This window comes from Carcharodon carcharias, chromosome 20 (assembly GCF_017639515.1).
Source record: "Carcharodon carcharias isolate sCarCar2 chromosome 20, sCarCar2.pri, whole genome shotgun sequence".
Classification (NCBI taxonomy): domain Eukaryota; kingdom Metazoa; phylum Chordata; class Chondrichthyes; order Lamniformes; family Lamnidae; genus Carcharodon; species Carcharodon carcharias.
Genome location: NC_054486.1, coordinates 94,281,099 through 94,353,187, shown reverse-complemented (window position 1 = coordinate 94,353,187; position 72,089 = coordinate 94,281,099).

Sequence of the window (72,089 nt, the reverse complement as noted above, 5' to 3'; positions counted from 1 at the left end):
TAATTCCAACTTGTATGGCAGCCTTTCAAGCAGGACTTTGTCAAAGACTTGTCAGATGCCTAGGTATGCTGTACGATAACCAATTGGGGTGTCACTTTCTCAGAAAAGTTAAGGAACATTATTGGGAGTATGGAGACCTTCTGAGACTATGCTGGCCCACCCCCCTCTACCAGCTTATATTTCACCACATTTCTATATTTCTTTAGTTCTGATGAAGAGTCATATGGACTCGAAACGTTAACTGAGTTCCTCTCTGCAGATGTTGTCAGACCTGCTGAGTTTTTCCAGCTATTTTTGTTTTTGCTGGCTATTTATTAGGTATTTTGCTCTCAAGATTCCCCATAAAAATCAATTCCATTTATCCAGTTATTGACACAAGATTAATTGCTACCACATTGATTGTTTCCAACTGAGTGGGCCTTCCCTTGTATTCACTTATGATCATCAGCGCATTATAGAGTTCATTGCTAATCTCATTTCACACCCTTGGCTATGCAACATCTCTGGATTTACTGCTTATTCTTGGCCTTTTGAGTCTGCCTAGGTAACTGGCAGGGGCAGAACTAGAGTTGCCAAAATCAGCTTCAGTTCCCCTTGTACTAAGGTGGGGAATAATCAACCTGATTGACTACTTCATGTAAAATGCAAATGCATGGACTTTAGGTAAGGAGAAGGTTGGGTTTGTTTGTAACATCCATCATGGTTACTTCTTGTTTTCATGCTGTGCTCTTTTGAAAGAGCTATGGATTAGTGACAGGATGAATCAGAGATCTGGGAAGATTTAGATTTATTTCAGAATCCTTAGCAGACCATTTGGAATTTGAGGCTGTCTGTATGGGGAAGGACACAGCGGTGGGGTGGTAGGGGGGGAGGAGAAAAAGAGGAATACCCATGAATATGAACAAAGGCACAAATAATGCATCTTTCCTATGTTCCACCACCGATGCATATACTTACTGTGGGGACATTGAGTTTTCTGTATAAACCCTACTGTTTTGTGTTTTGTGTTATTAATTTTGTACCTGTGGGATTTTCAATTTTGTGATGTTAAAGGCTAGGCTGTTTACCGTTTAGTTATTCAAATGGATGGGAAAGATCCTGTGGCAGTTTCCAAAGAAGAACAGGTAATTCTGCTAGTATCTTCATCAGCATTCCTCCACCAAATATTGTCACCAAAAAAACAAATGCATTCTCATTACTGTTTACAGGACATCGCAAACATAGAATGGCTGACATGGGAGAGTCACCTCACTCCAAAAAAGGTTAATTGATTGTCTGAAGTGCTTTGAAACATAAAAAGGTTCTATATAAGTGCGAATTTACAATTATTATTGTTTATTATTGCCTCATCAGGCATGTATATAAAAAAAAATCAAGAAAAATTCCTTGGCTCATCGAGCCACAAAGGGAAAGTTGCAACTTATACCACCATTCAGCCTCCGCTGCTTATTTAATCTTTCTTTACTGGAGACTCCACAACAATCCTGGAGGGTTGACAACACTGCCAACTCTGTGCCTCACAAAAAGCTGGAGTCTTAGAGGGAAGGGTATTGGCATTCTCACTTCTCCATATGCAACACCCTATAGCAGCCGATCGGAGAGCAGCTGAAAATCAATCTAATGAAGCACAACACATGAGTGACAGGAAGCCTTGGACAGTGCACACCTGGCTTTTTTGTTGGGACTATTATGGGGAAGCATTTTGCCTATCAGACCTTCATTATGGCCATTACTTTTCATGAAACTGAGTTACTACGCAACCTTTTACGTGTGGAGTGTAGAAATGGGGGAGGGGGGGCAGATGGCTGTCAATTCAACTATATTCACTTGTATTTTACTATCTCAGCCCTTACCTCCCAATAAGATCGGCCAACCCAACAACTTCTCCAAACAAAGCCCATCAAGGGTTAACCCTTTTACTGGGTCATATCACTTGAAGGCACAAAGCTGGCAGATTGGTTGCTTCCTAATACATGAAACTGACACTTTCCATCACTGAGGGAGATAGAGACACTGCAGGTGTGCGAGGCTGAACTCACACAGTGCCCCAGTGGAGAAATAACACTTTGATAATTCATGCTAACATCTCACAGCACAGGTTGACTCGAGGTTTTTTTTTGCTGGCGAGCGTCTCATGCTGTTTTCCCTGATTCCTGCTTCCTCGTTAACCTGAGCCTGGTCCATGCAACATCTGCGGGATCTGTACTATTAGCTTACACAGATTGAGGTGCCAGCCTAGGGACTTGGGGGCCAATAGCATATGCAGATTGGGCCGCAGAGCAGCAAGGTAACTCGGCAGTAGGAGAGAGGGAAAAAAAGTGCTCTCTCATTTAGCTTCAGCCTACTACCTTCTGTTTGAATTCGATTAGATCTCAGAGCTATAAAGTCACAGGGTGGGGAGTTCTGTGTCATTACATTTCATGGCTCCTGTTTAAGGCCATTTGATTACAATATGGAAGCACTTACAAGCAGCCGTTTGCAGATGTGTAAGGGAGCCCGCTGGCATTAGTCTAAAATTGATTTGCTTAATACGGAACAAGACATTAACTTCTTCAGTGCTGCAATACTTTTCCTATTTGTGAGGGGTTGAGGGGGAAGAAGTAAATGTGACGGTAATTATTTTTAATGATCTTTAATGGGATTTTCCTGGAATCTACCGTATGAAAATAATACTGCAGGTCCTGTACATTTTACTGCTTTGCGCTGTGCTTTGTATGACCGTTTTCAATCTAATTGTGTTAGAAACATTTCTGTAAATATACCTTTTTAAAACTACAAAATGACTGCCTGAATTATGTGTAAAAGTGTTTTCAGATCCTACCTTTACCTAATCTTTTGTGTTAGATATACCGAAGTTAACTACTGTGGAGGTCAGACGATGACTGTAAACTGCTAGAGCTCATTTACACCACCTCTCGATTGAATGGCTATTTTGTTATCCATCTCTAGGTAGCTGCTATCCTCTGTGTGAGTGCTTCGTGGCTATTGCATAGAACAATAAAGTAAACTCTCTGCTTGCCAAACATTACTTTCATTATGCAATGTATGGTTTCATATTATCAAGCTTTCTGTCTTTGTTGGTCACATGGGGTATGCATCATGGAGTCTAGGGCAGATACATAAAAATTGCACCCCTTTTAACATTAACTTATAGATGTGTCAATTTGCTAATGCTAAAACATCTTGTTGTTGTTCTGATTCAGGACATATCAACTTGTGATGACCTTTGACCCAGAAGCAGTACAGTAAGGAAAATTTGTAATTTCTTTAAAAAGTCTGTGGAATCTGTATTTGTTTTTAAGAATATTTGAAAGGGACTTTTAAGATTGTGTAAAGGGACCGATTGTAATTTTCTTGGATAATAAGACATATTGGTCTATGTGACCTGACAGCCCTTCAGCTGGAAACAGTACCAACAGGGAAGTAAGTTAAGGCCAGAGGCCATGTAGTTGGCAGACACAAAGGAGAGCTTCAGACAGAAGGGAGAAGTACAGGCAGAGGAGCTGGAGGGTGAAGGTGATCAGCACACAGGTGCAAACACAAAGGACTGTATCTTCCAGTTGGCAAGCGGGGGCGAGGCCCACCTGCTGACATGTAAAATGATGCAGGGCGATGTCGGACGGGTATCCTGACGTCACCCCGCATCATTTAGATTTTCAGGTTGTTGACCGCGCAACCAAGTCGGCTGCGCGCCCGTCGGCCTGTCAATGGCCTATTAAGGCCATTAACGAAATAGTTGAACTCATTAATGGACCAGCGCGTCCAGCCTTAAGGTTGGCGGGTAGGCCGGGAGCCCTGGCGGGCTTCAGAAAAAGCATGAAACCTCATTCACGGGCCAGATGAGCTTTCATGAGGATTTAAAAATCTCACAATATTTTAAAATAAATGTATGGACATGTCCCAACTCATATGTCGGTGTCACATGAGGGGACATGGCAGCGAAATTTTTTTTTCGTAGCTTTATTTAAATTTTAAAATCTGAGCCGATCTCCCTGAGACAGCACTTTGCCTCAGGGAGATCTGTGCGCTCTGTTGCGCGCGTGAACTCCCGGCTGAGGGAATCCCCCCAGCCCACACAGGGAGCATAGCGCTTCCTGGAGGATGGCACGCTAGGCAGGCCTTAATAGGCCCGCCCACATAAAATGGCGGCACGGTCCCGACCGGGGGTGGGGGCGGAGGGGGGGGCCAATCGGAAGCCCACCTGCCCGCACCCATTCCCACACTTTCCCCCCATGGGGGTGGGGAAATGTTGCCCAAAGAGAAAGGAGTTAGAGACAGAAAGAGTAACGCAGAGAAGAAGCAAATCATTCTCAGGAAGAGGTCAGTTTTTCTGTTTGGCAGAAAAAGAGACAGAAGATCTTGGAGGTACATTGCAAGCTGGCTAAAGAGACCTAAAACCTGGAAAGCTGTGTGAGTGGCTTGGCGACATGAAACAGCTTAGTGTTTTCCCAGAAGTGGCCAAACCGTGAACTTGGGTGTTATTGGTTAGTTGGTTGAAATGGAACTCTGGAAAGTGACACCATCTGGACTATCATGGCCCGAGGGAGAGAGGGCTTATAGATGATAATCATACCCGTGAAGCTTGAAGATGAAAGCTGAAGTTGAACAGGGCTCCTGACCTACCCTGCATGAACAAAGAACAGCATATTGTGGAACTAGATAGCAATGTCGTGCCACATTTATGTGGGGTGTGACGCAAATGCTTGTGGTTGCTTAAGACGTCTCTTTGTTGTGTCGTCTAAGCAAAAAGAAATTTGCTATTTTATTTGAAGCATCGTTTACCTGTTAATTCATGTTTAACTTACATTGGTTCTGATTCATGTCAAAGCACAAGTTCCGAAAAGTGAAACCTTGTTGGTAAGTTTCTTCATTTGGGGGTCATTTGATAAATTTGGTTATTTTGGTTTACAGCTCCCCCCACAGGGGTCATAACAAACTAATCCAGGGCTACAGGAAAAGAGTGTTTGGACAGTTCTTTCAAAGACACGATGAGCCAAATGATGGCCGGGTCAGGGCAGATCGCCAGTGTTCAGGGATTAAATGTGGCACTAAGACACCCCTGGATTAATGTGCACCAAGCAACATGCTGCATTGATGACTGACATCTTTGTGCATTTGTTATTTAAGCAGATGCTGCTGTTTGTAATAGATGGTATATTCATATGGCCCTGTGGCCTGCTGCTCATTAACTTGCTTATATACAGGTAATGGTGGCTGTAAAAATGTCTGTGTGGTTCCATGAGCTTTGATCCAGATTGGAAAAAATGTGACATTAATGGGTCTATTTTAGGATTGTCAACCTTCCAGGATTGCCCTGGAGATTCTAAGAGTTAATATTTTTTTTAATACCCTGGAGAGGCAACTGAGACCTGTGGCTTTTAATTCCTACACCATGTGGGAACTTCAGGACACTTCAAGTAACTTGGGGCACCATGTGCGTAGGAAGTCCCTCCAGCTGTTTGAGCTCAAACTCTGGATTTCTGAGGCTGAAGGCCAGCTGGAATCACTGCGGAGCATCAGGGGTGGGGGTCAGTGTTTCCTGGATTTCATACTCCAGTGGGTGGCTACCTCAAAGGTAGCAAGAGTTCAGAATTGTAGATAAAGATATAGTGGCCACCTGGAAGAGTAGGAAGAGGCAGGAAGTACAGGAATCTTCAGGGTGTGTTCCACTCTCAGACAGGTACTCAGCATTAGAGAATGCTGCGCGTAATGACACCTTGAAGGAATTCAGGCCAGAGTATGGCACCAATGGACAAAGGACTGCACAGGAGGGAACAAGAATAGAAATGCACTTGCTATAGGGGTTTCATAGATAGGAGGACAGACAAACATTTCTGTAACTGATTTTGTAAGTCACAGGGTGTGGTGCCTTCCTGGTGCCAGTGAAGAACATCATGGAGAGGGTGAAGAATATTCTGCAGCAGGAAGTGAGTGAGCGCAAAATTGTGTTACAAATTGGTGCCCACAACTTAGAGAGGGCAGGTACAGGAAAATCTCTGTTACGCAGCACACTGCGGAGGAGGTGCCAGTTCAGCAAATGTGCTGGTTATCTGAGGTGTAAGGTGACTTCCATGTTTTCATCCAGTGAGAAAGCTCCAGGATGATCACATGGGCACTGAGATCCCAAGAGGTCTGAGAATGCACAAATCGAGCGGTGCCAAGGGCCAGTAGTGCTGCAGGGCAGTGGGAAGCTGAGACCAGAGTGAGGATAGGCAGCCAATAGCTGTTACCGGTGAGTCTGACATGTCCAATCAATAAAAAGACCCAAACCCAGAATTCAGTTAATAGAACATTGCATTAGTAGAATGCAGGAGAACAGCGTTGAGGCCCTATGGTCAGATTTTCAGGAGGTAGAGAGGAAGTTAAAAAGTACAACCTCAAAGCCAGTAACCTCTGGATTACTTTCAGTGCCAAATGCATAGTGAGAGTAGAAATAGGAAGATAGGGAGGATCAATGACTGGCTTGAAGCATGGTGCAGGATTCATGGGGCATTGGAGCCACTTCTGGGGCAGGATGCACCTCTGCATGACTGGGACCAAGGTCCTTGTGTTCACTAATGTGCTGAGGAGAGTTTAGATGAAATTGGCATCAGATGGGAACCAGCATATGGAGGTAGAAAAGAGACATAAGGTGTATAAAGGAGTGAAGGCGTACTAGAGAAGGAAGTAGTACCATATTAGATAGGAGCAGACAAAGAAGAACTAAAACGGATAAAAAGACAGGTTTAGAATGCATGTCTGTAAATGTACAAATTGTGGTAAATAAAGCTACAAGCACAAATAGCCATGTGGGAATACATGAAATGGCGATAACAGAAAGGTGACTTAAAAATGGTGAGTATGAGGTGATTAATATTCATGGATACAGATGCCTGCAAATCCGACCCAGGAAATGTAACCCGGAATTTCTGATTTTCAGTCTGGGGGGGGCTAGCGGGTGAAAACATGAGTCACAACGGTAAACCCAGAAAGAGTTGGGAGGCTGCCTGATGCTGAAGCAGGATTGGCGGAAGGCCTGCCTCAGTGCCCAGGCACTTTGTCAAAAAGATCAAAAGATGAATAAAACAAAAAACAGCCCTCCAACCTGCCCCCCCTCCACACACTTCTGATCTATGTCAAATCATGCCCCCCACCCACGCCCCATGGCCCCCAAACCCTCCACACCAACCTATGGCCCTCTAACCACCCCCAATGTCCCTTTATATACCCTATGCCAACTTAGTACCAACTCATGCTAATCCATTCCCTCATCCACCAGCCTTTACCTTTATACCTACCATGCCAACTCATCCAGTATCCACCACGGGCAGACCTCAGGGCTCATGTTGAGACGAAATAAAGTTCTTAAGTGTCTTTTACCAGTTCCAGGTCTAAAGTGTACAAGTTGTGTTTTGGACATCCCACTAACCAAAATCAAATCTGACTGAGGCAGCTGCACTTTAACATGCAGTTGTCTCCTTGAACCATGGGTGTACACACTAGAATCTGCCCCTATTACCACCCCCCTCCATGCGAAAATGTTTCGGGAGTAGGACATCTGGATCTTCCACCACCATTTTCACAAAGGTGAAGAGCCTCTCCATTATCACAAAAATCCTGGCCAAAGTGTTCAGAAAAAGTAGCGACGGGATAAAGGCAGTTGGATTGGCAGTACTGGCTAGGGAAGACATTATAGTGCTGGAAAGAGCGAGGCAAAGGTAGAATCATTTGGTTAGAGTTGAGAAAAAAGAAGGGTGTGATCACACTATTGGGGGTATTCTATAGGTCTCCAAATAATAAGAGAGAGAGAGACAGAGGGGCAAATCTGCAGGGAAATCACAGAGATGTGCAAGAACTATAGAGTGATGATAGTGAGGGACTTTAATTAACCAAATATCAATTGGGATAATATTAGCAAGAGAGTAAGAGTTAGAGAAAGGAGAGGAATTTCTAAAATGTGTTCAGAAGAACTTTTTTGGCCAATATGTTCTCATCCTAATTAGGAAAGAACTATTTTTGGTCTGGTGGATTAAGTTTCTGTGGGGGAACACTTCAGTAAGAGAGATCATTGTATGATCAAGTTTGGATTAGTAGTGGAGAAGAGCAAGCAACAGTCTGAAGTAGAATTTCTAAATTGGAAGAGGGCTAACTTCATTGGGATGAGAGGGGATTTAGCCAGGGTAAAATGAAACCAAAGACTGACAGGAAAATCTGTAACAGACAATGAGTGATCATTAATAAAGAGATGTTTCAGGTATAGGCTAGGTACCTTCCAACAAGATAGGTAGGAAAGTAGGTTGTGAAGAGGACATAAGGAGGGTACAAAGGGATATAGATAGGTTAAGCCGAATGGGTCGAGATCTGGCAAATGGAGTATAATGTGGGCAAATGTGAAATTCTCCATTTTGGCAGGAAGAATAAAAAAAGAAGCATATTATCTAAATGTTGAGGGATTGAAGAGCTCTGAGATGCAGAGTGAGATACTAGGACCTAGGGGCTAGTATTCACGTACAGCAAGTAATTAGGAAAGCTAATAGAATGTTATTGGTTATTGCGAGAGGAATTGAATATAAAAGTGGGGAGGTTATGCTTCAGTTATACAGGACATTGGTGAGACAAATTAGGAGTACTATGTACAGTATTAGTCTCTTTATTCTGAACTGTGTTAGAAGCGGTTCAGAGAAGGTTTACTAGACTGATACAAGGAATGGGCGGGTTGTCTTATGAGGAAAGGTTTGACAGGTTAGGCTTGTATTTGCTGGAGTTTAGAAGAGTAAGAGGCGACTTGATTGAAACCTTTAAGATCCTGAAGGGTCTTGAAGGGATGGATGTGGAGAGTATGTTTCCCCTTGTGGGCAAATCTTGAACTAGGGGTCACTGTTTAAAAATAAGGGGTCTCCTATTTAAGACAGAGTTGAGGAGAATTTTTTTCTCTCAGAGGGTAGTGAGTCGGTGGAACTACCTCAAAAGGCAGTGGATGCAGCGACTTTGAATATTTTTAAGGCGGAGGTAGCTAGATCATTGATAAGCAAGGGGATGAAAGGTTATCGGAGGTAGGCAGGAGGTTACAGTCAGATCAGCTATGATCTTACTGAACAGCGGAGCAGGGTCGAGGGTCCAATTGGTCTATTCCTGCTCCTAATTTGTGTGTTCGTATATATGTATGTAACAAGGGGCAAAGCAGCCAGGACTCATTGGACGACAAGGGAGATAGAGAATATGCTGAAACATGCATGATGTGTGTTAATTTGTTTCTTCAAGCAAAAACAGGCCAAAAACAACGAGCTGAGAGGGGAAATGAAGAGGAAATTAAGACTGGTAGAGAATATGGGAATGGCAAAGCAGTTAGCATAAAAGGGAACCCAAATATCTTTAAGCAGGTAGTATGAAGCAGGCTGTGACCTATGAGGAACAAAGAAGGTGATATATGCTTAGAGGTGCACAGCAAGGCTAATAAGTATTAAATAAAAACAGAAAATATTGGAAAAACTCAGCAGATCTGGCAGCATGTGTGGAGAGAGAAACAGAGTTAACGTTTCGAGTCTGTATGATTCTTCTTCAGAGCCAAAGCTTCTCTTTAGCTCTGAAGGGCCATAGAACCATAGAAAGGTTACAGCACAGAAAGAGGCCATTCAGCCCATCATGTATGCACCAGCTGAAAAATTTTAAATAATGAAAAAAAAAACTAGCTGCCCCTTTAATCCCACCTTCCAGCACCTGGTCCATAGTCTTACAGGTTCCAGCACTTCAGGTGCAGACCCAGGTGCCTTTAAATCAGTTGAGGGCTTCTGTCTCCACCACCAAACCAGGCAGCGAATTCCAGACACTCACCACCCTCTGGGTGAAGAGGTTTTTCCTCATGTCCCTTCCAGTCCTTCTACCAATCACCTTAAATCTGTGCCCCCGGTAATTAACCTCTCTATTAGGGGTAACAGGGCACCCCTGTCTACTCTACCTCAGCCCCTCATAATCTTGTACACCTGAATCAGGTCACCCCTCAGCCTCCTCAGTTCCAAGGAAAACAGGCCCAGCCTATCCAATCTTTCCTCATATTTTCAAGCCCTGGCAATATTCCTGTAAATCTCCTCTGTACTCTCTCCAGAGCAATTATGGCCTTCCTGTGATGTGATAACCAGAACTGTGCACAAGATTCCAGCTGTGGCCTAACCAGCATTTTATACAGTTCCATCATTACATCGCTGCTTTTGTATTCTATACCTTGGAAAGCATTCCAAACGCTTTCTTTACCACCTTATGCTCATGTCCTACCACCTTCAGGGACCTGTGGACATGCACTCCAAGGTCTCTCTCTTCCTCTACCCCTCCCAAAATCCTCCCATTTTTTTATGTATTCCCTAGCTTTGTATGCATTCCCAAAATGCATTAACTTACACTTCTCTGGATTGAATTCCATCTGCCACTTTTCTGCCCACTCAACCAAACTATTGATGTCATTCTGGACACAACAGCCATCCTTTTCACTATCAACATTGCCAAATTTCCCAATCATGTATCCTAGGCTGTTAAAGGAAGCCAGGGAGGAAATAGCTGATGCTCTGGGGATAATTTTCCAATCCTCATTAGACACAGGCGAGGTACCAGAGGATTGGAGGTCTGCAAACATTGTACCATTATTTTAACAGCCTAGGATACAGTCCATCTGGCCCTGATGACTTATCCACATTCAAGAATGTCCGTCTCTGCAGTGCATCCTCTCTCACTATGCTTATTGTACCTAATATTTCACACACTACCTCTTTAACTAGAATATCTGCTTCATCCCTCTCCTTAGTGAAGACGGAGGCAAAGTACTCACTGAGAAAGCTGCCCACATCATATGGACTTGAAACATTAACTCTGTTTCTCTCTCCAGACACTGCCAGACCTGCTGAGTTTTTCCAACATTTCCTCTTTTTATTTCAGACTTCTGCAGATTATGAGGGGAATAGATAGAGTGGACAGGATAAAATTGTTTCCCTTAGTGGAGAATTCTAGAACTAGGGGACATAGACTCAAGATAAGTGGCAGAAGGTGTAGAGGGGACATGAGGAAGAACTTTTTTACGCAGAGGGTATTGGGTGTCTGGAATTCGCTGCCCAAGTTGGTGGTAGAGGCAGAAACTTTAAACTCTTTTAAAAAGTACCTGGATCTGCACCTAAAGTGCTGTAAGCTGCAGGGCTATGGGCCGGGTGCAGGAAGGTGGGATTAGAAAGGGTGTCCTCAGATTGGCATGGACAATATGGGCTGAATGGCCTCCATCTGTGCTGTAACTTTTCTTTGGTTCTATGGTTCCAGCATCCGCAGTATTTTGCTTTTACCTTAGCACTTTGTATTGATGTTTATGAAGGAAAAGAATGTTATCTAAATATTGATAGAAACGGAGAAGTTAGAAGTATTGGGTGGGGTGAAAACAGATAGGCAGGATGTTCTGGAAAGGCTAGCTATGCTCATATTAGATAAATTGCCTAATCCAGGTAGCTTGCATCTTTGGTTCTTCAGGGAAGTTAGGGTGGAGATAGTGAAAGGGCTTGCCAGAATCTTCCAAGCTTCCTTTTTTATGGGAGACGCATGGCAAACGTGACACTTTTGTTCAGGCAAGTGTGTAAGGGCATTCCTAGTGACTACAGGACAGTCAGTTTAACATCAATGGTGGGTAAAGTTTGAGAAACAATAATCAAGGAATAAGTTAGCAGGCACTTGGAGAGTTTTGAGTTAATTAGGAGAACTAGCATGGACTTGTAAAAGGCAAATTGTGGTTGACTAACCTAATTGAGTTTTTTTTTGATGAAGTAGCAGAGAATGTTGATGAAGGGAATGCAGTGGATGTTGTCTCTGTAGATTTTAAGAAATCTTTTGACAAATACCACATAAAAAGCTGATTGACAAAATTGAGGCACTTAGAATAGGAGGGTCAGTGAAACCTTAGATAAAATTGGCTTAAGAGCTGAAAATAACAAGACATAGTAAATGGAGGATGGTAGGCAGTGTGTTCCCAAAGGGTCGGTGCTAGGACCACTGTTTTTTTATATACATATATATAAATGACCTGGATATTGGAATACAAAGTAACATTTCAAAATTTGCTGATGTTACCAAACTTGGAGGTGAGGCAAACTGTGAGGACAATACCAATCGATTGCAACAGGACACAGATAGACTAGAAGAATGCACAGGCAAGTGGCAGATGGAATTTAATAGCGAGAAGTGCAAGGCGATGCCTCTTGGCAGAAGGGATAGTGAGAGATAATATAAAGGAAATAGCACAGTTCAAAAGAGTGCACAAGGTCAAGGGACCTGGGGCTCATGTGCATAGATCTTTGAAGGTTGCAGCACGTATTGAGAGAGTAGTTAGCAATGCATATGAGATCTTGGGCTTTATAGAGCAATTGAGCCCAAAGCAAGGAAGTTATGCCAAAACTTTATAAGGCTTTAGTTATGCAAGAACTATTGCATCCAGTTCTGGACTCCACAAGAGATTTACCAGAATGGTTCCAGGAATAAACTATTTTAGCTACAAGGTTGGACTGGAGAGCCTGTGGTTATTCTCCTAAGAGCAAAGGGGTTTGTGGAAAGATTTGATGGAGGTGTACAAGATTATGATAGGTTTAGAGCTGATAGACAAAGAAATGCTGCTCACATTAGCTGATAGTACAACGATCAGGGCCCAGAGATTTAAGGTTTGGGGAAAAAATTTCAAGGGGGATGTGCGATAAAACTTTTTTACGCAGCAGGTGGCAACGACCCGGAACTTGCTGCCTACACTGGTGGCAGAAGTGAAGGCAATCACTCATATCAAAAGAAAATTGGCACTTGAAAGAAATAAACTTGCAGGGTCATGGGGGCCAAGTGGGGGAATGGGGCTGCCTGGATTGCTCTACTGAGAGCCGGCACGGACTCAATGGGCCAACGACGTCCCTCTGTAATGGCGCTGGGTTGGACGGGCAGCATTGTTAATCAGGCAAATTACTTTCTTAATGGCCTTAATAGGCCTTTGACAGTTCAGCAGGCACGCAGGCACCTCCGGCGCACGCCCGCCGAACGCAATATCGGAATGACGTGCGATGACATCGGGACGCACGCCCGACATCACCTCGCGCGGGCGTGTTGCGCCCTCCCCCGCATGCTGATGGCAATATTCTGCCCTATGACTCTAAGCGCGGAATTGTCTCAGACTTGCTCAAAGTGCGCTGGAAGGCTGGAAAAAGGATGTTCTGCCCGCCAGCTGTAATGGCGGCTTTTCGCACTGTATCGTCCCAATTGCTGGTAGGTCTCGCCTCATTAATGATGCACTTACGGGAAACGTGCCAGATCGCTGGCGGGCGGCCTCAGCTTTGCCCGCAACACCGTGACCTCGAGCGCTTCCTCACTCCAGGTGCTATTTTTTAAGTGCACGAGAGCGCATGCTTACTTCGTGCCTTCAGACCAGGATTGATTCAGGCGTCATATGGCCCCGAAAGCAAAGAAGACGACAGCCCCCAAATTTAGTGACTCCTCTCTGGGACGCTTGCTGAATGCAGTGGAAGGCCCCCACAATGTCTGCCACCCCTGTTCTGGTCGCAGGAGGTCCAGCAGAGTAACCAATCCAGCCTTGGAGGTGGTCAGCATCACCGGAGCACAGAAGAGGTCAGCCATCCAGTGCAGGAAGAGGATGAATTCTGCCAGGGTAAGTCAAACACTTCATCACTCTCAACTCACACATTCACAAACCCAGCGCACGTCCACAGGGATCTCACACCTCAAGGGACAACACCACCAACTCTCACACGCACACCCTCACACCTCCATCAGATTCATACTCCCCGGACCACGTGTCCTCATCCCGTCCACTCACCGCACAAACATTCCACGCGGTGTCGTGTGTCCTGCTCACGCTCCCTCCACCTGTTAACATATAGGAGAAGCTGGCTCACGACAGCGGAGGGGAGTCCCAGTCTGGGGGGTCGGAGTGGCCCACATTAGGCCCCTCACTCATTTTGAGGAGCGTGCCATCGCCACTGACCGGTGAGGACCTGGACCGCACCTGCGGCGACAGTGAGATCGGCAGCGAACACACACACACACGCGGGGCAGGATTTTCCCCTTGTCAGGAGGTGTGGCAGGCAGGCTCAGGAATGGCCGTGAGACCAACCGCTGCCCGCAGTCCAGCTCCAACCGAGATTTCACGCTGGTTGGCTAATTAACGGCCAGCCAGCATGAAACCTGCGCTAAGAGCCTCAGCACTGCCGGGGTGGGCGAGCACTTAAGTGTGCACACGTTCGGGGGGAGCACGCACTGAAAGCTCCCTGAAGGCACAGAGCTGCCTCAGAGAGCTGACGAATTTTAAATTCAAAAATAAACTTGTTACAAATGACATAAACGTGTACCCACGTGTGACTCAGTCACATGAAGAGGGACATGTTTAAAAAATGATGTTAATAAATATTTTTTGTTTTTTTAGTAACCGTTGGAAACCTCATCTCACCCATGGATGAGGCTTCGTTAAAAAATGCGAAGGCCGCCTGGCCTATTTGCCCGCCCCCCGGTTGAGCGGGTAGTGAAAAATATAACTTAATTGGCCTCTTAATTGTCGGGGAGTGGGGGAGGGGTACGCTGCCTCCTCTCGTGCGTGCCCACTGACCGAATGGTCACGCGTGTGTGCGATGAGGTTGGTACGCTCACCTGATGTCATCGTACACTATTTCACTCCCATTCGGTCCATCGCACACCCGCCCACAAGATGAAAAATCCTGTCCATGAGGATCCATCATCCCACTCTCAACCCAACAGTGAGGGCTCTCTCTCTCCTGCTTTAGACCCTGCTGCCATTCACTAATTATCTCTACTTTGGTTTACAGAGATCTCTGCCTAGTGACCGACACCCTCAGCCAGCCAGCCCTTCAGCTCCAGCCACACCCTCACTTCCAGCCAAGAGGACATCTCCTCCATTGAAGAAATGGAAGCAAGCAGCCAGGAAGACCTGTCACGATGCTTACCCACACCCTCCACCAGCGCAGACACACACACCTCGATGGGGCCTAGATCCAGGGTAGGCTCATGTTTACAATCTGCTGGTCACCGCATGGACACATGTCCGCAACAGGAGGACACAGGGTCAGCTGAGCTCCTTGGTACTCGGAGGACTGCTGGGGAAGATGCATCTATGAGGTTTGGGTCAGATAACGAGTCTCTGCATTTGGCTTTCCAAATCACTGTGGAGAGTCAGTAGAAGGTGGGGAAACATCACGCAGAGCTGTTGGAAGCCCTCAACAGAGTGACATTTGAGGCAGAAGAGTGTGTCCACCTGCTGGTGGTGCCCACAGGTGCGCATATGGAGGTCTCCATGGGAAGGATAGCGGACGCCATGGAGACCCTGGTCCAGCAGAACGCGTAGATGCGCACAGACCTGCACTCCATCTCGGGAGCCATGGGTGAGTTCCTGCAGTGGCAACACGACAAGGAAACGGGGCTCCAGTGGCCCCACCCACTCAAGGGCCAGAATGTTCGGCTCAGCGAGCGGGGGCAGGCATGCAGTGGAGTCGGCTGCGTGTCTGCCGAACTGTCCAAGGCCAATTAAGGCCATTTAAAGCCCAATTAAAATGATTAATGGAGCTGCCTGTCCAACCTTAAGGTTGTCGGGCAGGCGAAGAGCCCAGGCGGCCTTCACATTTCCATGAAACCTCATCCAAGGGCGGGATGAGGTTTCATGAATGTTATTAAAGTTTAATAAAAAATTTTAATAAAATTCATTGACGTCTCAGCTCATGTGACACATGTCTTAAATTTTTTTTTATATTAAAATTTTTAAAAACTAAACTAATCTCCCTGAGGCAGCTCAAAGAGATTTCTGTGCTCTTTCGCGCGCAGGCCCCGACTCTCCCTCCTCCCCCCTGCCTGCACAGGGAGCGCTCAGCACTTCTGGGTGCGCATCACACTGGGCGGGCCTTAACTGGTCCGCCCATGTAAACTGGTGGAGTGCAACCAATCGCGGGCGGCAAGTGGCTGCGCGACTGCCTGTGCCCGGTCCCAACCAGCTCCCCTTATGGGGAGAAAATTCTCCCCAAGGAGTCAGGACAGGCCCTCAGGCACATGAGGGGAGGAGCAATGGCAGCTGGACACACCTGGGTCATCCACTCAGGAGTCTCAGAGCTTGTCCTCTCCGCCTGAGTCCCCTTTGCCTGTGACCCCCCTCAACCTTGTTCTCTGTCACCAAAGAGGGGGCAGCTGACCTACAGGAGGACATCCAAGGCCTTGGCTCTCAGAAGACGCACCCTGACGCCACCAGAGGCAACAGGGCCAACCATTGAACAGGCTGTCTCCACCCCTGCTGCGGATGTCAGGGCAGCACCTAGAAGAGGTGGTAGGTCTAGAAAAGTTAAGAAATTCTCATCACAAGTGGTTGCATGGGTGAACACACTGGGTCACTTTTATAACCTGAAAATAAATTCACTTTCACTAAATAATGTGTAATGGGGCAAGTTGAAAGTGTGAGGGTCAGTGATGAAATCTCCAGTTAGACTTCCGATTAAAATTGGTAACCCTAGCCCAGAAGTGTAGTGCAATAGCAATGTCATTGTTTAGTAAGCGTCTAGTGTTACTTTTAGTGCAGTAGTAATGTGCACATTTTGAATTCCTGTGATTACCAATTTAAAAGCTCTAACCCATTGAAAATAGATTGGGGATTTTTACAAACCAGCAATCTGAGAGAAAAACATATGCACCGTTTCATTGGTCAGTTTAATAGATATTGAAAGGGCTTTTATTTCAATACAAGTGGAAAATAAAACCTACATATTTTATTTGCTATGTCTACTGCCTTTCACAGATGCTGCCTATCATGTCAAAGCTGCCCAATATTGAGACCTCTAACACTGTGGTCAAGAGTGGATGAAACACACCAGAACCCCGTATTGGGTTCACTATCATTTTCATTCTTCCACCTAGCAGAGTGACAGTTAGCAAGAAATGACATCAACGAAGCTTTGGCTCCAATGGAACACAGTTTTCCTCCGGGAGACATTCAGGATGAACCATCTTGCAATAAAACCACCCTCGAATAATTCAGTCACACAGTGACTGCTGGCTGCAGATTTTGCGCAGATTTTGATTACATGGTCCATTTAGAGAAAGCTAGCACCTGACTAGTGTGACAAGAAGATGACAATTAAGTGTAGATCTGCATGAAAATTGTGTGGAAGAAAAAAATGTGCAATAGGCAGGCACTGACAGTAAAAGGGACAGTTTCAGATCGAGAATGAATTGCAAAGAATCGGTCCTTAATTAGAAAAAGGTGACAGTAAGCAAGAAGTGACAATAAAAGGGATGACAGTAGGTTGAATCAAATATACATTATTCAATGACTGAATCCAATTTTTTCCCCCTATAACTGATGATTGAGTTTATGCTGCTGTAGGTGTAAAGCTATGACTTAGTGAAAATTAATTCACTCCATGAAAAGATGTAGCCAGAGTTTCATAATGTCACAGTGTGTTCACTCTCCAGGACACTTTGCATAATGCTTTCACCTCTGGGGTTTCCCCAAAAACAGCGAGTTCCCAATCTCAGTCTTCTGAACGTGAGGTGCGCGTTACCCTATGTTGGAAGCTGGAGAATTGTCAAACCATCCATACTGGGCTCCTCCATACTACTCCTAAAGAGTTTATTAAAAAGCATCATCGACACAAGTGTCCGACCATTCCACTGGTTTTCTGTCTGGGGTGGCTGCGAGGTACAAGATGAGATAAATGGGTGATAAAAGCAAAATACTGCAGATGCTGGAAATCTAGAACAAAAACAAAAATACCTGGAAAAACTCAGCAGGTCTGACAGCATCTGCAGAGAGATTCCTCTCCCCAGATGCTGTCAGACCTGCTGAGATAAATGGGTGCATCTTCCTCCGTTTGTGAATGTTAGTAAACAGAAAAAGTCTACATGGGGATAAAGCAGAATAAAATTAGCAAATACCTGGAAGAGGAGATTTAAAAATAACTTTAAAAATAGCAGCTTTAGAAAAGCTCCAAGACTTGCACACACACTTGCCCTGCTGGCTTCAATTAATTTGTCACCATGAGGGGATTAGAAGCATCACATCCCACAAATAAACTTATTATTAGCTTTGGTCAAGGGCTTAAGACAAAAGGTAAGAATTGCCACTTGTAATATAGATTAAGTGCACTCCCCTGAATTTCCTGCAAATCCTACAATATACGACCCCATGATGTCAGATCCATGTTGGCATGAATAAAGAGTACTGCTCATGTCGGCATTCAAAATGCCATTGGAAGGAACAGTTCAGATTTAAGCCATCATTTTCAAAACATAAGACAAGGTAGATTCAGATGGAATAGTAGTAAACTTGCAGATGTGTCTGTTTATTATATTTGGCGTTATGGTGCAATCAATTATTTCCCTTTAAGATACCACTTCAGTACATTCCTTTTCACAGGTTTCACCCACATTAACACTGCGTGAGGGAAATAAGAAAGGTACTACACACTGCTTGTGTCGTTCAGGAAAGTACAAAAGGATATGTCTATCAATCAAGAGCAATAAACAGTAGTAAGCCATAAAACAGCACAATGATATGCTGGTTACTGGTAATCAATAACCTTAGAGGATGAATGCATGTTTGAAAGTTTATATCAAATAGCTCATAATAAGTATTATTTAGTACATGACTTGCAACAAGAGCTCATAAAAGGCTGCCACATATAATAATGAATGAAAATAAAATATTAATACTTAAAACTAATTGTGACAAATCCCAAATATTGAATTGCTGAAAGTAAGAAAGAATTTGCTGAAGCATTTAACACAATTTCATTTGTTGGACTTGCTGCTAACCTTGTTTGAAAACTAAATGATAGAAGTCCACCAATGGTTTCGAAATTTCATTGAATGATGAGCTCAGCCACATAGACCAAGCATGTTTCCAGTGTGCTCCTCAGACTGTGCTCATCTCAGCTGCAATAGCAGTAAGGAAATTACAATTACACTCAGTGCATATGGATTATGAAGGGAAATAGGGGGATGGTAGCATAATATTACTGGACTAGTAATCGAGAGGCCCAGAATAATGCTTTGGAGACATGAGTTCAAACCCCACCACAGCTGTGGGTGGAATTTCAATTCAATTATTTAATAAACCTGTGATAAAATGCTCATCTGATCTTGAAACAGCTGGATTGTCATAAAAACTCATCTGGTTCACTACTGCCCTTCAAGGGAGCAAATTTGCCATTCTTACTTGGACCGGTCTAGAAGTGACTCCAGACCCAGGCCATACAACTAGAGCTAGTCACTAAGTTGTATTAAACTGCTACAGGAAGTAAAAACACTGTGGGTGTACCAACAGCACATGGGCTGCAGAGGTTCAAGAAGATGGCTCACCACCACCTTCACAAGGGCAATCAGGATGGACAATAAATGCTGGACTTGGCAGCAACGCTCAGATCCTATTCCTGATTGATGTCTATTCACCCCTTCTGGAAATGTGGGCATACGGAAATCAGGGAAGGATAGGATTCAGTTTGGCTTTGGTGCCCCTTATGTGGTGGACACCTTGCTCACACTCACTTTCGATGCTCAGTCATGAATGATGGTCACATAGGTGAGGTACTGAAGGGCAGCCGATTGCATATGGACAGGGCATCCTAGCAAAGAGTCTGAACCTTCAGAAAGGGGAAGGAAGAAAGCTGGCAAGAGGTCAAAAACGAATAAAAGCAAAGATGTCATCTTCTCCTCGTGGACATCCTTTTTCTTCTCATATCCGATAAACCTGGGGAACTTGCTTATCCAGACAAGAATCGGGTAATCAAACCCCAAAACGCACACCAATCTTCTGGAATGAGAAACAATTCTCAAACTATAAAGCTTCCAGAGTGGATTTGTTTGAGTGAATCCTCAGCCTGCAGGAAGGCTCTTTTCAACAGTATGAAAAGAGTTAAAAACCACTCCCATCATACTTTGGAGAAGAGCAAGGTGGGTGCATCTTGTGTGGGGGCAAGCAGGGTGTGGGATAGGGACATGCTCTGTTAAAGTTACCTAGAAAAATCAAGCATGATTCTAGGTGAGTATGAATATCAAATATTTCATAAAGGTATTAGTCTTAATTCTATTTTGTAATCTTCATGATTCTGTACTAATGCCCGTAGGACATACACTAAAATGCCAACTGCTTACTGACATTTGAAACATGAGTCATCTTTAACCACTTTTTGCTCTACACAAGTGCGCAAGAGTCCAATAACAATGATGGATGCTCCTCTGCTGTATTAATTTAGTCCAGAGCTCCTTAAAGATGGCATCAGCATTTCTCCAAATTCATTTCCATCTAATGGGGTCCACCAATATTTCAAGATCTACCTTCTTGCCTTTTATAAGATATAAGTGATCTGGATTAAAGGTAGTTAGCAACCCAGTGCTGTTTCAGTGCCACCTGATTCAAGTCGAGATAGGAAAGGTTTCTGACAGGCAATGAGAAGGCAGCCATTATAAGACATGAAAAGCAGGTTAAAGAGCAAATTTAGGTAAATAGCAAAATCTGAATGATCAAAGGAGGCTTCTCCTCTCCTGACTAAATATTAAGGAGAATTATTTTTCCCTCTCTCCTTTTTTAGCAACTGGGGAGATAGGTTGTCTGCTTGTTCCTGGTTTTGTTGATTGTAATGTGTCCTCACAATGAGAGGTGTGAGATTCCACAAGGGTGAGGTATGAGATTTTGTCCTGTAACTGCGATTGGAAACTTCCAGAAACTGTAACCAACTTGTGAATCATGTGACCTGTAGCGCCCATCTTTGGGTTCAACAAAGTCCACTTTTTTAATGAGCAAAAAAGTAAGGTTTAATTTAAACAGTTTATGATGTCTTTCATGGCTCAGGGACATGACGCTTGTAAAGCCTGTTTTCCTCAGGAAATATGTCTATATTTAATTGACTAGATACTTTATTTCTCATCTCAAAGGAGCATCAGTGATCCTTAAGCCCCATGCAAATATTTGGTGGCTGCTTGTCATCTGATAAAAGGACATAATTCTGGCACCTAAAGGGAGAATTTTCTCCCCGTTGGGTGGGCGGTTCGGGAGCGGGTACGGCCGGGCTGGTAACTGATCGCCACCCGCGATTGGCTGCGTGCCACCATTTTACGTGGGCGGACCAACTAAGGCCCGCCCAGCGTGTCGTGCACCCGGAAGTGCTTAGCGCTACCTGTGCGGGCGGAGGGAGGAGGGAGAGTTGGGGTCTGTGTGCGTGCAAAAGAACGCAGAAATCTCCCTGAGGCACGGAGCTGCCTCAGGGAGATTACTTTGATTATGAAAAGGTGAATAAAAGAATTTTTTAAAGTTTTCAGACATGTCCTCTCATGTGACATGTCACATGGAGCAGACTTTTCCCATTGGCATGCGAGGGTGGGCCCCGCACATCTGCGTATAAAATGATGTGTGGTGACGTTGGTCTCAGTGGGGTCACGAGTGTGCACTGTCAAGTATTTATTTTTCAAAGTTATTGAAACTTGCCTGTGTGATCTGCAGTACTTCAAAATGCATACCAGCTGCTTTGTCTGGACTCTTAACCTTCAGGTCAGCACACTGCAGTGAGGAATTTTTTCTGGGCCTGCAGGTTTCAGGAAGCCTTCCCTCGGCTTGGGAATGGGAGCTGAACTGTCCAGTGGAGGCAGCTGCCCTGGGGAGGAAGGGAGGACGAGAAGGGGGAGGAGGCCGGGAGTGCACATTCAGCCTCCAGTGGAGCCACCTTTGGGAGGAGAGGCGCAGACACAAGGGGCGCAGGGCCAAGAGATAGTCCAAGGCAGAAGGGGCCACAGAAGACGTCACTATCCTGCTGCCAGGGTATACAGGCAGTGAAGCAGCTAACTCAATATATCTGAGGTGCAGTGCCAAAGGAGGCTCCGTCTCTCATGGGAGACAGTCAACGCTATCTGTCAGATGATTGGGCCTGAGATCTCCCCAAACTGTGTGGGTGGACACTCCATGCCAGTGGCTCTAAAGGTCACAGTTGCCCTCCACTTCTATGCCTCTGGCTCCTTCCAGGGCTCGGTGGGTGATCTTTGCGGTGTCTCCCAATCAGCTGTCCACACTTGTGTCAAGCAGGTTACAGATGCTCTGTTCAGACGGGTATTAACCTTCATCCAGTACCGTTGGGACCAGGCAAGTCAGACACAGAGAGCCAGAGACTTTGCGGCCATTGCTGGCTCCCCCCGCGTCCAGGGTGCTATAGACTGTACACATGTGGCCATCAAGGCGCCAGCAGATGAGCCCGGTGCCTTCATCAACAGGAAAGGCTTCCACTCCATGAACGTGCAGATAGTGTGTGATCACAGGATGCAGATTCTACAAATCTGTGCAAGGTACACAGGCAGCTCCCACAACACCTCAGACACTCCTGCAGCAGTGAATAAAATTAGGGGTGTGCAAGAGGCTAGTGTTGGAGGAGCAGAGAGATCTCAGAGACTGTCTTTATTCCATCTAGCTTACCTATCTAGATTATTTCTCAGTGTATTTCCAATATCTGCAATAACCTGGGTTAGCGAGAGGACAGTTGTCTAGGGTTCCCACTCCCCATTTTTCTAATAATATGCCAGTTTGAATGTAAGGAGTAAGAGATGTTCCTTAATACCAGAAGTGGGCTATGAATGTAGCAATTTAATTTAGACCTGGCCTTCAGGATAAAGTTTAAAAATTACCAGCAGCCGTCCATTGTTGTTAAATCTGTTTGAAAATGTAACAGACCAATCCTTCATTAATCTAGGATCTTAATGAAGCCTTGGACAAGTTCAACAAAATAATAATGCCACTGCAATCCAGCAATCTTTGAATGTTGGGTGAAGGGAGTATGAGGCAGGGATGTGATGGCCCCCATAGTCCAACAGCCAGCATGCATTTAATGTCTAACCCCGCCCATATAGAATTTAGCTGATGTATTGGAGGGCGGCTGGCATCTGTGGTGCTATGACCCAGTGAGGGGTCAACATCTTCTTGAGATAAGGGAGAAAATTTGCATAAAAAGAAAGCTAAAAATATATACATAAATATATACTTGCATTTTATATATATATTATATATATATAAAATGTATGTATAAATGTGCATATAATTTTACTTCCATTAATGCATGTTAAAATATAAACATTTGGGCAATTAGCCAATTTGATGTTGGCAGCAATATTTGGCTGCCTGGAATTCACTTTATAATTTTAAGGTGGAAGACATTTTGGCAGCCACATGGTGCATGAGGGTTAAAGTGAATCGAGTGTTTTTTCAAACAAAAGTCAGTTGTTAGTCAATCTCTTGCAGAAGGTGGCAGATCAAACTGAGATGAGACGGCATATAATAGCTCCTTTTTGTTTCTTTCTCCCCCCCCCCCATTATACCTTGAAGCCAGAAACCAGACCCAAAATGCCTCCTCTGGGTTCATCACTAAATGGCGCTTTAAGCAGAACGTTCATGCTAAGCCACGCTTGAATGTAGAGATGGGCATTTTGCCAAGGTGTCCTAAGGTGGAGAAACCACACTAAATTACCCATAAAAGCAAGAAGTCAGGATGGAATGCTGCCTTTCAATTTCAAACAAAGCAAAAACTGCCAGAAGGTTAGGCTCATAAGGCCTGAGTTCTGTGTGTTTATAAATCGGGTTTTCAATTCTCTACCTAAGAAAGGTTTCTTTTTTTTTGTTGAACATTGTCCTTTCTTTGGTAGTTATTTACACTTTTCAGATTTTATCTCTATTGTTTCCACTGTATTTAAGCAAAACCCTGGCAGCCATCATCTGTGAATAAGTTTAAACCAGGCGTGAAGATAGAACTCGATAGCAACAGGGAAGGGAGCTGTCAGAATACCTGAACCCACAGAAAAAATGAATGAGTAAAGCTTCCTGCTGCTGTTGTGGAATCTATGCTTTTGGTATCAGCTGCAGCTCAATGGGTAGCGCTCTTACCCCTGAGCCAGAGGTCGTGGGTTCACGTTTAACTCGAGTGCAAAATCCAATTTCAACACTGAACAAGGGGCTGGTGATCTGATGAAACATTAAACAAAGGCCCCACCTACCATCTGAGGAGGCCCCACGGCACTACTTAGTAGAAGAACCAGGGTAATCCCCCTGGTGTCCTGGCCAATGTTTATCACTCAGTTCTCATCGCTAAACAGGTTATCTTGTCATTATTATCTTGCTGTGTGCAGGACCTGATGTGTTTCCTGCATTAAAATGGCGATGACACGTCAAAAAGCACTTCATTGGCTGCAAAGCCCTTTGCGGTGGCCTCAGGATGTGAAAGGTGCTATATAAATGTATATTGCTTTATTTTACCACAGCCTAGTGCCAAAGTTAAGTGCTTCTGCAGATATCTCGGGTCCTTGACCTTGTAGTTAGGACCTGCAGGCTGTTGATGGATATTGGCAGCCAGAACATCCTGAATAGGTCACAAGAACCTGAGGTGGGTGCGGTTGGGAGTGGTGGTGCATTGCAATGGAAAAGCAGTTTCTTTTTAACACAAAGATTTAACGCTACCACATTATCTCTATTCACAATCCAGCCAGTTACTAAACATGGTCACAGCGAGCTGGGAAACCCTCAGTCCAGGTCCATTGCTTATGTGTTAATTGCTTCCTGTAGTGAGTTGTCTGAATGATCCGGGCTGGAGACCTGCCTCAGCTGGGTCCCTTGTCTAAGGTGATACAATTAAATGGTCGGTAGAGGCCCCTCTCAGCTAGGGTCCATTGCTTATAGTGATGAGTTTAACTGACTGATCCACACCCAACTGAATAACCAGATTATATCCATCAATAGCACAAGAGATGGGCCATTCAGGCTTGTTTAAACTGATAGTTCCGATGGCCCACTTCCAGGCTGCATGGGCAGAATTCTCCGGTCGGCGAGCGGCAGGGGGTGGTGGAGCACACTCACCGAGGCATAAAACGATGCACGGTGACAGCAGGCAGGTGTCCCGACATCACCGTGCACCACTTAGATATTCAGTTCGGCGGGCGTGCAGACGAGTCAGCTGCGCGCCCGCCTAACCGTCAAAGGCCTACTAAGGCCATTTAAATAGCAATTAATTCAATTAGCTGAGCTGCCCGTCCAACCTTAAGGTCAGCGGGCAGGCAAAGAGCTCAGGCGGCCTTCGCATTTATCACGAAACCTCATCCACGGGCGGGATGGGGTTTCATGAAGTGTTTTAAAAGTCAATAAAAATTTTAAAAATAATTCTTTCACCTGTCTCAGCTCATGTGACAGTGTCACGTGAGGGGACACGTTTTAAAAGGTTTTATTTCCCCTTATCTAAATTTACACACGTCAAACCGATCTCCCTGAGGCACCTCCGTGTCTGCACGCGTGTGAAAGAGCGCCGGGAACGATTCAGGGAACCCTGCCCACACAGGGAGAGCACAGCGCTTGCCGGCGAGCGTCACGCTGGGCGGGTCTTAATTGGCCCACCCATGTAAAATGGCGGCGCATCCCCAATTGGGGGCACCGATCAGTTTCGCGCCCACCCCCCACCCCCCCCCACCCCACCCCCACACAACCACCCCCAGATGGGGGGAAATTTCAGCCCCTTGTCTCATTTCTGATAGCTCTGTCATTTTCAAGGTCAAGTCATGTAAATAGAAACCTTGGGCTGAATCTTCCGGCTGGCGTGCGGGTGGCAAAGTCCACACACCAGCGCTTAAAATGTCGCGCGAGCGTCCCGACGTCAGTGTGCGGCATCGCGGTATTTTAGTCGGTGGGTGCGCTGTGCAGCGGGACACGGGCCCTCCATTAATTAAAGGCCTCGTTAAGGCCCTTAACTTGCCAATCGCCGGCGATTTTGAGGGGCCCATGCGAACGGGCCCAACGGACTGGCAAGTGGGTGATTTTTTTTTTTTACATACCTCATCCAGCGGCGGGGTGAGGTTTGATGACAGTTTGAAAAAAGTTTAATAAAGCTTTTGTTATTAACATGTCCCATCTCGTGTGACATTTTCACACGAGGGGGGACATGTTACTGAATTTTTTATTGTTCTTTTGTTATATTTGCCAGCCTTTCAGCGATCTCCCTGAGGCAGCACTTTGCCTCAGGGAGATGTGCGCACTCTGATAGTTGGAGAATCCCCTCTCCCACCGCCCCCAATTGGCCGGCCCACTTAAAATGGCGACGGGGCCCGTTTCGGTGGCGGCGATCAGCTGCCTGCCCACCGCCAAGGCGGTGGGGCCCGCCCACCTATCAGGGAAAAAATTCTGCCCATAGAAACATAGAAAATAGGAGCAGGAGTAGGTCAATTGGCCCTTTGAGCCTGCCCCACCATTCAATATAATCATGGCCGATCCTCTAATTCAATGCCATACTCCCGCTCGATCCCCATGCTTCTTGATGCCTTTAGAGTCCAGAAATGTATCTATTTCCTTCTTAAATATGTTCAGCTCGACCATTTCAAGAGCTTAAAGAATACTGTTATTAAAACGTATCCTGTAGATTCAGTCCGTTAAATAAATAAAGTAATTCTTTTGATAAAAACATGGTTTTATAACAATAGTTACAACATAGAAGGAGGCCAATGTGGCCCTCGGCCCAATTACTACGTACCTGAGGAGAACTAATTAGCAGGGTTATCGGGAAAAGGCTCGTGTGTGGGACTAATTCAATGAGCCAGCACAGGCGCGATGGACAGAATGCCCTCTTCCTGTGCTGTTAGACTTTCTGGACTAGCGACAGGGTAGAAAAAACTTCAGCCCCGGTTCTTGCTTCTAATTGTAATTCAATGACTCATACCAATGAGTGTATAAGTATATATGTCACGTGAGGCAAGGATCCTGCTCCGTTGTGAGGCCCCACATCATTGAATTGCCTGCCGAGTTTCATAAACGAATCTACGTGTGAGCTGCTTGAGCATAGCGGGCAAGCATCGAACTGTAACTTTGCAGGAGTTAGCACTTTCAAGAGAGGGAGGGAGAATAGCTACCAAGAAAAGTCTAAATTTCGCCTTCTGATTGTACCGGACTACAGATTTACCAGAATTGCGCCATAAACTGGCACCTGAAGAGCAATCAGATTGTCAGCCGTGGATCAGTGGGTAGCACTCCTTTCTCTGAGATAAAGTTTTGCGAGGCTCAAGTACAATCCAGAGACACGGGGCAGAATTAAGGCCCGCCCAGCGTGAAACGCGAGCTTCAGCGCTCAGCGCTGCCTGCGCGGGAGGGGGGAGGAGGAGGGCGAGCACGTGCTTGCGAATCTCCCTGAGGCACAGAGCTGCCTCAGGGAGATGAACAGACTTCAAAAAAAATTTTTCTATAAATGTTGTAAAACATGTCCCCTTTGGAGACATGTTATTAATTAATTTTTTTTAAAAATTTTAATTTATTTTTATTTGCTTTTGGAAACCTCATCCCGCCTGTGGATGAGGTGGCCAAAAACGTGCAAAGGCCGCTTGGCCTTTCTGCCCGCCCATCAACCGCAAGGTTGGATGGGCAGAGACAAGTTTCTTTTCATTCACTTCTTAATGACTTTAAAAGGCCCTTTAATTGTCGGCGGGCGCACACCAGAGTCAGCAGCACGCCCGCCGACCGAAATGTCACATGAGTGCGCGATGACATCAGGACCCTCGCCCGACATCATCGCGCATCATTTTACGTTCGGTCAGTTCGGAACGCGCTACAAGCTGCAAATTTTGCCCATGAGCACAATAACCTAGGCCAATGTTCCAGTGCAGTACTGAGGGAGTGCTGCACTGTTTTTACACATTTAAGTTATGAAGAAAGGTTGGATAGACTTGGGTTGTTTTCGTTGGAGCAGAGAAAACTGAGGGGTGACCCTGATCGAGGTGTACAAGATTATGAGGGGTATGGACAGGGTGGATAGGGAGCAGCTGTTCCCCTTCGTTGAAGGGTCAGTCACGAGGGGGCATAAGTTCAAGGTGAGGGGCAGGAGGTTTAGGGGGGATGTGAGGAAAAACTTTTTTACCCAGAGGGTGGTGACAGTCTGGAATGCATTGCCTGGGAGGGTGGTGGAGGCGGGTTCCCTCACATCCTTTAAAAAGTACCTGGATGAGCACTTGGCACGTTATAACATTCAAGGCTATGGGCCACGTGCTGGTAAATGGGATTAGGTAAGTAGGTCAGGTGTTTCTCACGCGTCGGTGCAGACTCGATGGGCTGAAGGGCCTCTTCTGCACTGTGATTCTGTTAGAGGTGCCATCTTTTGTTTAACTGAGGCCCTGTCTGCTCTCTCAGGTGGACATAAAAGATGCCATGGTGTTACTTTGAAGAGAACGGTACCCTCCCTATTGCCCTGGCTAATATTTATCCCTCAAGCAATATCAATTTTTTTAATAGTTGGCATTATCTTGTTGTTTGTGGGAGCTTACTGTGCGCAAATTGGCTGCTGTGTTCCTTGCATTACAACAGTGACTAAACTTCAATAGTTTTAGGGTGGCCTGCGATTGTGAAAGAAACATTATAAATGCGTCTCTCTTTTTCTCATTGCTTACCCCCCGACATGTGCATTAGGAGCTGAGTGATGTCTGTTTGCTAGCTTTCTCCCTGCTTCTTAAATGAAATGTGGTAAAAGCTCTTTGAAGTTGAGTCACTGACAGCAGGCACACAAGCTCAAGGCCGCTATTTAAGCGGTGTCATGATCAATGCTGGACAAGTGATCACAAGGAGCTTTGAAGTTTCTTTTCTCCTTTTCCTACTTTGTTCTCCCAGGATCTGGAAACCAACTTTACAATTTTTTACATTTTCTTGTGTTCATACAATTTCTAAATAAACCCCGGTGTCATCAAATGAAAATACAAAATTCAAAAGTTACTTCCTTTTTTTAGAAAGGGCACAACTCATGACGAGTGGGGCGGTAGATTAGGGGTAATGCTGCTGGGCTAGTAACCCAGAGGACCGGACTCATCATCTCGAGATATGAGTTCGAATCCCATTTCGACAGCTGGGAGAATTTAAAATTCTATTAAATAATAAATCTGGAATAAAATACTAGTCTCATTAATAATCATCATGAAATTACTGATTGATAATAAAAATCCATCTGGTTCACTAATGTCCTTTGGGGAGAGGAAGTCTGGCCTACATGTGACTCCAAACACCCAGCAGTGTGGGTGACTGTTAATTATCCTGTAATGGCCTAGCAAGCCACTCAGTAGAAAGGTCCAAGAACCAATAAAAAAAATGAACTCACACCAAGTCCTGTGCACACATCACCCATTTTGATCATTGATCTACATTGATTCCCATTCTGGCAGCGACTTGATTTTGAAATTCTTATCCTTGTATTCAAGTCCCTTGCCGCTCCCTATCTCTCTAAGCTCCTCCATCGCTACAAGTCCTCATGACCTCTGCTCTCCTCGAATTCACCATCTACAGGGCACAAGTCAGGGGTGTGCTGGTTAAACTCTCCACTAGCCTGAGTGCAACTCCAACACTCAAGAAGCTGGACACCATTCATTTTTCTTCCCTAATCCTCTCATCTCACCACGTCCTTCGCTTCCCTTAAGATGCTCCTATGAACCAACCTTTTTTGACGGTTATCAGTCCTATTGGCCAGAATTTTCCGGCTGACGTTCGGATGGCGTAGCCCGCAAGTCAGTGCGTAAAATGTCACACGCTGAGGTCGCGCGTGCCATCGCGATATTTCGGTGGGCAGGCGCGCTCAGTTCGCCCGCCATTAATTGAAGGGCTCATTAAGCCCCTAAACCTGCCAATTGTGTACGATTTTGAGGATCGGTGCACGGGCCCAACAGGCAGGCGGGTAGGAGATTATTTAAGAAAACTTTTGCAATGTCGGGATATGTGGACTCAGAGGGGTTGTTCACGTTTTTGACGACGTTATAATTGATGATTATTTAAAAGTTGCCTGTGTGACTGTTAGCAGTTCTCATCGATTTCCAAGAGCTCCTTTTCTTTGAAACCAGTCTGCAGACAGTCATCTTTCTCGGGCCTGCAGCTTTCTGGAGGCCTCCATTTAGCCTGGGGATATAGGTTCTGACCTCTCCACTGGAGGCAGCTCCCCTGAGGAGGAAGGGAGGGATAGAATAAGGAGGAGGCCAGGACTGGTCAATCAGCCTCAAGGGGAGCGTCCTTTGGAAGGCCAGGCACAGGCACAAGGGCCACAGGGCCAAGAGCTTGTCCAAGGCGGAAGGGGCCGCAGAAGACACCACTATCCTGCTGCCAGGGTATACAGGCGTTGAAGCAGCTACCTCAATATGACTGAGGTGCAGTGCCGAAGGAGGCTCCGACTCTCAAGGGAGACAGTCAACTATATCTGTCAGATGATTGTCACAGCCTCAACGGAAAAAAACATTGACTGGCAGAGGGGTGGAGGTGCTGCTACCATCATCCGGAGCGCCCTGAGAGGAGTTTGCATCGACGGCAGGCAGTTGCTGCACCAACATGAGGTCCAAATCTACCTCCCTGCTCACCGCAGATGCATGGGCACTGAGTGCCGGCGCTTGGTGTCCACAACATCTTCCACAATGGAAAACACTACCTGTGGCCAGAACCACTGTGAGGGCTTGAAGGTCAGAGGGTAACCCAATTATATTTTGATCCATTTGGTGGAAGCCCCTCTCTATGAGAGTCACCAATCTCTCATTGAAGGAATCCTGATACTCTGCCCTGAGGGTGGAATCTTCACGTGCACTCTGCCTAGACTCCTCCATCGCAGACAGCAACTGAAGCATACCCTCATGCAACCCTGCCAGATGCAAATGCACTTCCTGCTGCCTTTCCTGCAGCTGCTGCAATGGGGACAACTCCAGAGGCACATCACCAGTGCCTGACTCAGCAAGTGCCTGGTCCCGTGCAGCCCTCCGGCTGCTGGAGCCATCGACACTCTGCCCCATCTCCGCCAGAGATCATGATGTATCCTCTCCACTGTGACCGGGGACACTAGCCGACAGTGAAGTCCCCACCGAGGTATGTCTGTCTGGGCTGGTGCCTGGCTGGCTGAAATGATGTACCGCAAGTTGCACATGTTGGCCCTCAGTTGTGGACGGGAGGCTGCGGGGTCAAGGTGCAGGTCGCTCTGGTGGTGATGCTGAAATTAACAACAAGGATTGTGCATCAGTTAGTGTATATTCAGTTCAACCTTTCATCCCTTTCCACCCCCCAGCCTCATAAGTCGTTCACTCTTAAAGACCCTAAGGAGAAGAACACTGGTGAGTTGAAAAAGAGTCAAGACAAGCCCCAAACATTAAACGCACATGCAGACAGGCTGGTCAGATGGCCTCAGGAATGCCACATGGAATGTTATGTACCATAGGAGTGGGGAAAGTGCAGAGGTACCTGACCTGGATGCATGCTGGCCTGGATAGTTGCAGGGCTGAGGAAACATCGCAAGCAGCACCGACATTTGCCGTCCATCATAGGAGATTGACAGGTCACATTATTGGCCTTCATTCCATTAGGAGGGGCATAGACCGGGTGGGCAGAACGCAACATTTCCCCTTGGCGCAGGGATGAGTAACGTGGTGGCATTTATCTAAGTTGAGTGCCATGAGGTTCACAGATGAGGTACTGAGGACCTTTTGGACAGAGTAATGTGGGGCTCACAGGCTGAAAGGGTGCTGGAGGTCGCAAATCCCCTCAGATGAAATAAGTCTTTGGCTGTGCAGCAGCGATGCCATGGCATGTTAGACCATGGGGATAGTGGTCACAAATGGGATAAGGTGACTTTGGAAGGTGGTGGAGATGCGATTCCTCAAGGGGACGAGGGTCCCTTCTATATGACCCACACGTCAGAGTGTCTCAGTCTGTGAATGAGCAATATTGCAGCATTAACGTTGCCATCAGTGGTTTGGATGGTGGGCAGACAGAGTGGATGGGACTGTGGACCTCAAATACCTGCCCACCGGACCCCAGCCTCGCTGCCCCCGGCTGCCCTGACCTCCTGACTGCTGACCAGCTCCATGTCCTGCTCTTCAAAAGGCGTGAGGCACTGGAGGAGGGCGCGCCCACCTCTGGTCCCCTGGCGCTCCCGGGCATTGTGGTGAGTTTTTGCCTGCAGAACAGAGAAGAGGATTTATTGGGGCTGATCGCTCATGTACTCTGCGCGCACACACCGCACCCCAACCACAGTGGCCCATCTGAGGCCTCCAGTGGCTCCTGTCCACACTAATGGTGATCAGTCCCCAGAAGATAGTTCGGCTGGTCCCAACCCCCTCCCCCAGTGGCCACCTTGGACACATTTGGCGTCCATCACTTTGAATAACACACGGCTCTTAGCGCCCATGGCAAGGAGGCGCAACTAGGTGCGACGCCAAGGCCAGCAGATGGCACTTGCCCAAAACACCTTGGGGATCCTCTTCCACCATCTGATCACCATCAATATGACATGTATTGGAGTTCTGAGTATGTGTCTAGCTGCCTCCCCTGCATGTTGCCCCCAGACTACTCAAATGCCACAAAGACCAACATATGCTGCGGGAAGAACTCTTCTCCTCAACCACTAATGCTGGTGTAAGCATGGTCACTACCTATTTGCCCACCCAGCATGTGCCAAATGCCCAATGCAGTAACGATAGCAAGACGTGGGGTGGGGGGAGCTCAAAGGCTAAAGCTACCTTCTGGGTCAAATGGCCAAGGCTGACATGGTTCTCACCCTTCCAGAGCGCAGCAAATCATTGAATCATTCGCAACCCTGTGTTCCTGTGTGCCACACATCATCAGGGGCGCTTACAGCGTCACCCACCTCCTGCCACGCCTGCCTGGTGACATGGGGGGGCCCTCCTCCTCCCATCCTCCGGATACAGAAGTTGCTGACAGATGCCCACCTCTTGCAGGAGGACAGAAGGCATGCATCGGAAAATCAGGGGTGGGGGGGCACAGTGGCCCCCCCGCTGGCCCCTCCTGCAGCCTGCCCCCCTCCTCCTCCTGCTCATGTTGCTCTGCACTCGCACCTCCCTCCCTCTTTCCCCGAGTGGCCATGGTGCACTGCCTCAAGCTGGCTGCCTGGCCACTCTTTAAACAGGCTGCCGGCTCCCCATTGGAACAGGCGGTCAGAGCATGCCCGCCTCCGTGACTATTTTCCCGTTCTCCACCGGAGTCGCTAACCCGCTGGTCGGGCCTTAATTAGCCCGCCCACGGAAAATGGCGGCGCGGCCCATTTCTTCAGCGGCAATCAGCTGCCCGCCCGCCATCGAGTCGGTCAGGCTTGCCCAACCGGCAAACAGAAAATTCTGCCCATTATCTTATGATGTGGTTCAGTGTCAAATTTTGTTTGACAATTTGCTCCTGTGAATCTCCCAGGGATGTTTTCCTATGTTAAAGGCACTGTATAAATGCAAGTTTTTGTTATTGTTAAACAATTAAAAGGCAAAAGAAACTAATAAGCTTAAATGATAATGCTTCTGCTAGTATCCAGTGTACCTTCCAGTCACTGTAATCATGGAAGTCTTCCAGTGTACCATTAGAAACGGTGTGCTCCTTATCGAGGATTACCTGGGGATGGGCAAGACTGTGAGGAAGAAGCAAACAGCCAGAGCGACCAGGATTTGTGTCCACCCTAGACGAATAAATGGCCACCTTGGCTAGGCCCCCGAGTGTAGGCCAACTAGGAGTTCCTCCAAAACAAAAACAGAATTACCTGGAAAAACTCAGCAGGTCTGGCAGCATCGGCGGAGAAGAAAAGAGTTGACGTCGTCAACTCTTTTCTTCTCCGCCGATGCTGCCAGACCTGCTGAGTTTTTCCAGGTAATTCTGTTTTTGTTTTGGATTTCCAGCATCCGCAGTTTTTTTGTTTTTATCTAGGAGTTCCTCCAGCTTGCCTGCGGTATAATAAAACAGGTGGTTAGATTTCAGGGCCTCGCTGCTGTGCAGCAACTGCAGTAAAACAAAGATATTGAGAAAGACAAAAAGAAACCCTGTGAATTTGAACAGCTTATTGCTCAAATAAAACCTGGTGCCAAGAGCTCTGTACAGCTGTGTTATGGAGGATTCCAGCTCGTGTAACTGCAGCTTTTCACCACACTCATGGGTGGGTGATGAGAGAAGGAGGAGTAGGGGCATCATTCCTTCTCCTTCCTGGAGTGTAACAAGGCTGTGGGCAGTTACCCAGAACCATACAGTCATGCACTAAAATATTGTCTCGCCTACTATTTGATTTTCATATTGGAGAAAGTAAATAAGAAAATAATCAATTTTTTTGGCACCAAACACAAAAGTGCTGGAAACACATGGCAAACGCGAGTGCCTTCACAAGGTGCTGCAATAGTGTGGGTATCTCGGCAACCTTACGGTTTGGCTTAATGCCAATTGCCTGTGACCTAGGCTTCGGGAATCCCCTGACACTAGCACAGTACAAGAAGGCGCACAGTTGACCTCGCCTTCAACTGTCTAAGGCCTAAGTTCTGGAATTCCATCCCTAAGCCTTTCTATCTCTGCACCTATCTGTCTCTTTATCTCTCTCTCCTCCTTTAAAACCAATTCTTAAAACCTACCTCTTTGACTAAGCTTTCGGTCACCTGCGCTAGCTCCACGTCAGGCCCAGTGTCAATTTTTTTTTTGGTATTACACCTGCCTCAGGACATTTAATCACTTTGAAGGTGCTTTAGAGGTTGATTTGAAGGAGTGTCTTAAAGGAGGAAAGAGAGGTGGAGAGGCAGAGAGGTTTAAGGAGGGAGTTCCAAAACTTAGGGTCGAGGCAGCTGAAGGCCACAAGTGGTGGAATAGAGAAAACTGTGGATGCATAAAAAGGCCAGAATTGGAGAAGTGCAAAGATCTTGGAGAGTCGTAGGGCTGGCAGAGGTCACCAAGATAGGGAGGGATGAGGCCATGGCAAGGCTGGACAAACAAAGATAAGAGTTTTATTGCTCGCAACTTAATCTTTTGACTTTCATTTTGGAGTCTCATTCCTCCCCAGCCTTTTTAAATACTGTCACAGCAGAAAAGCCAGCAAAACTTGGAAATGACTGGTACTGATCTGAACTGGAGTTCCGTTTTCAGGTATACAAGACCAGTACTAGTCATTTCCAAATTTTACCGGTTTTCCTTCTGGGTTATGATGGGGCTTTATAGCTTACACTACAGTGTTCCTTCTTCCACTTAAAAAGAAATTATAGTTCATTAACCCCATTTATTAAAGCAAAATAATACAGATGCTGGGAGGCTGAAATACATACTGAAAATGCTAGAAACACTCGAAAGCTAACATTCTGATGAAAGATCAGTACCCTGAAGTGTTGACTGCTTCTCTCCCTGCAGATGCTGCCTGACCTGTTGAGTGTTTCCCAGCATGCTCTGTGAATAACCCCATTACCAATTTATTTTTGTAAGTAATTAGCATACTTGAAGCCTTGATCGCCATCTGTTCTCCCTTGTCTAGCCTGCAGAAAGCTTCCTTCAGATCAGTTTAAGTGAATGGTTGCTTTTGAAATGTTAAGCCGCCCTTATCTTTCAGATGCTGACCAACAGGCTGTACATTCCCAATATTCCCTGTTTTTAGTTCACAGTGGTGCCATTTTATCCAGAACACGGGGAGCTGCAAGATCTGTCATAAGATGGAAGTAAGTCAACAAAAGTGCTCAGCAAAAGTGTTTTTGTCGGTAAATTGTTAAACTGCCCAATTGTCTGAACTTGTATCGAGTTTTTCTTTACGTTCGACAATGCCTGTTCTCCAGCGTTTTTGGTCAGGTTCACATGTAGGTAGTTTTAGGAAGATACTGTTTTGACATTCACATTTTTAGAACAGCTCAAGGAATTAAGGATTATTTCTGGTAGTTCGTGACTGGAGTGTCAAAGTGACCTGTTTCAATGAACAGGTGAAGGATTACTGTTTGCAAGGGTGACAATGGTCCCATTAATCTACTGGCAGCTTGGCCATTGTATCCATGGATCTAAAGCTTTATGCTCAGGTAAAATTGGACTGGTACAAAATATATTTAGTGGTTTTTCCCTCATGCAGGTGAAATCTGAGCCTAGCAGAAGGGAGAGAACAGCAGTACCATTCACAATGGTTATTATTTGATGCAATGTTTTAATCCCCACCCCCAGATCCTCCCAACCACACCCGTGCCCCCTTCCCCAATCCCCTAACCCTGCCAACTAGGGTTGCCAAACCTCCAAAATTGTTATGGAATCACCAAGAATTAAGGATGAATGTCCTGAACACTGCTTCCAGTAGCCCTGGAGAAAAATTACAAGGTTTCTAAAAAAAAACAGAAAGGTACAGTATAAACGGAGGTCATTCATTGTAACCATGTCAGGTATGTTTTATACATTCTTTTCTGTACTCTTTTAAAGGTTGGAAAATATTGAAAAATGAGAACCAAAGGATCTTTAACTAATAGTCAATAATCACCTAATTGAGTTGGGGTACCGTAAAACTGTCCTCACATGATTGACTAAGGAACAGTACCATGAGATCCAAGAGCTGCCCAACAGTGAGTTGAGTTGGATCTGAAGACTCAAACGAATGCTGTCCTCATACAATTCCTGAGATGACCAGGGATTAAAGGCTAATGTCCTGGGCACAGCTTTTACAGCAACCCTGGAGAAAAATTAAAATTCCTTCTTTATCAGTTCAGAAAAGGTTCACTCAACTCATTGCTGAGATGAAGGTCTTATCTTATGAAGAAAGGTTGAACAGGTTGTGTCGATACCAATTGGAGTTCAGAAGAATATGAGCTGACCTTATTGAAATATACAAACCCTAAGGGGACTTGATAGGGTGGATACTGGGAGGATGTTTCCTCTTCTGGAGGAGATTAGAACTAGGGGACACAGCTTAAGACTAAGAGGTCTCCCTTTTAAGATGGAGTTGAGGAGAATATTTTTTCTGAGGCTCTTTAGGATGTGGAATTCTCTTCCCCAGAAAGCAGTGGAGGCTGAATTTATTCGAGGCTGAATTAGCTAGATCTTTGATAGACAAGAGAATCAAGGCTTATGGGGCGGAGACAGGAAAGTGGAGTGGAGACCACAATCAGATCAGCCATGATCTTATCGAATGGCAGAGCTGACTGAAAGGGTCGAATGGCCTACTCTTGCTCCTAAGTCCTATGTTCCTATGTCCTCACATCTTCTCTATATTCTGGCTGCCTACAGGAAGCAACGTTCTAATGGAACTCTGAGTCGACTATTTGATTGATGTTGCACTTGAGAGTTGCAAGTTATGGAGTTATATTTCGATTCATGTTTTCCATGCTCTCGTTAGGTTTTTCTTTCTATTCTGCAATGTGGGGAACGAGGTTTGGCTTCAGACCTTCTGCATAGCCATTGCCCTTTCATGAGATCCTCCACTTTGCAACTGGATCAAATGCAGGAAAGGAAACTTCCTAGATGCACACTGTGGGGTGATCAACTTTACCTTTCCATCGAGTTACGAGCAGCAGTGCTCGGAAGATTCATCTTTCTTTCTAAGAGAATCCCGAATAATCCAGGAGGTTTGGCGCCCTAACTGGTGTCCGTGACATTTTCCCAATTCTCCCCATCCCCTAATTTCAGTGGCAGATTGGCATAAACCTGAAGAGAAATGATGTAAACATTGAATTTCAAGAATACCCACAAGGAAACTACAGGTGATTGTCTTTTGGCTGAAATTTTAAATTATTCAGGTGGATGTAAGCAAGCCCATGGTAGTATGTCCTACTGCTGCCTATACTATCTGTGCCAGAAAATCAAGCCCCCCTACCCCACCTCCCACCAACCACCCACCCCCCCTCCCACCCCGACATATTATTAGTGATATCTCTGAGCTAGAGAAGGAATACAACATTGCATGTTGCCAATATCACTGCTATCTTCAATAGTTGCCAGTTCTAAGGGGCAGAAATCATGAAACTCCCTCAGAATAGTATAAATAATATTGCCATAATATTTCTAACCTTGTTTTCACTACAGGATTGGGGGGAAAAAATCAAGTAGGATTGCTGCAACTCTGTGAAGTTTAGTCCTTTACCCACGATATGTCTTCAAGCTGCTGAACCTTATTTTACGCCATTACTTACGATTAAGCATGATGCTTTCCTTGGAATATATAAATACAAGTTGCTGTTGCTGAGAAAAGTGAGTAGCAATGGTGAATGGGAGGGGGTATTGATGCAACAGATTCTCCCCCTCTTCGGCCTTCCCCACTCTAATCCTGGCTCAGAAACACCGTTTTGTTCTCTTCTTCCCATTGGAACTTAATCACAAATACAGATTTTTGCAACTGAACATTAATCACAAACAAACTTTAATCATATCTTGAGTGCTCATCTTATATCCATGCCCGTGATGAGAGATACTTCAGGAATCTAACCCAAATAGCGCGATTGCCTCTGTTTTTTTTAGTTGTTTGTTAATTATTTCACCATCTCCTAAAATTATAATCTTATATTCCTGATACTTTTTGTGCATCCTTGTTCCAGATTGTAATACAGCTGTGAAATTTATATTGACTAAAAAATAAATGAAATGGAATCAGCAAGTCCAAACCTAAATATAGGTTATTGCCATTCAGGGCACACTTAATTCAAACTTAAATATAGGGTTGTGTTGGTAAACAGATTAAACTGAAATCTTATGAAGTGTCAGTTTTTGTGTTATCATTATCATTATTGGTATTATTAATATGTCCACACCAAAGAAACACATTTTACATCTTATTATTGAGCTTATTTTCAATATAACTTGAGAATCTACAGTTTGTTTATGATTGATAATAATTTTTACATATTTTATAAATGAGGACACTGCATATTTTACAACAATCTGTTGAAGGTCCATTTTACCATGTATATGCAATGATGTTATGACCTGGAATGTGCTGCCTGAAAGACTGCTGAAAGCAGATCCAAAGGTGACTTTCAGGAGTGAATTGGACATATAATTGAAAAAGCAGGGCTTCAGGGAAAGATGTGGAAGTGGAGCTAAGTGCCTAGCTCTTTGCACAGTCACAATGGGCCAAATGGTCTCCTTATGTGTAGCATAATTCTACGATATTAAATATTTGCATCTTAAATAGATTATTTATACTTTATAACAATAGGTGTCCCGTAGTGTTAGTTATACTAAGGGCTGCGAATCGAGTCCGCAGAGTTGGGGGAATTCCCAGCTCCACGAACCCAACTTCTAAAACTGGCTGCTCGGTCAGCAGCTTCTCAATCCCAGTTGGGGTGGGTGAGATTAGGAGTCGTGGCAGGCGGCATCGGCCGTGCAGTGGTGGACTGGGCTGAAGGCCGTTCTCGGGGCTCCAGCTCTGTGTCCAAAATTTTTTAAAAACAATAAGACATGAAACATCCCTCACCCCTCACATCCCCCTTCACCCTCACCCCTCCACACTCCTCATGCTCCATCCATGACAACCCATGCCACTTGATGCCCTGTACGCCACTATCTATGCCCCTTTACACAGCCCCCATGGCCCTTTCTGCCTCCGTGCCAACCTATGCCCCTTTAACCATTCACCATTGCACCTTATAGCCCCTGTGCCCCTGCACCATCCCTTTTATAGCCCTTATGCCAACCTATGACCCTCTACCTACCAGCCATGGTGCTTTATAACCCTTATTCCGCGTACCTATCCCCCATGGCCCTTTAAAGCCCCTATGCCAACTTAGTGCCAACTCATGCCAACCCATGCCCTCCCACCCTCCACCTTTTGCCTTTACACACACCATGCCAACCCAACCAGTATGCACCATGGACAGACCTCAGGACCCATGCAGAGGTATTTCAGGCTTCACTATATTGAAAAAAAAATCACTCTCATTCATAAAAACTGATTTACTACAATGACATTTCTTCAACTACATAAAGCCTTATAACAATAAACATTTAATTCAAGTGCGCCATCCCTTATAACAACAAACATTGGAATTCATAGTCCCACTTCAAAGAGTCTATAGCCACTGTAGCTGTCAATCAAACTGTGAAATTGCAGGCATCTTACTGTGATAATGAATGGCTGTGAAATCAATCATGCAGCAGTAATTCAGTAATAGAAACCCTCCGGCTTATGTCAACAGACAGAGTGAAATATCAAGCAATAATTTCTTTTAACATTGCAGACATTTTTCAAATATTGAAAGGACAGAACTTTTAAATGCCTTGGCAACTTGACAGCTTCCCTTCTTGGCATTTTTGAAAGGCCCTCTTACCAGGTCAGCTTGACACTTTTTGACATTTTATTTTGAGAGGTCTATTGACAGTCCCAATGAGCTTGCAATTAATGAGTTGATGCACTTTTTACACATATTCATGCCTATTTTTAACAAATCCAAAGAGGCACCATACCTCTCCAAAGGTGTACCCTGACTATCCAGACAAATCAACCAAGTTCAGACCTACTCTTACCAGGTCTAATCTACACACTTTGGGTTTCACACTCCTAGGCTTTCAAAATTTGGCTTCAGTGGAGGAAGCTAAATGGCTAGCTGCCCCTGTAAACTCTGCATGTGTCAAAAATGAACCTCTCCCATTCCCACTCCTGCGAAAACGAAAAGTGCTGTGCACGGGGGCAGGACTTCTGATTTTCGGGCACTTCCACCACGTTAACCACAACACCAAAGCTCTTTGTCATGACAAAAATCCAAGCCTAAGTGTGGTAATCTGAGGTGCAATATACCTTTAAGAGAATGTGAGCAGCTTGACCATGTAATTGTATGACCCAATAGCTACAATTTTAATGTTAGTCTAGAGTAGGGTTTGGTTGGAGAAGCACACATCATGTTAGTGCTCTGCTGTCTGTGTAAATAAATAGTACGTGCATCACCTCATATTGGTCTCTGTGTCTGCAGTATATTGTTATCAACTCACCCACCGACAGATAAGTGTCCAACTGGTTCGCAAGCAAAGCGACCCCACAGTGGAATATAGCACTAAGTCAGATGACAGGAGTTTTATACCCCGTGGGACATAATGTAATTACTGTTAAAATGAAACTGTGCTTAATCTATCATGACCATTTAAGCCCACAATGTTTAACTGTTGTAGCTAAACACAGCCTGAACCCAGTCAGGGTTTAATTGCTTTCGGTGAAGAAAACTTTCAGATTGGCAGATGCCTGTAAATTGCCAGCTAGTATCAGAAACAAAAGAATGAGATCACTGCCTATTTTCTCCTTTTTCTATATACTTTCGTAAATCCATATTTCTCCTACTCTTTGTCTGAAAAAACTTCCACCTGATTATATTCCTGAATGGCCCAGCTCTATAGATCCTCAAGTTAAATTGAAAATAAAATCTAATTTAAAAATATATCCCCTTGTTCTTATTCTCCCACCAAAGAAAATACACGCTTCCTACTCTTCCGTGTATTTTTCACATTTGAAACCCCTTGATACGGTCACCTCACAATCTTCCAGGATCAAAGAAATATAAGCCAGATTTATTCAATCTGTCCTTATAATTTAACCCTCTGGCCCTGGGGCCTGAATCTTCTGGTCAGCGTGTAGGGGTGGGCCCCACTCGCCGATGGGTAAAATGGCGTGTGTTGACATCAGGCCTGCGTCCCGATGAGATTGCACGTCATTCTGATCCTCAGCTCGGCAGGCACGCAATGGAGTCGGCTGCGTGCCCGCCGAACTGTCAAAGGCCTATTGGAGTCGGCTGCGCGCCCGCTGAACTGTCAAAGGCCTATTAAGGCCTATATTAAACTAATTGAGGTACTTGACTGGGCTAAAAACAAAAAAACTGCGGATGCTGGAAATCCAAAACAAAAACGGAATTACCTGGAAAAACTCAGCAGGTCTGGCAGCATCGGCGGAGAAGAAAAGGGAGGTGGGGGGGCGGGGGGGGGGAGAGAAGTGGAGGGGGGTGGTGTGGTTGTGGGGACAAGCAAGCAGTGATAGGAGCTGATCATCAAAATATGTCACAGACTAAAGAACAAAGAGGTGTTGAAGGTGATGATATTATCTAAACGAATGTGCTAATTAAGAATGGATGGCAGGGCACTGAAGGTATAGCTCTAGTGGGGCTGGGGTGGAAAGACTAACAGGGCAAAAAAGATATAGTTTTAAAAATAATGGAAATAGGTGGGAAAAGAAAAATCTATATAAATTATTGGGAAAAACAAAAGGAAGGGGGAAGAAATGGAAATGGGTTGGGGATGGAGGAGGGAGTTCAAGATCTAAAGTTGTTGAATTCAATATTCAGTCCGGAAGGCTGTAAAGTCCCTAGTCGGAAGATGAGGTGTTGTTCCTCCAGTTTATGTTGGGCTTCACTGGAACAATGCAGCAAGCCAAGGACAGATATGTGGGCAAGAGAGCAGGGTGGAGTGTTAAAATGGCAAGCGACAGGGAGGTTTGGGTCTTTCTTGCGGACAGACCACAGGTGTTCTGCAAAGCGATCGCCCAGTTTACGTTTGGTCTCTCCAATGTAGAGGAGACCGCATTGGGAGCAATGAATGCCGTAGACTAAGTTAAGCAGAAATGCAAGTGAAATGCTGCTTCACTTGCAAGGAGTGTTTGGGCCCTCGGACGGTGAGGAGAGAGGAAGTGAAGGGGCAGGTGTTGCATCTTTTGCATGGGCATGGGGAGGTGACATAGCTGGGGGTTGAGGAGTAGAGGGTGATGGAGGAGTGGACCAGTGTGTCCCGGAGGGAATGATCCCTACGGAATGCCGCCATGGGGGGTGAAGAGAAGATGTGTTTGGTGGTGGCATCATGCTGGAGTTGGCGGAAATGGCGGAGGATGATCCTTTGAATGCGGAGACTGGTGGGGTGATAAGTGAGGACAAGGGCGACCCAATCATATTTCTGGGAGGGAGGAGAAGGTGTGAAGACGGATGCGCGGGAGATGGTCCAGACACAGTTGAGGGCCCTGTCAACGACCATGGGTGGAAAACCTCGGTTAAGGAAGAAGGAGGACATGTCAGAGTAACTGTTTTTGAAGGTAGCATCATCAGAACAGATGCAACGGAGGCGAAGGAACTGAGAGAATGGGATGGAATCCTTTCTTCGTCTCATCCGGCACCTGAACAAGAAACTTTTTCTCTTTCTCTCAAGTGCTAAGGAACACAAGCTCCAACAACTCATCGACACCAGCACCCATCTAGGACCCTCCACCTCTGCCTGTCACTCCGTCCCCACCCCATCTTCCAATCCCAGCCCCGGCTGTGCATTTATACCCCTTGACCTTCCCCTCTCCGACGCTGAACATTCAGTGCTCAGCAAAGGACTTAGTTTCATACCATTACGCCCTCATCTCAATGAATTTCGGGCTCGGCACGATGCTGAACTCTTCTTCCACCGCCTTCGTCTCCGGGCTCACGTCTTTGGACAGAAGTCCTCTCCCCATTCAAAGGATCCTTTTACCCACCTCCAATATTCTCCCTCCACCTGGACTCCTCCCTCTGGATTCTTACCTTCTCTTGATCTTTTCATTGAGAACTGTTGGCGCGACATTAGTCGTCTCAATTTCTCTGCTCCTCTCACCCATTCTAATCTGTCTCTCTCTGAACTTACTGCACTCCGTTCTCTCAGGTCCAACCCTGACATTGTCATCAAACCTGCTGACAAGGGTGGTGCTGTTGTTGTCTGGCGCACTGACCTCTACCTCGCAGAGGCTGAGCATCAACTCGCAGACAATTCCTCCTACCTCTCCCTGGACCATGACCCCACCACTGAACATCAAGCCATTGTTTCCAGGACTGTCACTGACCTCATTTCCTCTGGAGATCTTCCTCCCACAGCTTCCAACCTGATAGTCGCCCAACCTCGGACGGCCTGCTTCTACCTCCTACCCAAAATCCACAAACAGAACTGTCCAAGCAGACTGATCGTGTCAGCCTGTTTCTGCCCCACAGAACTCATTTCTCGTTATCTTGACTCCCTTCTCTCTCCCCTTGTCCAGTCCCTTCCCACATACATCCGTGATTCCTCTGACACCTTACGTCACATCAACAATTTCCAGTTCCCTGGCCCCAACCGCTTCCTCTTCACCATAGAAGTCCAACCCCTCTACACCTCCATCCCCCACCAGGATGGTCTGAGGGCTCTTAGCTTCTTCCTCGAACAGAGGCCCGAACAATCCCCATCCACCACTACTCTCCTCCGTCTGGCTGAACTTGTTCTCACACTGAACAATTTCTCCTTTAACTCCTCTCACTTTCTCCAAATAAAAGATGTGGCTATGGGTACCCACATGGGCCCCAACTATGCCTGTGTCTTTATGGGGTATGTGGAACATTCCTTGTTCTAGTCCTACTCCGGCACCCTCCCACAACTCTTTCTCCAGTACATCGATGATTACTTCGGTGCCGCTTCATGCTCTCGTCTGGTCCTGGAAAAATTTATTAACTTTGCCTCCAAACCCTCCACCCCTTCATCATTTTCACATGGTCCATCTCTGACACTTCCCTTCCCTTCCTTGACCTCTTTGTCTCAATTTCTGGTGATAGACTGTCCACCAATATCCATTACAAGCCTACCGACTCCCACAGCTATCTCGACTACAGCTCCTCACACTCCACTTCCTGTAAGGACTCCATCCCATTCTCTCAGTTCCTTCGCCTCCGTCGCATCTGTTCTGATGATGCTACCTTCAAAAACAGTTCCTCTGACATATCCTCCTTCTTCCTTAACCGAGGTTTTCCACACACGGTCGTTGACAGGGCCCTCAACCATGTCCGGCCCATCTCCCGTGCATCCGCCCTCACGCCTTCTCCTCCCTCCCAGAAACATGATAGGGTCCCCCTTGTCCTCACTTATCACCCCACCAGTCTCCGCATTCAAAGGCTCATCCTCCGCCATTTCCGCAAACTCCAGCACGATGCCACCACCAAACACATCTTCCCTTCACCCCCACTGTCAGCATTCCGTAGGGATCGTTCCCTCCGGGACACCCTGGTCCACTCTTCCATCACCCCCTACTCCTCAACACCCACCTATGGCACCTCCCCATGCCCACGCAAAAGATGCAACACCTGCCCCTTCACTTCCTCTCTCCTCACTGTCCAAGGGCCCAAACACTCCTTTCAAGTGAGGCAACATTTCACTTGCATTTCCTCTAACTTAGTCTCCTGCATTCGTTGCTCCCAATGCGGTCTCCTCTACATTGGAGAGACCAAACGTAAACTGGGCGACCGCTTTGCAGAACACCTTTGGTCTGTCCGCAAGAAAGACCCAAACCTCCCTGTCGCTTGCCATTTTAACACTCCACCCTGCTCTCTTGCCCACATATCTGTCCTTGGCTTGCTGCATTGTTCCAGTGAAGCCCAACGCAAACTGGAGGAACAGCACCTCATCTTCCGACTTGGCACTTTACAGCCTTCTGGACTGAATATTGAATTCAACAACTTTAGATCTTGAACTCCCTCCTCCATCCCCACCCCCTTTCCATTTCTTCCCCCTTCCTTTTGTTTTTCCCAATAATTTATATAGATTTTTCATTTCCCACCTATTTCCATTATTTTTAAATCTATATCTTTTATGCCCTGTTAGTCTTTCCACCCCACCCCCCACTAGAGCTGTACCGTGAGTGTCCTGCCAACCATTCTTAATTAGCACATTTGTTTAGATAATATCACCACCCAACACTTCTTGTTCTTTTGTCTGTGACATTTTTTAATTATCTACTCCTATCACTGCTTGCTTGTCCCTACAACCACACCCCCCCAACTTCTCTCCCCCCACCTTAAACCAGCTTACATTTCACCCATCTCCTAATATTCACTCAGTTCTGTTGAAGGGTCATGAGGACTCGAAACGTCAACTCTTTTCTTCTCCGCCGATGCTGCCAGACCTGCTGAGTTTTTCCAGGTAATTCTGTATTTGTACTTGACTGGGTTGGTGGGCAGGTGAAGAGCCCAGGTGGCCTTTGCATTTTTCATGGAGGATGAAGTTTCACAAAGGGATTAAAAGTTTAATAACAATTTTTATTCACATTCATTGACATGTCACAATTCATGTGACACTGTCACATGAGGGGACATGTCTGAAATTTTTAAAAAATTCTTTAATTCAACTTTTCATGATCAAAGTAATCTCCCTGAGGCAGCTCCGTGCATGCGCAAAAGAGCAAAAGTCCTGGCCCCAACTCTCCCTCCTCCCCCCGCCCGCATAGGGAGCACTCAGCACTTTTGGGTGCGCGTCACGCTTGGTGGGCCTTAATTGGCCTGTCCGCGCAAACTGGCGGCATACAGCCGATCGCAGGTGGCGATCAGCTATGGTATCATTCTGGTAAATCTATGTTCTACTCCCTCCAAAGCCAGTACATCATTCCCGGAATGTGGTGCCTAAAACTGAATGCAAAACACTGGATGATGTTCAGCCAAAACTATACAACTATACCATAGCATCCAGACCCCTTTTGGTAAAGACCATCATTCCATTATCTTTTTTCTTGTAAATGTCTCCTCCTCCTCTTTCAGGTAGCATGCCGTTTGAGAGCATTGATGACCATGAAATTGGGTTGGTCCATGATTATGCTTGGCAAAGTACTACAGTGGTTTGCCATTGCTTACTGCAGTGTGGCTGCCCAGCAAACTCTCCCACTCTTACAGCCTGCCATCAGGCATATTGGAAGGATTCACAGGCTGATAGTCAACCTGTTTGGCCATTTTAAGAATGTACTTTCTGTGAACCCAGTGGAAACGGCACTACCACCGCACCACAAAACCTCCTTATATAAATGTGTACCAACGTTAAATGATTGGTACACTGGGACTCCCAAATCTCTTTGCTCTTCTACAGTTCCTGATTTCTCATCATTTAGAAAATACTTTGATTAATCTTTCTTGTATCTGAAAGGGATGTCCTCACACTTGCCCACATCAAACTCCATTTGCCAGAATTTTGCCCACCCACTTATTCTCTCTATGTGCCTTTTTTAAATGCTCTCCCCTCCCCTGATTGTTACTACTGGACACTGTTGGGGCAGAGACACCATGCACTCCAAACAGGGCCACCAGCAAAGGAGGGGACATGTTCTGCGATGGGAACTTGCAAATTGGCGACTATGATTCAGTCTGCTTAGAGAAAGCTGCTAAACTGGCTTGCAGAGTGGCTGAAGTGGAGAAAGCTTTGAGATTTCAGGCCTCAGCTTTGATGTAGATTCCTAAGGGCTCTGGGATTATATTGATTTTGCCTAAAGTGGGCACAGTCAGTATTTTGTAGTCCATCACGCAAAGGGTTAACATCAGAAGTACCCTACTGATGTAACTATGATGCAATGTCATATGACTAAGTAACAGATTTGGAGGAAATGAAAAGTCCAATCTTGTGTAGAGTCACTGAGGTGTATATAGAGCTGTAAATAAACAATAATTGTTTTTACGAGCTACAGCCTTAAGTAGCTTTATTAGGGAAGCAGTCACACCGTAAAGAACCCCATCTAGACCCTGAGCACACTGCTGATATCTGAGATCCATCTACAGTGGCATATAAAAAAGAAAGTCCAGCATTTCGCACAATGCCTTTCATATTCTCAGGTTATTTGATACCCCTTTGCACCAATGAAGTGCTTTTGAAATGTAGTCATGTTATAGAACAGGCATATGTGCCTGCTCATCTAAGGTAAATCAACATCCTCTCCCTGATCTTGTAAATTTATCAGGGAGTGCCAAAGCTCACCAGTGAGCATTTACCTGGGCATTTACATTGGAATTAAAAACCTATGGCTTTACAGTGCTACGGTGTCACTCAAGCATCCAGCATGCAGCTCACAACCCAAACTATTAAGGCCCTGATGCAACATACAGCTTGGTTGTGTTCTGTGTCAAGCTACTGTAAGATTTAAATGCAACAGTTGTAAGTTGCAGCTTGTAACTATGATCTATTGCTGCATGCACCATGCACAGCGAGGCAAACAAAGATATGCAAGGTTGTGCAAAGGCCTTTAATGGGTAACAGTCTGCATGCACACTCAGGGCAAATGCTTGGTACATGAAGCTATTGCGCAGCCTTACTACAACAACCACAGCTTGCTTATATAGCAACTTTATTGTAGCAAAATGTCCCAAGGTGCTTCACAGGGGCATGAGTTGACAAAGTTTGATGCCGGGTCACATAGATATTAGTAGAGGAGGTCAAAAGCCTGGACAAATGGTAGGTTTTAAGGATAGACTTGGAGGAGGAGAGAGACTGAGAGAGGTGGAGAGGTTTAGGGAGAGAATCCTGAGCTTCGGTCCTACATAGTGAAGGCATGGCTACCAATGGTGGAGCAAAGGAAATTTGGGTTGCACAACTAGCCAGAATTTGAGGAGTTGTGGGGCAACAAGATTTGCAGGGATAGGGAGGGAGTAAAGCTATGGAGGGATTTGCAGACAAACATGAGAATTTTAAAGTCCAGGCACTGTCAAAGCAGAAAACAGTGTATGTCATTAAGTATAAGGGGTTATAATTCAGAAAGTGAAGGATAGAACTGGATCCAATCTTTCCACACTTTTATAAGCATTTATTTCCCGGGTTACATATTACGAACAGTCACCCTTCACAAAAATAATTAACTAAAATTAATATACAATTAGGGGTGGCATGGTGGCACAGTGGTTAGCGCTGTTGCCTCACAGCTCGAGCGATCCGGGTTTGATTCTGACCTCCGGTGTCTGTCTATGTGGAGTTTGCACATTCTCCCTGTGTTCGCATGGGTTCCCTCTGGGTCCTCCGGTTCCCTCCCATTGTCCAAAGATGAGTTGGTTAGGTGATATTGGCTACGATAAATTGCCTGTTTGTGAGTGAGTGCCCTGTGATGGACTGGCATCCTGGGTGTACCCTGCCTAGTGCCCATTGCCTGTTGGGATGGGCTCTGATTTCCTGTGACCCTGAATTTGATGAAGTGTTTCTGGAAGAACGAATAATATGCAATTAACAGAGTCGGGATGGATGAGTGGAGCTGTATATGAGTTAGGAGACAGGCAACAGAGACTTCGATAACCTCATGTCTATGAAGAGTATTAAATGGGAGGCCACCTAGGAGTGCATTGGAATAATGATGGCCTTTTTCAGATTTGCCATTCACTTCTATATTTGGAGCTGGGTCCTCCAGGTAATGCCAAACTGGTCACTCTATCAGTTATATCATGCACCAATCTTTTCTGTGCTGTCTTTTACTAACAGTCCTGCTTCCCCACTTCAACAAGCATGATATCCACTACAGCATCAGTGAAGCCATAATTGTGATGGAATTTCTAACTCAACACCACTCCCGTGTCAGATGGGATTGCAGCTATTTCAGTGTCCACTAGCCTTGTGGTAACATTTCCTCATCCAACCTGCTTCAAGTGGAAGCTCACACGGAATAGACAATATGCATAAATATTGGATATTGAGAGTAAGTGGTCAGCGAGTGCAGGCAACAGAAGGGCTTGAATTACAGCCTTCATCCCTGATTTGCACATGCTTAGGATATACAAAGTCTACAGGGAGGAACCATAGCAAAGACAGGCGGTGAGGCACTGACGGAAAGAGAGACTGGAAGGAAATGGAGAGCCAGAGAAAGAAAAACACACCGAGGGAGCTCACGAATGGATATATTTACCCAGTTTTCTTGAGGCAAAGTCCTGCTGCAGAGCACTTCCCTTTGTGACAAGTGGATTTCAATCTTAATAGTGCATTTAGCTAATTAGTATACACACTGAATAGAATATATAATCCGAACAATCTATTGCAGTCTACAAGAATGACTCTGCAAAGTAGTGTGCTTGCCTACATTACAACAGTGACTACACTTCAAAGAAAAATCAATTGATTGCAAAGTATTTTGGGACTTGAAGATGAGGTTAGGACACTTACAGATCAATAGGAGTTCCTCCTTCCTTCTGTGGTGTTCAGTTATGAAGATCACTTGGTGACTGACACTCCAAAGGGCTGCAATACAGGTTGGATTTTCAAAATCCAGCTGTCCAAAAACAAGAATTGCCTGAAAATTGGAATTACCCAAAAAACAGGCATTTTTGAAAATATTCCATTTGATATTCAGTTAAATGAAATTCAGACTTGCCCAAATATCGGGACAATTTGGCTAGATGCTAGTTCTCGGTGGCATGCTGAAACAGTTTCTGCTTCATTGCTTGTTTACGCTGCTTTATTGTCCAATATCTGGGAAAATCCGAAATTTGGCATAGGTTTGCTCCTGAGGATGACAGATTTTGGACACCCAACCTGTACTTCCAAAACGTTGACAAACGCCCAAACCTTTATAAATATAGCACCAAATCTGGCTACAGCTGGCTTGCTACCAGCTGCTCAACTATTTAATCAAAGGGTTTTGAAAATGGGTGGGATTTCTGGCCCCGCCCACTGCCAGGATCGTCCAGTCCCGCCAAAAGTCAATGGACTTTTGGCTGGTCCACCACATCCCAGAAAATCCTGGCCTACATCATAAACTGCAAGGGCACTGAGTTAATGTCTGGAGCTCACTGTCAGCTGCTATGCTTTAGGTAATGCAGTCTAGATTTGTTTTTAAATGAATGATCTTGGTCCTTGAGTTTTCGTACCATTTATATGCAGAAAATGTTGCCAATTCTGCCTGAAAAGATGGGCTGAGAGCCGTCTGCAGGCAAGAAGCAATGAAACCTTCTCTTTGGAGCTCAGGCAACCAATTCTGGAGAGGGTTCCAGCTTTCTCCAACATCAGCAGCAATACCTTATTTTTACGCTGAATGGCTGCTGGTGAGAGGGGTGATATCAGCAAATAAAGGGTGAAAGGTGGTGGCTTTCATTCACTTGGTAACAATCTTAAATTTATATCCTCCAGTCAAGGATGTCAAGGCCCTGGAGTGGGTGCTGAGGAGATTTGCTAGAATCAGTGTATGGGGAACTTCAGTAATATTGCGAGACTAGAGAAGCTCAGACTCTTTTCCTTCCAGCAGAGAAGGTGATTCAATAATGGTGTTCAAAATTCGAATTAGTTTTGATAGGGTAGGTGGGAAGAAACTGTTTCTACCAGCAGAAAGGTAACAATAGGGAACCAATTTAAGATAAATTGCTAAAGTAGCAGGCCAAGGTTGGAGGGGGCGGGGGAAGGGGGGGCACGGTGTTGTGGGTGCAAAGATGAGGAGATTATTTTTACATAGCAGATTGTTGCGATTTGCAATGCACTGCCTGAAAGAGTGGTGTAAGCAGATTCGATAGTAACTTTCAAAGGGGAATTGGATATGTATGTGAAAAGGTAAAGAAATATGGGGCTACTGGGAAAGAGCAGGGGATGGGATTACTTGAATCATTCTTTAAAGAACAGGCACAATGGGATGAATGGCCTCCTTCTGTGCTGTATCATTCTATGACACTAGGTACTAACTCACTGCTCACCAGAAGTAGATTTTATCCTATATACCTTATCAAAAAAGAACATCATTTTGAAACCCTCTATCAAATCTAACAACTTTCTTTGTTCTATTCTTCCCACAGGTCTTTTGAGAAATAATTTGCAGTTAATTACCAAAAGCTTTTGGTCACCATATATAAAAGCATCTCACCAATCACATTGATGTGACCAAAGATCGGGAGCTAGCTTGTAGGATGCCTGGCTTAAAGGCCATAAATTTATACCAGCAATATTGTTTAAAATATTAATTGAAATTTGAATTATGGATGAAACCATAAGGCATTTGTCATGTTCGTCCCCATGTTTCCAATCATTTGTTCCTCTTCGGTCGATTCTGGTACAACATACATACCATTCTCATCAGGAAAGGCACAACAAGCTTGCTTTTGGGATCCAATCCATAAACTGGTCACCCAGGAGATTCAGGAAAGTGACAATGGTTTCAGTTTCCCCCTTCATTGCTCCCTCTGGTGAGTCTAAGTGCCATGCAATGTGACTTCCCTAAACTCCCCAGACGAGGAACTGCTTATATCGAGAAACCATGGCAAGAGGAGAAGGAATCTTTCAATTCATGAATGCACAAATGATGAATAACATTATGTACCGATTTACCTTCTTTGCCCCTTTATTTTCATTCCAGAATTGCCTGATTTCATGGATCTGTTCCAGACCCATATCAGCCTGGTTTCTATCTGTACTGTTTTGTGATCATCCAAAAGGAAGTGTGTTTGCAGCAAGGAGCAGATGGTGTCACTTACTCCCAGAAGAACCCCTCCCCCATGGTGGAACACTCCAGCACGTATGGATTGGTGTTCCATCTGGTGGCCTTACCAAGTACTGACAAACACCTAAATGTGGCATTCCCTGCAAATGTAGAAAATTCCAATTTCTTCCTCCTTCAATGTTGGGTCAGATAAGCGTTATATCATTGCTGAAAAGGGTTAGAGGGATGAAGGCAAAACAGCAGGAGCACAGAATAGACCTGAAGGAACAATGTGGAAATTTCGACCTCCTCCTCATGGTTGGACATGAGAACGTTTCTTGCGGACTGATAAATCTCCTTATGCCCATAAAGGGTTAGGAGAATGCAGAAAAGCAAGCTAGAGCAACGTCTGTGGCCTGCATTCACTGCAAGGGTTTCCATTTAGACTATGAAAAGGTCACCTTGGTGCAAAAAGAAAGAGGCATGGAAGGGCTACAAGAGACAGAGACAATAGCAAGCAAATTGGCTGCCCAGTTTTCCTGGAATACTCAGCTTCAAAACCAACACTGGATTGTTGCAAATTGGTTGAACCATGCTTCTCATACAAACTGGTGTTTGGGGGCTTGAGACAAGTGTCCCTTTACAAAAATAAGAGGACAATCTCATTTCAAATCCAGGCTAATGAGTTCCTTCAATACAGCAGCCGAATGGAAACTTTAATCTCCAAGTTTCCGTTTTATCTTTTAAGGTGGAAAAAAAGTAACAAAATTCATGTTTCAACAATACCAGCATTGCTCAGAGGTGCTTTTGGTCACCATACATTAAAAAGGTTATATTGGCCTTTAAGGGAGTACAGCGTAGATCTACTAGATTGATATCTGGACTCCAATAGTAAGCTACGAGGAGAGATTAAACGAACCTGGGTTGCATTCCCTGAAATTTAGATGATTAAAGAGTGATTTGATTGAAGTTTTCAAGTTATTAAGGGGAATAGATAGGGTAAATAGGGAGAAACTATTTCCACCGGTTGGGGAGTTGAGAACTGGGGGCATAGTCAAAAAAATTAAAACCAGACCATTCAGGAGTAAAATCAAGAAAACATTTTCATGCAAAGGAAATTGATGCTAGATCAATGTTAATTTTAGGACTGAGATTGGTAGATTTTTGTTAGCCAAAGAGGATGTGAGCAAAGGCAGACATGTAGAGTTAGGTATGGATCAGCCATTTCATGGAATGGCGGAACAGGCTCGAGTGGATACTCCTGTTCCTATGTTCCCATGGCCTTGATGTGCCATCATTTATAATAGAAAAAAAAGTAGCCAAACATGTTGGGCAAAGAAGATCTCATCAAATTAAGGATGGTTGAGATGGACTGATGAATAAATAAAAGTAGCAATAAGTTTACCTCCTGAAGAAAACTCAGAATATCAAAGCTGCCTGTCACTTGAATCTGCAGTACCCCATCAGCAGAGCATTACCTGTTCATGATATGGCTCCTAGGTGAGATGTGATGAAAAGCAAAGCACTTCACCTATGAAATTGCCTGACTCATCTTACTACTGATCCAATGATATTTACAATTCTCAAGGAGAAATCCTTAATCATTTGCTTCTCAACATCACAAAACAATCCAAACAAAATGCATTTCACCCTTTTTATCATTCAGTTGAGTATTTTATGTGTTATAATGAAGCCTGTGTAACAGTGAACATGTTATAAATTTGCATAAACATGAAAAAAATCAGGAAAGGAGAAGCAATTGTTGAAACTTACTTTATACCAAAGTAAGGGTAGTGATGAAGGTGAGAGCTTTATTCTAAGGGTGGAGTTCAAGTTACACTGAATGATTTGGGTGGGATATTACAGCGAAGCCATTATGATTCCAAGTCTTAAAAATGAAGGTGAGGTCCATGATTACAATCAGTAGAATGGTAGGATGAGTAAAAGTGAAAGTGTTATGACTGAAAGCCTTCATGGCAAGGGTATGTAACAGGGAAGATGTTATAGCTGAAAGCCTTGCACAGGAAAGAGGACGTGCTCAAACAAAAGCCAATTTAAATGCAGATTGTTGCTCTTGCCAGGATGATTCTGCCTTGCCCAATTTTGCATGGCATTAATCCGATAGTACTTTTTTCATTCTCTACCCTCAAAATCGTGGTTTCTCTCAGAGCGGATACTTCTGAATTGAGTATTAAATTGAGCAAACTTCAGTGATCCTGTTTACTGTTGTCCTTTGTATCACTAACATGCAATGTTAAAAACGACACATGCAAGCCAATCATTTTGGTCAAAACTGCACCTCTAAAAGGGGCTCATCAGATTTATTGTTTATTTTAACCCTGCCTCTCCATTGTTGGCTATGGGATCTTTACTGTGCTTATAGCTAACTGTAAGTAGCAATGAGGCTTTGGAAAGAAATGCCACTTTTTCCACTCAGTGTCTCAAATATAGCAAATAATTAATACATTTCAAATTTAAAAAAAAAATCAGAAGGGTTAAATTAAAATGAGAAGCTATTAAAAAGTTAGAAGAAGAAAGAATATAGCAAAAGAAGGAAAGAAAATTGCCAAAACAGATATGTCTATGAAAACAGTAAAATGATTCTTAAGGAAATAAAGTATATGTTACACAGAAAAATAATTATTGCTGCTACCATTAGCCTATTGTGGCTGTTGACAGAAGTGTATATTTTGGAGGAGATGATGAATTTCCCACATTCAGTAAGTGTTGAAAAGGGGAGGATTTGGGAGGCTTAATACGAGTTCCAGGCAAGTTGGCTGGGACTGCTCAGTCTGAATGACTAGTTCTTCCAGCCCAGTGTAAGTGGGTATTCAGAGGTTACACCGCCCTCTTCTATTTTGTGCGATAAATGACACTTTTGCATCTGTGAGGTACATATTAAAAGACATACAAGAGAAAACAAAATCTAAAATCATTATTTCAAAAAGCTATAATCAAAGACAACTTCATATGTGAAGAAATGAAGCTTCTGCATAATTGGATGGTGTAGGGATGAATTAGGTCACTCTGCACTGTTTAAGTGTGACAGTGCCCCTTTTTCATATACCATTAGATTGTAGGTTTATATTATTCCTGCCACTGACACTAGCATTGTTGAAGATATCAAAAGTTCAAGAAAGCTTCACTTATTCAGTCAGCATTACTCAGATGTTTCCACATGGAGACAGCAGTAAACAGTGATAACATACCTATTGGTTTCCAGTTTATGAAATGTAAAAGGGGTTTATTGTCACATAAGGTAGTAAATCAGACATATATATGGAAAGGGCTATTTTAACAAGAAGAGTATTACATTTCAAGGAGCGGGAACCCTCAGTATTTCAATGAGACATGAAACAATCACAGGACTAACTCGGATGTCCTCAATAAAAGGAGAATCAAAAACATACAGTGGCAATAAAGGAGAGCTCCTACCGACAGTTCTAAGAGTCCATCTACTTCATAAAGCGTATTTAGTATTAAAATTACAACAAACTTCACTGTTCTGCAGCCAGACTTCATAATGCTGACCATAGTGCTCAAAAGCTTGCACTGTAGCTGGTATCACAGTGGAGCAGTTACTATGTTAATGCAATAGGATAGTTCCACTTCTACCCTTTCTTCCTAAGATAATGACACGGCCCCATTAAGACATGATGCAGAGATTTTTGCAGAGTAGCAATGCTGGTGAACATAATAAGATGGTGGGGACTTAGCAGAGTTTGGGGAGGGAAACTTAGAATGTGTTACTTTAGGGGCTGACGGTAATTCTGTAAATGGTGAAGGGAAGGTGGGGAAGGGCGATGGGATGACAAGAGATCAGATTTAGATGAATGATTAGTGGGTGAGGTGGGGTGGGGCTATATTGCAGGGAAAAGCTACAGAGTTAAGGAGAGATGAGGCCATGAAAGGATTTAAACATTAAGGTGAGAATCTTAGTTTTGAGGTGTTCTGGGACTGGAACCCAATGTAGATCAGTGAGGATAGAATGATGGACAAGCAAAACTTAGTACAAGTTACGGTAACAAACTTGATTAACTTGGAGGCCAGCCAGAAGATCATTGAAGTAATCAAGAGACAAAGCATATCATATACAATAAAACACCTTGAACTATAGTGATTCATGCTGTGTAGGCAAATGTGAAAGTCATTTTGCATTCCATCAACAGCAATCTAATGAATAACCGGTTGATCTGTTTCCGAAGGAAATGAGATGAGGAGAGATTTTGAGACAGGATGCTGGGAGATTTCTCTGGCTTATTTGATTAGTGCCCTGGACTATGTCTTGGATGGGCAAATGGGACTTTGGTTAATGTTATATCTGAAGAAGTGCACATCTGATAAGGCAATATTGTCTAAGTGCCTCATTGGAGTGGCACTCCTACTCCTAGAAATCCCAAACTTTTGAAAAAGATGTGGGCTTTATGAGCTGCACCTACCAAAATGTTAGAGAGCTTGATTTTCATGATCTTTTCACCTGAGGTATGTTCAGGTACCTATGTGTAAAGATTGGAATAAAGACTAGAAATTCAATTCCCCTGGCCTTCACCATCCCTTCTACATCACACATGGATTTCTAATCTTTCCTGGCAGGGGGTGGGGAGTTTGGGACCTGGCCTATGCCAGCAATAGATGTTAAGTAAATGGGAGGAGTTTCAGGCCTCCTCCTTCATCAACCTTCTCCAACACATAATATGGGTGTCAAAAAATACAATGCCTGACCATTGAATCTCTTCTAAATGGAGGACCAATAAGTGTCCCTAGGCCGGCAAAGACATCATAATTAGGTCATTACTCTCATTGTCCACATCTATTAGGGACCATTTACCTGTTGATTTCCATCAGCAGCCAGAAGATCCCAATCTCCAAGCTGCCTTGCCTTCCACCAATGCGAGGTCCTGTCATGAAAGGCCCTGGGCACTGTAAATAAAATAGAAAATCCCAGTGCTTCTGAGTCTCTAAAGGAGCTGTGTACTTCAAGTGCATTCTCTGTCCAACTCAAGGATGAAGAGACAGCAAAACCCCGCCCCCATGTTTGGTACAGAAGTAGGTTTTGTTCAGAAGTTCACTATAATGGTAACAACAGTTTCAAATTCCATATCTGGAACAAGACTATTTTGGTATTGACATAGCTAGAGTCAAACATGAATGTATCATTAAGGGATGCACAACCAAGGACCTACATCTAATTCTGAATATTCTGCATTCCTTTTCCTTCTCGTTTTTCTCCCTAGTTATCTCTTGAAGACACTGACTCACCTGGTGTACGATTCCAAAAGCACAAATAGGCTATTTAACCATAAAAAATATCCCAATCAAGAGATATTCAACCATGAAAATTATTACGTGACATCAACACACAATGGTGCATTCCAACAGGGGTCAATAGAAACCCAGGCTGATTTTATTCCCCTTACCTAGCCCAAGCAGTAAATCACAGTATAGATTCCCTGTTAGGGTGCAATACATATTAAATCTTATACCCTTTATTTTGATAGGGATTCCTCTCTCAGTCACCACTTAAAAAGCACTTTAACTGGTCACTCCTTTCATTGCTGTTTGTGAGATTGTGATGTGAAAAATAGCTGTTAGTTGTGCCTATATTAACAAGTCACTGCAGCTCAGAGTATTTTGGACGTATAAGGAAATCAAGGAATTTAGGGTGCAATAGTTCAGTACAGTGGAGGGAGAAGATCAGCCATGATCTTATCGAATGGTGGAGCACTGAACAGACTACTCCTGCTTTGATTTTTTAATGTTCTTATGTTCTGATGCACTTCATTGTGTGTCAAGAGCTTTGAGATAATTCTGACAGACACGGTAAGGCACTATATAAATATAAGTCTATCAAGATTCTTTTAGTTTTTGATTTTTCAGTTATTTGCACATGTCGATTACTTCTTTACCTAGAGAGTGATTAGAATTTGAATCTTCCTGCCGCATGGAGAAGTTGTGCCTTTAAGGGGAAGCTCAATAAATAAATGACAGAGAAAGGAATAGAAGGATCTGGAGATAGGATGAGATAGCAAAGGATGGTAGGAAGCTCTTCTGGAGCAGAAGTGCAAGCATTAAACAGTAAGGCTGAATGGACTGTTTCTATGCTGTAAATTCTATATAACATTGCTAAGAATTAATGGGATCTTAAATTGGATAGCCCCCAAAACAGGTACAGTAATCATGATGCTCGATTAACCCAAGCTAGTCGATTGCAATGCAGATAGCAAGCCAACTTCAATGTTTGAATGGTCTCTGTGCTCAACCACTGCTAACCACGCCATTCATTGTCTGGCACCATCATCAGGGGGGCTTTATCATAGGTGCCTAGCACCACCTATAGCTAGCCTGCTTCTCTTAAGCCGGAGGGGAGCTGCAGCTGGCACAGGTGCTCAGACACATGGTTGAGGATAACCAGACCTGGGAAAGAGAGAGGGAGGAAGTGGGCTCCAAGGTTTTCAGACAATGCACTGAAGGTCTTGGTGAAGGAGGTGGAAAGGAGGACAGGTGTCCTGTATCTGCGTGGTAGGAAGGAGGACATCTAGGCATGCTTAGAAAGCAACGGGAGCAGACAGCGTAGAGGTCAAATCCAGGAACCAAGCCCAAGGACCTGAATGCAGTGCCGCAGGAAATTCAATGACCTCACATAAGGGGCCAAGGTCAGTGAATGCATCTTCAAATGCCATATCCCGACACCACTAACCTCACACACTGCTTAAATTATCACACTCCCATCACTCACCTACCAACAATCTCTACCAATCACAACTCATTTCTCACATTCATAGCTTCACCTCACCCTCACACTGTTCTGCAGCAAGTCACACGCCCACATCTCACAGCTTGTACACACTGCCAGATATTTGACGAGGACAGTCACATCACTAAAATAGATTGCATGATGCTCAATGACATACTACCCTCTCTTTTGAAGGACAAAATGGCACACATTGGGAGGCAGCAGGAGCTAACCAGAGGGTGACAGCCCTGCCTGGATACTCCAACCCACAAAGAAGTTGGTGCTGGCCATTCTTGGGACACCTGCAGAGGGCTGAAAGCATTGAAGATGATGACATTCTTATATCCAATCTCACATCCCCCAACGCCCTTACCCTACAAACTCCTCTGGTTTACAAGCTACTGATGTTATAAGCATGCAGCTCTTCCCTCCTTCATTGCCTATACAACAACCTTACTCTTATATCTTTTTTCTTTAAAATACATAAGATGTCAATTCTAGCAAGTCAATGCAGGAATACCAAGAAGCGAGCAATGATGAAGGCACAGCACAGTCATTTGATTTCACACTCGCAGCCACCAGCTGAAGAGACCAGAATGAGATGAGTGCAGGTATCTCAGAGGGTTGTGGGGCAGAGGAGATTACAGAGATAGGGAGGGGTGAGATTGGAAGCATTGTGTAGGAGCGCCAGGGCAGGCAAAAGCACTGAGGGAAAGCACAGGAGCGATTTGTTGGTTTTTGAATGCAATGTGACATGATTTCATTGATAAATTTGGTTTGGAATGTTTATTTTGTGATGCTTTTTATTTTTGCTTTGTGGCCAAGTGAATACTGTGATGGCCAGTGACAGAAGTAAGGTAAGGTGTGACAACACTGGGGATTGGGAAATTGGGAGTTACCATTATTGGTATTGCTCTCAGTTGAGTTCTTTTATGGACAGCCCAGAGTTGCTTAGGTTGCCTCCTCTTGTTCTTTGTCTTCCTTCTCCTCTTCCTCATGCTCCTGCTCCTTGTTTGCTCACTGTATGGCTGGTGACAAAGACTGTGGCTGCATCATGTCCAGGTTGTGCAACATGCAGTATACCACCTTGAATCCTGGCAGCCGCTCTGCCAAGAACTGCACTGCTCCTCCAGAGTGCTCCAGGTAGCAGAGGCAGTGTTGCAGCACACCTCTGCATGGTCCCTTCTATTGCATCTTGTATGGTAGTTTGGCTTTCTTTGTATGCAGGCTACCATGTGACTGCAGTTTGCTTACCAGTGTCACAACAGATAGTCCTCTTCACCTTGCAGCCACCCCTTGGATTTCCATGGTGGTTCTTAAGAAGATGTCATGTAAAGCAGACTGCTGCAGAATGAAGGCATCATGATTGCTGTCATCAATCTGAATGATTTACAGTCTACGGTCATGGATCAGCTGGATATTATGAAAATGGAATCTCATTCAGTTCCGGCATAGGGCAGAGTTGGCATATGCCATCCGTGATGTGCACGCATTCATTGGCACCCTTCACCATGGGAAAGCCTGCAGTCCACATGTAGCTCTGGCAAGCAGGAATGCAATGTAGTTTGGTGTCATCGAATAGCGAACCTCCCTTACAGTGCCACAGTGCACAGAAAATTGCAAATATCTCCAGCTCCAACCTGGAAGGAGGCAGACGGTTAAAAGTTCATCACCACCACTAGTGTTAAATTAGTGTATGCGTGTACAGTGATACTATGATCTCCCTGCTCTGCACACGACGGATGTTCACTACATGCTAATGCTTGCACCAAATGGCTTCTGCCACGATTTGCCATGTGCACACCATGGATGCCATTTTAATGCTATTAGGGCATTTGCAGTGTTCCAAAATAACGGGTGCTAATCAGCCCAACTTCTTGCCGTAAATTTATTGAAGTCTCTGGAATGGAATAGGGACTTCTGCTCATCTAAAATTTAATAAACGTGTACTTTCATCACTTGCCTGAGCAGCTAGCATCTTGGGTTTTATTAGAATTTATTGTCAGATGTTGGTTTGCCGCAACATGAGTTGTTATCGGTGTCAAATAGGCTTTTTTGTCCACTGTTGGATGAGTGGGCCCTGCCAAATTATACGCATATTGTTGTATATCAAAGTTGCTTTAATGTGGAGGTGTCATGCAGTACAGTTCCCTGTGACTAGGCTGGGTTGATGCACTGTGAATTTCCCGTTTCATATAGTGTCAACTGTTCCAGGGAGGAGAAACAGAGGGAACTAAGCCAGCAAGCATTTGAATTCCGGATGGATGAAAATAATTGAATTAAAAACTGTGATGTTGTTCTTTCATATCATATTATTATCATTAATATTAAAACACAATTCCATCTTTTCCTATCAAAAAGATTGAGGCTTGAGGTTACTTTAATATTCTAATCTAATTCCATTCTAACTTTCCCCACATTATAAATTTTACAACTGAAGGTTACTGAACATCTTTCTATGATCTGTACAGCTGCAATTTTCTAATAATTTTACACATTACTGCCAGTGTCAGACTGATGAAAGAAAACTGACCCCCTGCTGTGCTGCTTCCGGCAGTGACCATATATAGCAATTTTTTTTCCTCACACTTATAAACGCCATGCAGTGCACAGATCTCACCTCAATTATCACCCTGACTGACACGGAGACACGACTTCAAGTGAGGTGTTATTTGAAATGAATAGTTTAGCCAGGGAAAGGAATGGAGTGAAGAGCATGTGGGTATTCCCATCCACCGCGGCCTTCCTTAGGCAGCCAATCATATCTGCCCAAAGACAACAGTTGAACTTTCACCTTTTGGCCACTTTAATGGAGCAAAAGCTGCCCTGAGGGCTGAGCAGAAAAAGTACGTGCATAGCAGCTGTGGCTGCTTTACGGGCAAGAGCAAATAGCACTGCTTCAGAGAAAGACAAAGGGAGAGCTCAATAAGGGAAACATGGAAACTAAACATAAGCCGTATAAACAGACAACAAAATAGAAGAACAATTAGTGGATAAAGGACACAGTATGGAGATGTAAAAAAAGGAGAGAAAGGAACAATACATGACAAAAAGGGGAACAAAGAAAAAAATGATCAATTCCATTCCTCACTCAAAAGTTCATGCAAAGGTTTTATGGAAAGGAAATTATGAAAAACAAAATATTAAATTAGTCCGCATAAGGGGTAACAGATAAGTAAAAGAGTGGGGATATATTGCTGCATCAAAAATAATTATAAGTTCCATCGTTAGGGTTTACTTTAGTTGATGTTAGTCTGTGTTTTGTAGCAGATGATGCATTACCCACATCCAATAAGTGTCGAAAAGAGAAAGGATTTGGGAGGTTTAGGGTGGAATCATCCCAGATTTGCACTAAGTATGGCAGCGGCGGGTAAAATGACATTTTACCTGCTGGCCGCAATGGCAGCTTTTCACGTCGTATCATCCCAAGCCTGCTGCATTAATCATGCATTCCCGGGAAACACGCCGTTTCCATGGTGAGCGGGCTCTCATGCACTGGCCACGCCATCACCTTGCTGAGTCAGCACGCCCAGCGCCATATTTAAAGTCCAGTTGTGCGAACACCTCTCAGGGCTTCCAGCCCAGGACTGCTGCAGAGAAGACATGGCCCCGAGAGGCAAAAGGAGTGCAGCCCCCAGGTTCAATGATGCAACTCTCGAATGCCTTTTGGCACAGGGGAGAATCGCCATGAGGCCCTCTACCCTAGGTCTGGCCACAGGAGGGCAGCAACATCACCAATCCGGCTTGGGAGATGGAGGCAGCGGTGGTCAGTGCCAATGCCCTGCAAAAGAGGAGGGCCACTCAGAGCCACAAGAGGATGAATGATCTCCTCTGTTCCGCCAGGGTAGGTCACCCTTCTCATCACTCTCAACTTACGCACTCACAAGCCCATCACACATCCACAGGGCCCTCACTCACTGCCAGTTCAAGGGACATCACCATTCACTGTCTCACACACACCTTCATTGTCCTCATCCCATCCATGGGACCACTCACCACCCACACATGCCAGGCACACTCTTCACCTGGCCTGGCAGGCGCCCTGCTAACACTCTCCCCATCTCTATTCATGCAGGACAAGCTGGCACACAAGATGGAGAGGTCGCAGACCGGTGGAGGAATGCCTGAAATCAAGGTTCTCACGGACTTTGAAAACAGAGTCATCCAGCTGGACAGTGAGGATTTGGACTCGTCCTGTGCTGATGCCGAGGTCGGCGGTGCTCTACAGAGTGAGGATCCAGCAGTGTAACATCCATCAGACAACCATGCTGTGAGTGATGTGATGTGTCCTGTTCCACAGGCCACTGCCATGCACTAATTATCTCCCCTTGCTTCTGCAGGCACATCTGGGAAACCGCCAATGGAGCCCATGACCCAGGGCCTCCAATTAAGCCCTGAAGAAAACTCTGAACAGGAATCAAGAGGCACCCTCCTTGAAGTCCCTTTACAGCACTCACCCACACCTCCACCAGCACAAAGACACACACCTCATTGGGACCTAGCTTTACAGTAGCCTCGGGATCACAATCTAGTGAGCACATAACACTTTCTGATCCACAGCAGGCGGTGGCAGGGACTTCCCAGGTGTCTGGCACTCAAAGGACTGCTGGAGGCCAGAAATTTGCTGAGTCAGAGTCAGATGATGAGCCTCTGGACTCGGTCATGTCACCGTTGCTGGAGCTGCAAAGGCAAGCTCGGGAACATCAGGAAGGGATGTCCGCTGCACTCCTCAGATTGCAAGGCATGATGGAGGAGTCCATCCACCTTCAGGTTGTGGTGATAGCATCAGCATGCCAATGCACTGAGGTCAACAATGGTAGGATGGCAGCCGCCATGGAGGCCTTGGTCCAGGACATCACTCCTGCACTGCTGTGCAGGCTCAACTCCATCGCTGTCACCATTGTTTGGCCTCCAACAGTGTGTACGTGTTCCTGTGACCTCTGCAGCTCCGGCTCCACAGGCCGAGGAGGGTGCCACTGCCACACAGCAGAACCCTGAGAGCTCCTCCCTCTGCGCAACCAGATACCTCAGTCACTCTCTTCTCAGCCGTCTTTGCTCTCTGTAAGCCACAAGGCAAACAGCTAGGTCACCAGGCACTATGCCCTGATGTACTCCTTCTGCAGGATGAAAGAGAGAGACACATGGGTTAGCATGGGTGTACTAAGAACCTATCTTGGTTAATTCTGAAGACCTCTTAACCCATCCCAGAGAGTGCTGGCCACCGCCTGGACGGCCAGAGTTTAAAACGCTGCACGGCTGCCCGAAACCCCACCCATCTCTGCCCCAATCCACCCAACCGGTTGGCAGCAGATTTGCCCATTGGACTGCATGCTGTGCTCTCATCTCAGGCACAGGCATTCTCCTAACCCACACTGCAAGGCTGCATTATTAGCTTGAGCCATGAGGGAGACCGGTCCAAACCGGAATGATGACATTGCAAGGGGCTGTGAGCGCCTCCACCAGTGACTGCTGCATGGCCAGCTTTAGCAAGGAGATTGTACAACGTGCACAGTCATCCGACTGTTCTGCAGTCCACTAAATGGCTCATTACTTTGCAGTCTGTGCCCGAGGGGTGAAATGCTTTGGAGCACTTGGTAGCACTTTGCGTTGCTTCAGTGGGCACTTCAGCTAGAGGCCCGACTCCAATGATATCAATGTGGCGGTGCCTGAATTGTCTCAGCTGCAAAGGAATGGCCACTTTATACAAGGCTTCCCTAATGCATAGCTGCTTCCCTTGCCCAGCCCCCAACCCCTCATCCTCCACACCCACCCTCCACCCCCACCCCCACCCCCCCCCACACCTGCTTGTGCGCTACCTTCAACTACAGGGCAGCCCTTGCCTCCCCCCTTCAAATCGCTTCAACCGCAAGACAGCCCTTGCCCCCACACCCGCACCCACACCCAAACGTGCCTTAACCTTGAAGTGCAACAGGTGACCCAGGGGAGAGTTCCACAACACTACTCTGTCCCCACCTCCGAGTTCCCCTCAAAGTGCAGCCCACCAACTGGATGCCCTTTATATGCTGTTGTGAAACACGTTGGGGCTGGAGGTACGGCTCCAGTGGGCTGGACTTATAATGACATGCAGATGTATGACAATGTGGTTCCCGATGTCTGATGGCGGGAAATGCAGCCCACCAGAGGCAGGCAGACCAGACGATTGCAAACTGGGTTTCACAACGTCATGAAACCAATTTCTTGCCTCCTCGCCATATTGTCCAAACACGCCCAATGCCAGCAGGCACAGACGATTCCACCCTTAATGTGAATTGCAGTCAAGTTGGCTGGGACTGCTCATTCTGAATGAGGAAATGTGGGAGAAAATACATTCCCTTCTTGATAATGAATATTCTTAATGAAGTTGGACAACCCAGAATACAAGCAAGGATGGTTTTAAATATTGATACGATGTCACTCTGTTCATTTCGGCAGGTAGTTAGAGAATGTTTAATTTATTAACCAGGGACAATTGGGTTGCAGACTGCACAGAAATGGCTTCTGCTTGCTGAAAGGGCAGTTGAGTAATTGTTAGTGTTAAAGAATATGGATAAGAACATCACCAACTCAACTGGAGAACAGGAAAAGTACTGACCCCTTAACATTTATTTCTTACTACCTAAAGCATAATAGCATGGGAAGTTATGAATGAGTATTCATCAAATAGACTTTTCTGGGATAAATTCTCAGCTACTTTGAAGAGCAGGAGCTGTGCTCTGACCTTACACGATATTTATTAGAGTCTGCAAGGTTCATGTCCTAACCGATGGTGCCATATCATTTTGCAAACCACTACCATTAGTTCACTATGAAGATAACTCTCAGTAAAAAATAGCCTTCCCTTCCTTCCTGCACTTTTTATCCATTTGTTTAAAGTTGAGTTAGCATCAGTGCACCTTTTAAACTCCCCCAACCTGGAGAGGAATGACTAGTAAGTACAAAAGCAAGCGGCAGTAACCTCTGTGCATCAATATGAGCGGGAAGCTACAGTAATGTTGCTTCTATTCTATCTTTCATGCCACATTTCTACCTTTCATTTTCCTACTTCCATAATACTGTAAGGGTCAAAAACTCCTACAATCCTAAATTACAGGGGACCATTTGACCCGTTATATCATTATAGAATAGTACAGCATAAAACGGGGCCATTCAGCCCAGAAGAGCAATCCAGGTAATCCCACTCCTCTGTCTTACCCCATATCTCTGCAATGTGTACTTCAAATATCCAATTCCCTTTTGAATGCTACTATTGAACCTATGGTTTCATGACTATGGGTCATAGCCCCGAATTACTTATGGGCATACTGAATGTTTAATTAAGACATGTGTTCTTTTTTTAAAAAGGACATATAAGCAAAAGCTGGCTGAGACTGTAAAGTAACCACTTGCTGGAAAATTCCTATGTGGGTTACACTTGACCAACTAGTCCAGAGAACAGAATGCACCTAAAAAGTTGTCAAGGCCTACTTCAGACAGAGACATTTCAAGGGCAAAGATGCAATGTGAAAACTGAACTGTAATCTCCTGTGCTTGCGTAGGTAATGAAGGTTGACTACCACCTCAGCAGAAGCTGTCTCCTGTGAGTTATATCCCAGACTATAGGCATGACGTGAGTTGAAAAGAAAGCAGATCTGGGGAAAGACATATTTGTTTGTTTCCTTCCAGGAATACACAAGAAAAGTGGTTAAAGAGCCAACTGCAACCCTAGTTCTGTGTACTAGTTTGGGTGTTCCTGGCCTGGTGTATGAGGGCATGCTGTGAAGATCACAGCTGAAGAACATCAGCCAGGCACCCCTGCTCTTGCAGGTAAAAAAAGTCCTCTCTCTCTGATTGCTGGAAGAAAGTCACAAGTTGCAAGTCAGCAAATCCACAGTCCAAAAGGACAACTCCTTTGCAGAACCAAGAATCTCCACACCCACTGCTCAACTGCCAAAGTCAGCTCTACCAGAATCACCCAGCTAAATGGCCGGAACGTTTCACCATCTACTCCTCACGGACAAGCCAAAGGCTAATTCGTATTTTTAAAAAATCTTTATTTCTGGACTCACTTCTCATTTCTAATCTGTATGTATGTGTGTTGTGTTTTTATTATCTTTTCTTATGTTTTAGTAACTAATAAACTTCCTCTTTCTTTGACTCAAGAAAGCCTGGTTTAAAACATAAATACATTTGGACTGGGAAAAGGTATCCATGAGAGAAAGCACCCTTTTTAAATCAACCTCGTTGCGACCAACCACAGGAGTTGAATAAAGAAGGGGAGCCTGTTCATCCCTCCTCACCCGGAAGCATAACAATTTGGGGGAACCTCACCCGGGGACCAGCCGCAACAGTGGCCATCACCCTATCAGGCAGTGCAATCTAAATCCTAACCACCCATAGCATAAAAATATTTTCCTCATGTCACCTTTGGTTCTTTGGCTAATCACCTTAATTCTGCGTTCTCTGGTTATCAACCCTTCAGCCATTGGAAGCGGTTTCCCTTTACTTACTCTATTTATAGCTATGATCCCTGAAGAGACTGATAACTTCTAAAAAGAGATTTGAATTCCCAGTGACTGACTTAAAGGAATCGCACAAGATTTAAAATGTTAAGACTTTTATTGTAACAAACTAAAATCAACAGCGAACAAACATTATTTGGTAGGAAATTAGTACACTAAACTTCAGAAAAAAGTCCCTTATTAATTTCTTAACACAACCAATTAGGCCCATGCCACATTTGTATAATATGCCACACTCTCTACAGAATTATAGCCTTTACAAGAACAAATCAAAGGATGCTCACAGCCTCCAATGGACTAGCTTCTCCTTCTTTCACTGAGTTGTAAATTGAAAGCTATTTCCCTTAGTCTTCTGAGAATCCCCAAACTGATTTCCAGCAGTAACACCCACTCCAGTGATTTTGTCTCCTGACATCACCTGGGCGAATCTTCCAGGGCCCTTAAGTTTCCACGAATACTGTCTCTTCGACCAAAGAATGTGCTCCCATCTGCATTCTGCCTGGTAGCTAACAGAAAACAGCCTTTTCCCCTGCTGTCCACACTGGCTGTTGTTTTTCTTCTCTCTTACTCTCTCTCTCTCATATCCACATTTTTAAAAATCAGACTTTTTGAGACCCTCTATGTCTACCCTTGGCAAAACCAGCTTCTCTCCTTTGTTTTTAGGTATTAAATCTGGCACATGGGTTTTAATATCACTTGACCTGGGCCTCCCCTCCCATTGATAACCAGGTCATGCAGGATTGTTGTCATATAGAACTAGTAGCAGGTCACATGCTCCTTTTCATTTTACCTTGAATTTAAGAGACGGTTTAAAATATAACCATCTTATAATGTCTAGCAGTCATAACATTATCTCAAACCTTCATGATCTTAAAAACTTCCATCTCTGCTCGAAAGAGAACAACTCTATTTCTCCAGCCTATCCATGTAACTGAAATCCTTCATCCCTAGAACGATTCTAGTAAATCTCTCCTACAGCCATTCTAAAGCCTTCAAATCCTTCCTAAAGTGTTGTGCCCAAAATTGGACACAATACTCCAGAGGGGTGAACTAGTATTTTGTACACATTTTACATAACTTGCTGGCTTTTGTACCGTATTCCACTACTTATAAAACTCAGGATTCCATATGCTTTATTAACTATGTAGTTAACATGTCCTGTGAAGGTACAGAAAATTTGGATTTATTTTAAAGTGCCAGTCAGGACCAGCAGCTAGGGCGTCAAAGCACACACAGACAAGGACACAGGATAACTCAATCAAGAAATAGGGAAGGCCATTTCACACCATCTGATGGCCTCGAGCCATATCCAATCAGCGCCCTGTAAACCTTTTGTATAAAATAAACATACATTATTTGCTGTCTCCAAAAGGACAATACCCAGTTTCTGCACTGCAACTACTGTACAAGAACACAATTATCAGCCCATTGTGCTGTGGCCTTTGTCTAACTAATACCATTAAGTTGTAACTGATAGTAAAAAATATATAAACTGTGCTCATTTGAACCTCAGTGGAGAAGCGCCTGGACTGCCCAGCATTTGCTCCCCGCATGCGTAATAAAGGGACAACTTGAATATTGCATCTGGACTCCGAGTGTTGAAATTTTGTAACAGAGTATTCCTTGGACCTTTTACCTGCCTCCTTGGAAGACTTTTTCAAAAAGCGGCCCCAGATCTCTATTTCATTGCACCCCCTTTAAAATTGTACCATTTAGCATGTATTGCTTCTCCTCATTCTTCCAACCAAAATGTATCACCCCACACTTTCCTGCATCAAATTTCATCTGCCATGTATCTGCCCATTCCATCAACTGTCCAAGTCCTCTTGGAGCCTATTACTATCTTCCCCATTGCTGCTACACTTCAAAATTTTGTGCCATCTGCAAATTTTGATATTGTGCCCCATATATCAAAGCCCAAGTCATTAATGTACATCAAAAATAGCAGTGGTCCTAGTATTGGACCTTAAGGAACTCCACTGTATACTTCCCTCCATTCTGAAAAACAGTCATTCCCATCAACTCTATTTTCTATTCCTTAGCTAATTTTGTATCCATGCTGCTATTGCGCCGTTTATCCCATGGGCTTCAATTTTGCTAACAAGTCTAATATGCAGTACTTTATCAAACACCTTTTGAAAGTCCATATGCACCGCCATCATCTACCTTCTGTGTTAACTCATCAAAAATTCATTGAAGCTAAATAAATGCCATTTTCCCTTAAGAAGTCTGTGCTGGGTCTCCTTTATGAGTCCACATTTTTCCAAGTGGTTGTTAATTTTCTCCTGGATTGAAAACCTCCCTCACCACAGATGTTAAACTGACTGGCCTGCAATTGCCAGGTTTATTCTTCTCCCCTTTTTCTCCCAATGTCTATGTCAGCTCTTTGAAAGAGCTACCCAATTGGTCCCACACCCCTGCTTTGGTCCTAATGTCCTGCATTTTTTCCTCCTTTCAAGTTTTATCCAATGGTTACTTAGTTTGTAAGATTTAGAAATATTATTTAAAGGAATTTGAACTCTTTCATTGTGGGAACGTGGTAACAATATAAGAGCCTTGCATTCCCTTAACTTTCTATCAACTACTTGCCATTCACAATCCCAAGAAATTAGTCCTTAATCCCTCAACTCTGTTCCCTGGACTGCTTGTGTGCCAGTGTCAGCTCTGAGTCAAGAGCCACCTTGATCGCTCTTCAATCCACCGTCTTACAAGAAACAGCCAAAAGTGTTATCAGAAAATGGAAGTAACCCTACTCTTCCTACTGTGGTGACAGGGCTGTCCTATGATGAGAGGCTGAGTAAATTGTATCTATCTTCTCTGAAGTTTCACAGTCTCAGGATAAAGAGATAATCATTTAGGACTGAAATAAGGAGAGCTTTCTTCACTCAGAGGATTGTGAATCTTTGGAATTCTCTACCCCAGAGGGTAGTGGATGCTTCATTATTGAAAAAAGTTGGGGGATAGACAGATGGTGTTTGGTCTCTCAGGGAATCAAGGGATATCATCGGTGGACAAGAAAGTGGAGTTGAAGCTGAAGACCAACCATGATCATACCAAATGGCAGAGCAGGCTCAAGGGACCATTAGGTCTACTCCTGCTCCTATTTCTTATGTTTTTATGTACAACCTCCCAAATTGACACTGGTAGCATAGTGTTCATAAAGCACTTTCGTTCATACTAAGAAATTGTGTTACATCATTTTTACTTTGCATGTAACTGCTACTAATGCAAAGCCTTCCTGCCTTCAATTCACTTTTTAAAAAATGTTCTGAAGATGTTCTCCTGCCGCACTCTTCTCCTTACACTAATAAAGAAAGTCCAATTGCTTTCTTCAATCAGTGGATGATTACAAGGCTGGTAAGCAAAGTTTTGTTCATATGTTTCAGCAAATGATTGAGAAACTGTCCCACTTGCCATCCAATAATGATGCAGGTAAGCAAGGTCTAACTCAACATCCAACTCACATTGTTGCACAGATGTTTCAATACTGCACTGGCAGTTGCAGGGTGAAAGCATTAAGTACATCAGACCTCTGCAGTGTCTGATCTGTGTCTCTTTGGTGCTATAACGAGGGGCGTGGGTGGGGGGCGGTGGGGGTGGGGTTGGGGGGGGGGGGAGGTGGGTGGGGGAGGTGGTGCAGAGGAACCGCCTGACAGGGCTCTGATGAGCAAAACTACATGAAAAAATAATTTTACAAGGGACAGCCAAGCTAATTCCTGGTCTTTCTAACTCAAACAAACCTTGTTAACTTCATTGTAATTTGCTGCACTTGCTCTCACCTTGCATTAGTCAGCAGGCAATGGATCTTCCTCTTGGCTGCAAGTAATTAGTGTATTTTCCATTACTGATGGTGGCTGGCAGATTAAAGTAGACAAATGTGCACCCAATGGTATTCTAGTCATGCTGTTTTTGAAATGAGAGCATGGAAAGTCTGACCAAGCAGTAAGCGCAAGTAGGGTTACAATAAGGTGAACCTGTCTGATGTAATCCCCATGCAACATGCACATATACACACAAATACACATACCAGTTGAATGCCCAAAGTAGTTCTCCCGTGGAGGACAACATACTGTATGGAGACAAGTCGAGTTTTATGGCACTCTCTGTAATTTTCAAGTTGAAAGGTTTGTAACATATTTTTACAAATTTTATGAATAAAGTATATTTTTGGGAAAAGAAAGTTCTCCCGCGTGGGTGGTCTTTTTTTCTTTTAAGAATTGGGGGAGGCCTTGGGCTGAAAAATTGTCAACTCCCATTGTCGGCAGCAATTTGTGATCTGTCTGTGCCCAGTCCCACTGAGGGGAGCTGCTACAGCGGACTTAGATGATTTTGATAGGATGGCATAGAGGAGAATATGATGAACATGCACACGGAGATGCTTGGTGCATTAGCAGGTCTGCCAGACAGCCTCTTGTCAATGAGCATGGAAAAGCCCAGTTCCAACCTGGAACTGTTGGCATTGCACAGCACTTGGAGCCCATTGTTTTTCATCATAGTAGCCAACTCCATGACTGCATTTGTAGGTCCAATGCCTGGTGGCCAATCTGCCAGCTTCCACTGGAGTGTAGGCAGAAGCCACCAAAGCCTCAGTGCTGCAATGGAAGCTAAAATGGATGCCATGAGATCCATACTTGCTGCCATGCAGGTTGAGACTGCTGCCATCTTGGCTGTGGATCTCAGTGCTCAAAGGGGCTTGCGGACCCTCGCAGCAGTCCAGACGTCTGTCTCTAACAGAATGCTAGGATTGTTGAGACGCCACCCCAGGTGGCTGGCAGTGACACTGTGGTGTACGGACCTGCTATCCCCTCTCAAGATGACACATTCATGCTTCCAACATGATCACTCTGCCAGTGCCCTTGCTGTTGCCTCTTGGTGAGCCAGCCCAGACAGCTGCCACCTGCTGAGACAGTGCAATCCAGGCCTTTGGGACAACGAATTCCTCAAAGTCATCTTGCAAATTCTGCAATCACCACATCGAAGGTCAGCAACATTCCACCAGCTATGCTGCAGCCACTGGGGTAACACTGCATACGAGAA